This window comes from Aulonocara sp. 'chitande type north' Nkhata Bay, linkage group LG14, assembly GCF_057382095.1.
Source record: "Aulonocara sp. 'chitande type north' Nkhata Bay isolate Kocher_YH1m ecotype deep benthic linkage group LG14, A_spYH_male_GT1.1, whole genome shotgun sequence".
Taxonomy (NCBI): Eukaryota; Metazoa; Chordata; class Actinopteri; order Cichliformes; family Cichlidae; genus Aulonocara; species Aulonocara sp. 'chitande type north' Nkhata Bay.
The window spans coordinates 42,160,591-42,224,928 of NC_141357.1; the positions used below are offsets into that span (position 1 = coordinate 42,160,591).

Below are 64,338 nucleotides of genomic sequence, written 5' to 3' on the forward strand. Positions count from 1 at the left end.
ACGTCCACTGCAGAGAAGATTCACAGTCATCTTGAATGTTTTCCTCTTGTTAATTCGTGTTAGTTTCTCAGACAGGGCTTGGGGTGGTTGCCTCTTGCTTTCGGGATTGGTGGGGGTCTGAAAGTGAGAGACTAGTTGAGGCTGGTTATCTTGCACCTTTGGGGTCACCTGTGGCATCTGGGTTGTGTTGGTCAGTGCCCTGCTTGGGATTCGGGTTGGTTCGTTGTGCCTTGGCTTCTGCGGTGTGCCGGGCCCTTCTCTCTGGGTGCCCTTACTATGTCTGTGGGACTGGGACGTGCTGACTGGCTCTCCGTGGGGGCTTTGGACACTGGCGCAGACTTTCATGCATGTTTATCACACGGCACCCTGGTGCTCAGCTTCATGGTCTTTGCTACATGTCATTACCAGATGTGCAGCAGATGTGGGCGTCTGTCAGTGAGGTATAACCTGCATCCTGCAGGTTCAGAGGGTCGAGGCTTTATTCTTCACTTTATAAAACGTTTTTCTCCATTAAAGTTGAAGTTGGGACTTTGTGTTCTTGATGTTTGCATTTCTGGAAAATGAAGCGGCAAACTTTGATCTGATATAAAACAGCTGCGCGTTAGAGGTGAGAGATGTGTGGTTGTGTTTCCATGACGAACAGGATGGACCGAGCGGGTCTTATCAGATTCATGCCGGCAGCTTCCTCTCATCGTTTCTGCTGTACGTGAAAACACACACTGAGTTACAGCTGCTGCCTATCATTATGTTAACTGCACAAAAAGCTCTTCCTCACATGTCAATGGGTTTTTTTGGACACCACTCAGACAGCCAGCAATTCAAGGAGAACGTGCGGCTCAACATGTCACTCCTGGTCTGATTGGGGAGGGAACCAGAGAAAACGTGGAACTGGGTGTTAACAGACCTCTCTGCATTGAATCATACCTGTTATTAACCTCTGTCTCTCTTCCACAGCATGTCTTTATCCTGTCTTCCTTCTCTCACCTCAACCAATCACAGCAGATGGCCCCGCCCCTCCCTGAGCCTGGTTCTGCCGGAGGTTTTTTCCTGTTAAAAGGGAGTTTTTCCTTCCCACTGTCGCCAAAGTGCTGCTCATAGGCGGTCATATGATTGTTGGGGTTGTTTGGTCTCTTCCTTACAATATAAAGTACCTGGTGATGGATGCTGTTATTTGGCGATAAATGAATACAATCAAGTTAAGTCAGCTTTATTTATATCGCAAACTTAAAAGACATCAAGTGTCAGCAAAAGAAAGAAGTAAAATAAATGAGGTAAAAAAAAAAAAAACTATTACAAAACGTGCATATATATATATACACAGAGACAAACAGCCCCTTACAGTTGTTGCCCGTTGCTTGAACACTATAAAGCCATGCTTAGACTAAAGTAACACAACTTGAAGCTTTTGTTACCATCCCTCAAACACATGTACCCCTACCTTAAACAAAAGCGCTCCACTTCGTTCACAAAATGAATTTTCGTTCACAAAATGAGTGCCATTTGGAAAACACATGTATCCAAAATACAAAACACATCAGGTAATTGCAACCACTCAATACACACCTGAAGGCACTTACTTGCAAAACTGAACACCAATTAGCCAACTACAAAAAGCCCTCAGTTTAGTCAATTGAAGAACTTTGCAAGCATGGATGGAGGGAGAGGAGGAGGAGGAGGTCGTCGAAGAGGCCATGCACAGACCCATATTTCTGATGATATAAGAGCAACTTTGGTGGACCATGTCATCAACCACGGCCTGACTATGAGGGAAGCTGGGCAGAGAGTCCACCCACATCTAAGCTGCTTCACAGTGGCATCTGTAATAAGAACATTCAGACTAGAAAGCAGGTCTGTCTTCACCTCTCTGCCTTCTGCTCTACTCAGATGGTTTTCATAGTACTGTTCTACAGTATATCACCATATCAAGTGTGCAGGGTACTGCAGGGTGCTAATGCTGCTTTTGCAGCCAAAGTGGTAGTTTCTGTGAAACATAGCATGATTACTTATTTTGAAGTACAGTGTTGTACAGTGGATGATACAGTATATACAGTAAAGTAAGCAAAGCCATGACAGTATGTGGTTGTATTTCTCTAGAATGACTCGAAGACCTTCTGGGGCAGGACGCCAACGCCTGTTCACACAACAGCAGGAACTTGCCGTTGTGGACCTAGTGAGGGCAGACAATGCCATCCGTCTCCACCAGCTACGAAAGCAAATACTTGCAGACAGGCGAGTGTTCAGCAACATAAACCATGTGAGCATCACCACCATCAGACGCATCTTGGGAAAACTCAGTACTACATGGATCCATCCTGAGAGCTACACAGGTACCTGTGTGATGGGTGAGGGTTCTGTATGTGTAGCGCTGTAGTGCAGTAATATGTTCTCTTTGTTTTACAGAGAATCTCGGCCATGGATGGAGCTGCACAGCCTCATGAATTCATTTTCATTGATGAAGCTGGATTCGACCTGAGCAAAACAAGATGACGGGGTCGTAATGTAACTGGCCAAAGGGCAATTGTGCACGTCCCAGGGCAGCGCGGGGGAAATATCACATTGTTTCTGCAGCATCATGCAAAACTAGGTCCATACAATAGCCAACATATACTCACATTTCTAGATGCTCTCCATGATATAGTTGTACAGAACAGACCAGATCAGCCCAGGTTTGTGGTGATATGGGATCATGTCAGTTTCCATCGGGCTGCTCTGGTCCAGGCCTGGTTCTCCAACCACAGCCAACTTGAAGTGGTATACTTGCCCCCTTACTCACCATTTTTACAGTTTTTTTCTGAATGCTTAAACCCTAACTGTGATTCCTGTAGCACAATCTCTAAAACTATTCAGACTTATAGCAAAACCACTCACTGAGTTTGCAAAACTAAAAGCACAAAAACTGCTTTGCACTCAGTTTGCAAGTTTGTAACACACACTTTGCAAAACTGTAGGCACAATTCACTGCACAACACTCAATTACCAAATTTCCAACACACTCCTAGCAAAAGTATACACATGTATGGCTATCATTAACACTAATTTGCCAACTGTCTGGCACACTTTCACATGTGAAAGCTTTTTTAGATAATTAGTTCACTTTGCAATCAGCCTAAGCACTATAATACAGGTAAGCTGTGTGTGCGGAGTACAATGGAGGGAGCAGAAAGAGTGAGAAGTAGAGGAGGCCGAGGAAGAGGACGTGGAGGTGAAGAAGTAGGATGAAGAGGACGACAAGGACAAGGAGGAGCAAGAGGAAGACGAGGAGGGGGGAGAGGAAGGGTAGGAAGAGTAAGAAATAGAATTGCTGATGACATCAGAGCTACAATAGTGGACCATGTAATCAACCGTGGAATGACCCTGAGGGTAGCTGGCCAACGGGTCCAGCCTAACTCGAGCCGCTACACTGTAGCAAGCACCATAAGGACATCTTGAAATGAGAATCGGTGAGTACAGTCACTTCGCACAAAGATCTGTAGCACTGCCATATGCCAATGAGAAACACACCAATACCATTGATGTAGAAATACTGAAATTGTTACTTTACAGAATTGCTAGATGACCAGATGCTGGGGCAGAGGAAGCATGTTCACTGCAGACCAAGTAACCCATATAGTCATTATGGCGATTGCAAATAATCCTATACTTGGAAATAAACACTTGTGTTTGTTTTGATGTGTTTCAAGTACACCAGTACTTGAAGTTTGGATCCCTCCATGCTTATGGATCTATGACAGAAGTATGAGCTCAAACTGACATAGCCTACCTTGTGCACAGAGAAAGCAAAAGCCAGATGTGTTTTGTATTCATACCATCAGTGTGCAGTTGGCGCATTGTGTGCTTAGTAGATGATGGCTTGTGTGTACTGTTTGATACGGAAACACCATTTTTACGAAGGTGTGGAGAGTTAATCTAGCTGTGTTTGCTTTTGCAAGAGAACTACAATGTTTTGATGATTGGGTGACAGGTTTTCTTATTTGTGTGAAGAGTTTTGCAAAATTAGCCAATAGTTACAAAAAATGTGCTTAAGCAATCAGAAGAAACTGTAAACCCTATAGAGGAATTTGTTCGGCTTGGAGACGGCGTGTATATGACCACATGCCCGCATGCCTCTTCTGCAGGCAATGGAACAGGCCTGCGGCGACAGTCAGGTGACAGCAATCCATGGATGGTTTCGACATGCAAGAGGATATTTTCCCCGGTGCCCAGCGGGAGAAGACACTGCTTGCGATGTCGATGAGGTCCTGTGGCCAGACCCCAACAGACGGTGGGATCCATGAGCCCACGTATGCACAATTGTCATGATTTTTTGTGTTTACAGTATTGTCAAGAGATTTATTCTAAATGACACTGTTCAGCTGAGAGTCTAAGAGTGAAGACACACACACACGCTGCAGGTTTTACATGCAAGGGCAGTCACAGAGCGCTCACACGAGAGTGGGGGCCCTGTGATCAGCGCTCTGTTCTTGCACTAGTCTTTATATACAAAAATAATACAGCAGTGAATACGTCTGTTCATAGACGGAGGAATGTTAGTGCGTATGCAGGTGTATCTGTGTGTGTGATTCTGAAGGACGCGGCCCCTCTTCCTGGTAGGGAGCGAAGAGAAGAGTGTCCAGCTCTCCTCTTCCTGCTACGGAGTGAAACTGCTTGTTAAGCTCTCATCTAGCAGGTACTGCTCCTTCCCTGCATTTAGGTTTTGACAGCAGAGTTTCAGTTTGGCACAGATGTGAACGGTATATTTCCCAGTGTTGTGTCATGTTTACTTGTGTTTAGAGTTTTGGCACAATGAGCGAAGTTTTGCAAAATGTGTTCAAGCAACGGGCAAAAACTGTAAATACAAGTAGCGCAGACTCACACTTTATAATGGTTATAATGGTAAAATCTCTGGGTCAAAGGGAGTCTGAACAAAATGTCCTGAAGTAGATGTTTGAATCAGTAGTAGGATAATACGAACATGATTTAATCTTTTTAAACAACAGATATTTTTCCTGTAAAAATTTGAACACGACAGTTGATCTTCAAATTTCCAAAGAGGAAGAATTTTTAAAAGAGGGAAGACTGGTCTCAGAGCAGCGTTGGAGAAAACCCCGTCACCTCTCGATTATAACTGGGAGAGTGGATCCAGTAAAAGCATCTGAAATTCAATCAAATTGAATTTATTGGGCATGGAGCTCAGAAAATCCTGAGAGATGTATTGATATATTTATGATTCAGGTATTTTAATTTAGGTAAGAAAACTACTGAATCATTCCAGTCTGACTGCTTAAAAGCAGCTTCCTACATTAACTTTGACATAAACCCGTCTGTGATCATCTGTTAAAGCAGCCGACTCTGGTTGTGAAACGAGAATCACAATAACTGATCATTTAATTTATTTTTTACCCAAAAACAAAGAAACATTGCATTTAAATGAGGTTTCATCAGACTTACATTTGAAACGGAATAAAGAAATAGTGCCAAAATGTTCGAATTAAGTTTTAATTAAAAGTAATATTAATTAAGTATCAATCAAACCAGATGGGGACATCTTTGACCCCTGAGGACCACAGCTGTGTGGAAATCAGGAGGACATTATGAGGGTTAAGTCGCCATCTTCCATGTGTTATATTCTTTCAATCTGTCTCTCAGTGTCAAGTTTGCATCTTTGTGATTTGTCTCCTGTTTTATTTTGATAGTCCCAGTCCTATGTCACTGTTTTCAGTTTTACTTCCCCCTGTCTCGTTAGCCCTAATTTCTCCCAGCTGTGCCTCCCTCCTGTTTCCCATTCGCTGATTAGGTCTCTGTGTATTTAAGCCAGGGGTGGGCAACTCCAGACCTGCAGGGTTGGTGTCCTGCCGGTTTTAAATGGATCCTTGAACCAACACAGCAGTAGTGATGGGCAGATGAAGCGCCATGAAGCACTGAAGCTTTTCTTCCAGTTGGTTCATCCCAGCGCAAAGCTTCTTGAAGCTTCATTTGCTCTAGCAGGACACCTACTGGACGTAAAAATAATAGCTGGCATGAATTTGAAGAGTGTGGCCTTTTGCACACAGCCTGTAAATGTCAACAACAAAAGGAGTGTGTAAAACATGTATATTGTAGTGATGCAGTATACTGTGTATATTTATAGTGGCAGTATGGGAAATGATTATTTGGAAATGCTTGAAATGGAAATGATCATTTACTGTGAGGTGAGGTGTGGTTGGGGTGTGGACAGTAGTTGTGCTTTTGTAACGTTGAGGTATGGACAGCTACACACTGAGGCTTTGAGCCTCAGTCCTGCCTGTTCACATTTTATTCTGTAAAAACTAAATTTTCACTGCTTTTATAACCTTTAGTGGGGAGAACATAGCTAGGATTTAATGATTTAACAAATCTTTTGAATCCTTTGTCCTCCACAATGCTAAATGGCTGGGAGTCCTCAATCACCATGGTAACCAGGTCTTCATCTATTGGAGATTGTTCTCCTGAGGAAAGACAATAAAGACAAAGCACAAATATAAATATCACACACGTAACTTATTACTGTTGTGTTGGGCTCTTTTAATAAAACTCCTCGTTTAGGCGATAACGTGGAACACCACCATCTTTATTTCCAGCTTACTCTCCCTATCAAAACATAGCATCACTTCCTGTCTAGAAGGGTAAGTACTGCCGCCTAGTGGCGCATGATATTCACCAATATAGATTACACCACATCCCCCTTACTGAAGTTAGACTGGTACATTCTTTTGTTCTTCAAACAAAACATAACTGCATATAGTTTTTTCAATACAGGCATACCCCAACATTTCAGGAAACATAAAGTCAGTATTGTCATAAACACTTTTTCTTTTCAACCTGTAACAGAATAAACATTTTTTCCCTTCAACATGCTACCCTCAAAACCACAACTCAGCATTTGAAACACACTTTTCTGTTTTCAAACAATCAGCTTCACAGATCAAGTCTTTTCGGTTTAATCACCTCCCTACCCGACCGGGTTCTAATCACACCTGGTGTATGGGGTGCGCTTGGCTCAGAAACTGTCTCGGTAGGAGTAGCTTGAATCTGTGTGGCTTCGGTTTGAGCCTCTGTTTGTGGGATCGGCACAAGATGACTGCGGTTCCTTCTAATTGTCCCTTGGGGCCCACTGATGACGTACGATCGTGGAGTCGGGTGGACTGCTGTCACTGTGCCCTGTGCTCTTGCATCCGTGATCCAGACTGGTTGTCCTGGCAACAGTTTATCCAGTTCTCTTGTTCTATGTCTCTTGTTAAAACTTTCGGTTTGTCTCAGCCGTTTCTCTCTCTCCGAACAACTAACCTGCTGAAAATCAGGCAGACAGGGCTGTAAGGTTTCAGGAAGCATTGGCAAGGTAGTACGAAGCCTGCGCCCCATGAGAAGTTGAGCCGGGCTGTAGCCATTTGCCAGTGCTGTTGTTCTGTATGCCAGCAACGCCTTGTATGGATCGCTAGCTTTTTTGAGGAGATTCTTGACGGTCTGGACGCCTCTCTCCGCTTCGCCGTTGCTCTGCGGGTACCTGGGACTACTGGTAACATGCTCAAAGCAGTAGTCCTTTGCAAAGTCTCTCATTTCTTGACATGCAAATTGTGGCCCATTATCAGTGATCAATACTTCCGGTATGCCATGGCGTGCAAATATTGACTTTAAATGCACAATCACATTGGCTGAACGAGTTGGACTGAGTTGAGCAATCTCGACATATCTCGAGAAGTAATCCACTACTAACAGATAGTTTTTGTCTTTTAGTGTGAACAGATCAGCTCCTAAGTTCTGCCATGGCCTCTCAGGTAAACGTGTGGGCATAAGAGGTTCCCTCACATTAACTCTCTCCTGAATGCACAGCCTGCACTTAAGGACAAGTTCACCGATCTGGTTACTCAGGCCTGGCCACCACACTGCTTGTCGCGCACGTTCTCTACACTTGACTACTCCTTGGTGTCCCTCGTGTATTTTGTCCAGAACTGCGTTTCGCATGTTTGCAGGTATGACCAACCTTGTACCTCTCAGTAGTAGTCCATTGTGTACACTCAAAACTGCTCTTTCCGACCAGTAGTGCTTTACCACTCCCTGCAGCTGGTTCCTGTCCGGCCAGCCCTCTGCACAGTACTTCATGACTTGCGAACAGACGCTGTCAGACTGCAGCTGCTCACGGAGATCTGAAAGGTATTTGCTGCTAGTAGGAAGGCCCTCCAGCACTGTGTCAACGTAGATATCAGTGTCCTCCATAAGGTCATTGTCTCTGGGAATCACGTTGCCTGCCAATGGCAACCGTGACAGCGTGTCAGCTGTGGTGAGGCTTTTGCCTGGAATGTGCATTATAGTGTAAGAATACCTCATCAGGCGCATGCGGAATCTCTGTATCCGCGGTGGAAGCAAATCCAGGGCTTGTCCTCCGAGTAGGCTCACTAGTGGCTTATGGTCGGTCTCAAGCTCAAAGTGTAGCCCTAGAATAAAGTCACTGAATCTTTCACAGGCCCAGGTGAGCGCCAGCGCTTCTTTTTCCAGCTGAGCGTAGCGCTGCTCTGTGGCTGTCAATGATCGCGAGGCATACGCGACAGGTGACCACACGTCATTGTCTTTCTGTAGTAAGACTGCCCCCAACCCGTATGAAGAGGCATCTGCTGAGATCTTCTGGGGTTTGTTTGGGTTGTAGAGCTGTAGCACTGGTGCAGATGACAGTTCTTGTTTTAAACTGTTAAAGGCGTTTTGTTGCTCATGCCCCCAGTACCACATGTTTTTGGTTGAAAGCAAGTCTCTCAGTGGTTTGTCTTTCTCAGAAAGGTTTGGGATGAATTTCCCCAGCTGGTTCACCATTCCTAAGAAGCTCCTAAGCTCACTCACAGTGCTTGGCTCTTTCATCTTCTGCACCGCGCTAGTTTTGTCAGGGTCAGGGCTCATGCCTTCAGATGACACAATTAATCCTAAGAATTTCACTGCTCTTCTGCCAAACTCACATTTTGACATGTTCAGGGTGACGCCTGCCTTCTCTGCACGGTCGAGGACAGCGTGGAGTCTCATGTCGTGCTCCTCTCTCGTAGATCCCCAGACCAGGATGTCGTCCATGTGGCATACGACTCCCGCGAGGCCGGCTGTCACTTCTGTCACCATCATGTTTTGGAAATGCTCTGGTGCACTGGAAATACCAAATGGCAAACGGTTGAAATGGTACCTCCCAAATGGCGTAATAAACGTGGTGAGGAGAGCAGATTCTTTGGACAGCGGTATTTGCCAAAAGCCCATGTTAGCATCGAGCTTGGAGAAATACTGCGCCCCTGTGAGCATGCCTAGTGTTTGGTCGACAGAGGGAAGAATATATCTTTCGCGGCACACCGACCCATTTAAAGGTGTCATGTCCACGCAGATGCGGACTGTCTCTTTGTCCTTTTTAGGGGCTACGACCATGCCGCAACACCAGTCTGTGGGCTCCTCCACACGACTGATCACCCCCAACTGTTCCATCCTCTGTAGCTCTGCTTTGACTTTGCCCAGTAGTGGGAGCGGAACACGCCTGGGCACTTTCAGTGAATAAGGTTTAGCGTCGGGCTTCAGCTTAATCGTGTACGGTTTTTGAACAAGCCCGAGCCCATCCCATAGCTTCGGGTACACTTTCCTCACCGTCTCAAGGTCAATATTGTCCATTTGGGCAATTAATTTCAGTCTCACAGAAGCTGTCCTGCTTAAGAGAGCTACACGCAGGTTTCTGACTACGTAGATAGTCTCTGCAGTGCTCCTGTCACTGTAGGAAATGTCCTCCTTTGTGGACCCAAGCACGGTCAGTGCTGCACCTCCTGGTCCATACAGTGGCTTTTCAGCTTTTTGCAGGTGCTCATTTGGCTGCTTAATGTCTTTGAATGTCTCTTCTGAGATAGCTGTGACATCTGCCCCCGAGTCTAATTTGAAGGTCATGCTTTTGCCTCTCACGCAGATGTTAGCAAGCCACGGGTCTTCTCCTGAATCCAGTTCACCCAGGAAGAGTCCATCTGCACAGTCTGCCACCTCATGCACAGCTGTAGACCTACAAACTCTCCCGTAGTGTCCACGTTTCCCGCAGTTGTGGCATTCTGCATTTTTAGCTGGGCACTGTGCTGCTGGGTGCATCTGTGTTTTTCCACATTTAAAACACGTTTTATTCTCTTGTTTTGTTATTTGTGGTTTTCGTGGCTTGAACTGCTTTTGCTCTCTGCTTCTGAATTTATTTGGCTGTGACTTTCTGACATGCACGGCATCCATGGCTGTTTTGCCTGTGCTGCTTTCGCCTCTGAGGTCAGTTTGCTGTCTTTTTATTTCCTCAGATTGTCTCGCCATTGTGATAGCTTTGGTTAGCGTCAAATCTTTGTTGAGCTGCATTCTCTCCGACAGTGATGAATCTTTAAGACCCACAACGAGCCTATCCCTCAAAAGTTCATCGTGGAGTTCACCATATTCACAGTTTTCAGCGAGAGCATATAGAGCTGTTATGAAGGAGTCAACTGTTTCCGCTGGCTGTTGTACTCGCTTATTAAACTTTGCTCTTTCATAAATCACATTCTTTCTGGGGACAAAATGTCTGTCAAATGCGTTTCTGACCGCATCGTACTGCTGGCGCTGCCCGTCTGTTAGGTCGAGTCCCCTTAGCACGTCGTCAGCCTCGTCTCCCATGCAGTATACTAATGTGTTCACTTGGTTAGCATCAGTTGAACCATTCAGATTACTTGCCATTCTGAAACGCTCGAAACGTCTGATCCACTTCTCCCATTCTTGGGGCTTTGTGAAGTCGAACGGTTCCGGTGGCTTGATGGTGAAAGTAGCCGCTGGTGGAGCTGCCGTAACCGGGCCAGGAGTCGCCGGTAGAGCTGCTGCTTGCTCCGTCATTTTCGTCGCTAGCCGTTCGCCAAGCTGACGTTTATTTTGTCCACTGTCTCTGTTCACCGCCTAGAGCGAGTGCACTTCTGACACCATGTTGTGTTGGGCTCTTTTAATAAAACTCCTCGTTTAGGCGATAACGTGGAACACCACCATCTTTATTTCCAGCTTACTCTCCCTATCAAAACATAGCATCACTTCCTGTCTAGAAGGGTAAGTACTGCCGCCTAGTGGCGCATGATATTCACCAATATAGATTACACCACAATTACAGCTGTATAATATTGTTATATCATTTAGTAACATTACAGCATGCTATATTATCATGGCATTTGATGGCTCACCTGGCCTTGCTCCATAATCGGTGTTCCTCTTATTCTCATGCAAAGCTCTGTAGTGCCTAAGCATGGATGAGGTGTTGTTGTTATATCCCAGCTCCCTGGCACATAGCAAACACTTCACCTTGTACAAAAGTCAAGACAGCTCAACATAAATTGTATTGCACCATCAGTATTATGAAAATACATCTTCTGTAGAAATTTACATACCTTGTTGGGAGGAATAAGATCAAAATGTTCCCACACAGGGGAGGACATCCTCCTCTTCTTAGCTGGCTCCATTCTCTCCTGACTTTCTCTCCTCACTCTCATAAACCTCCAAACTGTCTCCAAACTCTCACTAACAACTCTCCATCAAACACCCACATTTTGAATGAAGTCTGAGGGGTTATATCGCTGTCATATCTCGCGGCAAAGTTCATGAACCAGTCACGTGGTACAGCCGGGCAGCGAGGCTTCGGACGTCATCATTTTGGGTCCTTTTTCCTGCCTGCCTGCCACACAGCTTATCATGAGAGAAACATCACTGTGTCCCGGCAAATTGTGCCCCCTAGTGGTGATAACTAAAATACTGCTTCTCAGTTAACAATAATAATAATGCGATCAACACATTTTACAACTTGAGTACACATCTCAACGTTTAGCCGTTACAACGATGAATCCTGTCCCCACTTAGATCAGCGAGGACATAGTGTGATTGAACTGACGTCGATCAGCCTTCCCGTCTCTGTCACACATAACCTGTGTGTGTCTGACTTTTACTCTACATGTTGCAACATTTGGACACCATATAAAAGGTTAAAAACTAAGATTTGTATTCAGATCTTTACCTTAATACATCATAATGTGACAAAGACAGTCACAAATGAAAACACAACTCTGGATTTGGTTAAAACAACATCAAAGCCTTAACATAGACCCTGTAACCACAAAAACCATGACATCGGTAAATCCAGTTACCTATGCACATCTGTAAATGGAGTCTGAATCAGAAGTCACACCCTTAGATGGGGCACATCAGCTCATCTCCTTTAGTTCCTCTTACAGTGTTTCCACATGAGAACAGCGAGCAATAAAAAAGAAGAAGAAATCTGATTAAAGCTGTGGGCAGGAAAAGAAAGGCCAGAAAAAGAGAGCACGGCTTCCTCTCTTGTGACATTCAAGGTGTCTTCATATTATTATTGTTTCTTCATAAAAGGTTTTGACACTTTTTTTGTTTCCCTTAATACAAAAATAACCACAGTAACAAAAACAGGTGTTTTTAAAGATCAGAGAAACTAACACGCGTTTAGTCATTTCTCCTGTCATAACACTGGGTACAGATCAAGTTCAATATGAAGACTTGGAGAAAAAGTTCAGAACGTTTATTTACAATAAACTCGATGAGACGGTGACTGAAAGGCTTCAGGTAACAGCCAGCAGGTGAGTTTGTTACTTCCAGGTGTGCAGAATCCAGGAGGCCCCACCGTACCTCCAGCACTGTGACGCATCCTCATCAGGGTTTTCTCAGAGCGAGCTCCTGACAAAGTTACCTTTAGACAACTGAAAGTGATGTGTTTCAAAATAACTGAAGGAACGAATAAAACTAAAACCTTGTTTAGTCGCCGTCTCTCTGTATGTTTAATCAACTCTTTCTGTGACGTTTGTGTCCATAAGTGCCAAATCAGCTCAGCAGCAGCTGCCAAATAAGTAATAAAACATTTAATGTTTCAGGTGAGCAGCTGAGGTCTTATTGGATCAGACTAGTTACTTTAACTAGCAGAATTAACAACATCCCACAGGAAAGAGCGGAAAGAAAAGGACTGCGCATCGGGGTGACTGCAGAGCAGGTCATCTACTAATGGGAAGGTTGGTAGTTTGATCCCTGGGTCCTCCTCCAGCATGCCTCGGGCAAGATCCCATGAATGAGCTCAGTTTACATGCATTCAGTTAGTGGCGCAGAAAATGTAGAAGATTGTTAGGTAGGTGTCGAGCTCAAGGCCTGCGGGCCACATCCGGCCCGGACCCCTGAGATCCTTAGCTGCCTTACCAAACGACAGGCCACCCGTCATCATTTCCACGTCGATGACGTCAGTTTAGTGACGCCTCTATTCATGTATTCAACCTTAATTTCAAGTCAGAACGAGCCGTTAGCGATGGCCACGAGACAAGTTGATTCTGAAAACAGAGCCTTTCGGACCCAGCGGCAGGTTTATTACATGCTGACTGAAACCTGTGTGTCTTACACGTGGAGCTAAACTCGAGGGTTGAAGAGGAAGCTGACGTCACCACAGCCGTGACAGTTTCATTGTGGCAGAGGAGCCAAGAGCTGCATGACGAACGTGAGTCCAGACAAAAAGACGGCGTTTGAAATCTCTCAGACTCGTACTCCCGACTGCTTCGATTTATAGTGATGTTAGAAGAACGTTTAGTTTTGGTCGGTTCAGTAAATGTTTATCGTGTTCGGCCCGTGGCCTAAAGCGTCCTTTGAGTGTGTTGTGGTTTATCTGACCAATAACGCGGCTCTTTATCGTCACGCCAACCACATCCGTGGTTATCAGCAGTTCTTCTTTCTGTGTAAGAGCAGAGAGGAAGTAGTGTGGTACACGTTAGACATCGAGGAGAGTTGAGGGTGAGTGTGTCTGTGTGTGTTTGTTGCAGAAAAACATGCTTTTCCATATTTGAATGTTCAGCATAGAGATGGCAGCTGTTCAGCTGGGTTGGTGTCAGTGCACTGTGCTAACGATCAAGCTTTTAACATCGTTTTCTTCAATGCGATACTTGAAAGTCAGCAGCTCCTTTAAATGTGCAGCTAATATTAATAGTAATCACTCTCCTCTTTGTCAAAATGATTTTTTAATTATTATATAATTATAATAAAGAATATTAATGTGGATGATCTCTGTCCAAACCCAGAGAAAGATGAGTGGAGTGACCTCATTCAACAACAGCTCTTCATTTTCCAATGAGACAGAAAGCTGTAATCCAGTCACCACCGTGTCCCATCTCTTCTTCATACCCATCCTTAGTTTGGTGTTTCTGGTGAGTTTCAGTGACTCAGATCAGCGTATTGCTCTCAACAACTACTTAAGGTCATTTACATTTTAGAAATTTCTTCAAATTTCAGCAAAAAGGTGTCAATTCAATTCAATTCAATTTTATTTATATAGCGCCAAATCACAACAAAAGTCGCCTCAAGGCGCTTCATAGATACAGAGAAAAACCCAACAATCATATGACCCCCTATGAGCAAGCACTTTGGCGACAGTGGGAAGGAAAAACTCCCTTTTAACAGGAAGAAACCTCCAGCAGAACCAGGCTCAGGGAGGGGCGGGGCCATCTGCTGTGATTGGTTGGGGTGAGAGAAGGAAGACAGGATAAAGACATGCTGTGGAAGAGAGACAGAGGTTAATAACAGATATGATTCAATGCAGAGAGGTCTGTTAATACATAGTGAGTGAGAAAGGTGACTGGAAAGGAAAAACTCAATGCATCATGGGAATCCCCCGGCAGCCTACGTCTATTGCAGCATAACTAAGGGAGGATTCAGGGTCACCTGGTCCAGCCCTAACTATATGCTTTAGCAAAAAGGAAAGTTTGAAGCCTAATCTTGAAAGTAGAGATAGTGTCTGTCTCCTGAATCCAAACTGGAAGCTGGTTCCACAGAAGAGGGGCCTGAAAACTGAAGGCTCTGCCTCCCATTCTACTTTTAAATACTCTAGGAACAACAAGTGGGCCTGCAGAGCGAGAGCGGAGCGCTCTAATAGGGTGATATGGTACTACAAGGTCATTAAGATAAGATGGGGCCTGATTATTTAAGACCTTGTATGTGAGGAGCAGGATTTTGAATTCTGGATTTAACAGGAAGCCAAAACAGGAGAAATCTGCTCTCTCTTTCTAGTCCCTGTCAGGACTCTTGCTGCAGCATTTTGGATCAGCTGAAGGCTTTTCAGGGAGTTTTTAGGACTTCCTGATAATAATGAATTACAGTCGTCCAGCCTGGAAGTAATAAATGCATGAACTAGTTTTTCAGCGTCACTCTGAGACAGGATATTTCTAACTTTAGAGATGTTGCACAAATGGAAGAAAGCAGTCTTACATATTTGTTTAATATGTGCGTTGAAGGACATGTCCTGGTCAAACATGACTCCAAGGTTCCTCACAGCGTTACTGGAGGCCAAGGTAATGCCATCCAGAGTAAGAATCTGGTTAGATACCATATTTCTAAGATTTTCAGGGCCGAGTACAATAACCTCAGTTTGATCTGAATTAAGAAGCAGAAAGTTAGCGGCCATCCAGGTCTTTATGTCTTTAAGACATTCCTGCAGTTTAACTCATTGGTGTGTGTTATCTGGCTTCATGGACAGATAGAGCTGGGTGTCATCTGCATAGCAGTGTAAATGTATGCTATGTCTTCTAATGATGCTGCCTAAGGGAAGCATGTATAATGTAAACAGAATTGGTCCTAGCACTGAACCCTGTGGAACTCCATAATTAACCTCAGTGTGTGAAGAGGACTCTCCATTTACATGCACAAACTGGAGTCTATTAGATAGATATGATACAAACCACTGCAGCGCAGTACCTGTAATACCTACAGCATGTTCTAATCGCTCTAATAGGATATTATGGTCGACAGTATCGAACGCTGCACTGAGGTCTAGCAGGACAAGCACAGAGATGAGTCCACTGTCAGAGGCCATAAGAAGATCATTTGTAACCTTCACTAAAGCTGTTTCTGTGCTGTGATGAGCTCTGAAACCTGACTGAAACTCTTCAAATAAACCTCTGCAGATGATCTGTTAGCTGTTTGACAACTACTCTTTCAAGGATAGGGTTAGGGGTTAGGGTTAGTTACTGTCACAGTCCTTAGTCTTAGATCCAAGTGTAACACAAAAGACTTCAGGAGCGGCAGGAGCAGCGAGCATGGGCGGGCACAGTGCAGACACATCTGTGTTACAACCAGTGTTGGTCAAGTTACTTGAAAAAAGTAATCAGTAACTAATTACTGATTACTTCCCCAAAAAGTAATCCCGTTACTTTACTGATTACTTATTTTCATAAGTAATTAATTACTTAGTTACTTAGTTACTTTTTAAAAACACGATTTACAACCTGAGTAGGTGATAAAGTGTCAGGGGTTAAGACATTTGTTCACAAGTAAGAGAAATAAGACACTGCAGACCGACTCAGAGAGTATTAAGACATGCGCATGGGTGTGTGCCTCTCAGCAAAATCACACACACTCAGCGCAGGCTGGTTGCTTTATTTATAAGGCAAAATGGGTTACATAGTACTTCCTCTTTTAACCGAAAGGGAAAAGGCCAGACATTTCCTAAGCTTATCTGACCTCTGCACACAAACTAAGAATAAAAACATAGAAGTATATCACACTTATCTGACATCACACACACTGGGTTAAAGAATACATACTTGTCAAACATCTCAGACACTAAAGTAAGGAATGCATTATGTTCTCTTTAACAATAAACTTGGTTATGTGAAAATATATGAACACTCGATTATAAGGCACACTTGATTATACTTGATTTCATAAAAATCCTCTCACATAAAGCGATAGATCTTTCAGCCCAATTCTACTTTTTCTGCATAATCCATCATACAAAATGTAATCAAATGGAAAAGTCTCTTTTTAAAACTTGTTTTATTAGTTTTAATCTTTTAACTTTATGCATCAAGCAAACATTTAATTATCTGCAACATTCACTGACTGGAAGACATTTTTTTACATTTAAACCTATTTTCTGCACATTCCAGCACATAAAATATTTTTTTTGTGTGTTTACACTCAGTCTTTCAAATAGATGCAAGTAAAACACAGCAGAAAAGAAATAAAGTCAAAGACTCAGCGGTGCTGTTGCTCTATTTTCACCTGTAAAGGAGGAGTGGGGCAGGCGGAGGTTTACCCTGGACACGCAGCTATCAAAGAGGAGCTGCTCGGCAAAAAGAAAACATCTGGAGATTACTATTTTAGTGCTGTCAGCGTTACTGTCACTAAAATGACGTTAACGCCATAACTGTATGGATCGTCCCGTGTGTGGGGCTGCACGGCATCAACGTGTTAGCGGTTAGCTTTTTAATGTGTTGACGCCGTGCAGCTAGCACAACTAGTATTTTCACTATTTACAACAGCGCCATAAAGTGCAAAATGAAGAGTGTGTGAAACTGCGTGCTCTATCCCAGACCACGAAGTCTCCCAGCCTCCTGCCCCGAAACAAATCACTTTACAAAACCCGTATGCCGTATTTTTCGGACTATAACCTCACTAGGGATGGGTACCGGTATCGGTTCTGACATAAACGGTAGTAACCAGACTGAAAAGCAGCGCTCATTTCGCTGCTTTTTTTTTCCTGAGCTGTGACACACTTTGAATTCTAGGAAGCTGACTGGGCACAGAACTAAACCTCAGAACTAGAATACAAAATCGGAAATCAGAACAACGAAGGAATCATAGAATAACAATAACAATAATAATACAGAAAACACTGGGTCACTGACCGGCGGAATATTTGATTGTATAGCTCAAGATGACCGAATTACCTGATTAGCAAGTGAATATCATCTTCCTAATGGTGGGTGAAACCAGTGTCCCCAGTCTCAAGCTGAGCTATAATTTCCCTCAAACAGGGGTCAGCTCGTTGTTCTGGTCTTAGCTGCTTACTGGCATGTGAGGAATAACTGGTAAACAATTTTATTCACAAACTCGTCTGATACAGCAGCTACAGACATGGCTAAAGGCCGCACCAAGGTGAAAGCACACTCCACCTGTTTTTCACTCGGACTAAAGTTAAAACAATAGAATAACAGAAAACAGCAAAATAAATAAATAAAACACATAAAACATAAAATTAAAACAGCCCTATATTAAAACAAAAACAAGATAAAACAGCATCGAATCACCTAAAAACAACTGAAATAAAAATAAAAACCAACATCTCACGTGGTGTCAAAGGTCAGGGTAAAGAGGCGGGTTTTCAAGAGTGACTTAAAAACAGGTAAAGAACTGGCCTGTCTGATCTCTAAAGGAAGCTGGTTCCACAGTTTGGAGCTGCTACAGCAAAAGCACGATCACGAAGTTTACGCCCAGTCCTGGGTACATGCAGGAGCACTGATCAGCTGACCTGAGAGAGCAGGTGGGTGTATGAGGCTGTAGCAGCTCAGAGAGATACGATGGGGCGAGGCCACGGAGAGCTTTAAAAGTAAATAAAATAATTTTAAAATGAATCCTAAAAGAAATGGGCAGCCAGTGAAGTGAAGCTAAAACAGGGGAAATGTGCTCAAACTTTTGAGTGCCTGTTAAAAGATGAGCTGCTGCATTTTGCTCCCTCTGTAGATGAGTAATATATAATGCACTGACCCCAATATAAAGTGCATTACAGTAATCCAGCCGGGTGCTAACAAAGGCGTTAACAAACCAAGTCCCACACGAGTGGGCAGTGTGCTTCATGTCCTCCGGCCTAGTCAGAGATGGCACGTTGACCAGCAGATCAAACTCAGTCAGAGATCTTCATTTTTCTGTGGATGAATGGTGTAAGGGTACCAAACTCTCGTCCTGAGCCTGGTCTCTCTCCTCCTCAGGTGGGTTTACTTCTCAACAGCTTCACCATGAAGTTTTACTTCTGCCGAGCTCATCGTCGGGTATCCAGCAGCCTGACGGTCTACCTGAGGAACCTGACGGCCGCTGACTTCCTGCTCTGTCTCAGCCTACCCATCCGCATCACCAACTACGCCAGCGCGTCCGTCACCATCCATGTGCTCTACTGCAGCATCGGGGCTTCTGCACTCTTCCTCAACATGTACGCCAGCATCCTCTTCATGGGGTACATCGCTGCCAACAGGTAGTAAACCTTTAGTGACATCAGACTGTGGTCTCGGCGGTTCTGTCACCAGATTAATGGCCGTAAACACCAATGCACGTCTTCTGCATCTTACAACAAGCATCACTGTGACCGCTTATTGAAATTCTTTATTGCATATCTTCAGGTATCTGAGAATTGTTCATCCTTCAGGAACTCACGTCCTACAGACGGTACGAGCCGCCCACATCATCTCCGGGGTCACCTGGGTATTCCTCCTGATCCCTGCGATCGTTTACATCATCCTCTTTGTCATCGCCCAGAATCTGACCTCTAACTCCACCCACTGTGATTTCCAGGTCAGCCTGCTGGATACAATAGTCCACGTCAGTGCAATCATCATCTTTATGTTGGTCCTCGTATCCCTGGTCTTCTTCTACCACAGCACCTCCCGCAGGGTGTTGCAGGCACAGCAGAGGCAGCTGGCCTCCTCGGGCTCCAGAAAGTTAGTGAAGTCTCGCAGGAACATTTTAGTGCTGGTCAGCATCTTCTGTGTTTGCTTCGTCCCGTATCACCTGGTTCGGCTCCTCTATACTTTTCAGTGGAACTGCTCTGTGGAGCAGGTGCTATACAACCTGAAGGAAGCGACGACAATAGTGTCAGTTCTCAACATCTGTCTGGATCCGCTCGTTTACTTTTTCCTTTCTAAGGCTTTTCGGGCCCAGGTGAGGCGGAGCACGCTGTCCAGAAGGAAACGGCCTGACATCCGACAAATGAACAAGGAAAGCGAGAGCAGCGAGGAGGCAGCTGAGCAGCAGCAACGAGCCTAACAGTGAACTGTGAAGAAACAGCCTGTTATAACACACTCAGATTTGCTCTTTGTTTTTAACCTCAAACACTCGACGTGGTGCCAGCGACCAGTGTCTGAAAGACTGATTCAAACTTTCAAAAGAACCAAGAGGATGTTTTATTTTAAAGGATACATGAAAGGAGATTATGTCCTTATTGCTTTTGCTTTTTATAATATAATACCTGCAGGTTTTCTAAATGGTAGTTTATAGTTTTATTTCATTTTGTTTTGCTTTTAGAAAACATTTAAAGTTCATAAGGTCACGTGTGGACCGAATCCTCCCTCCAGTAATCCTGAGCTGCTGCTTCTTCGTTCACTTTGTGTTCACACAGCAGCACTGTACATATTAAACCCTCTGTTTGCACACAGCTCTGTGTGCGCTGCGTCTTTTGTCTTAGTTGTGGCACGTCTGTGCTGAGACTGTGAGAACAAACAGGAAATAGGTCAGAGTGGAAGTGTGGCCACTGTGTGTGTGTGTGTGTGTGTGTGTGTGTGTGTGTGTGTGTGTGTGAGGAGTGATTGGATTCGTTCCAGTTTTGAAGCATTTAAAGGCCCTCGTGTCAGAGATTTTCACTGATCGATGAATTCCACAAACTCCCAGCATGCAGTGCAGCGCTGTAGTGGCTGATAGTGACAGGAGGGACAGCTATGAAACCAGAACATTCAAATTAAGTCTCAGATCAAATCAGTTCTGTTCAGCTCGAGTTAACCAGCTGACTGACGACAGGTAATGTAGCCCTGTTTAAAACCCTGAGGAACAACGTGCAGGTCAATCAGATCCAGTTTGGGGTCCACATTCATAGATCAGGCTAAAGTTTCCCTTCAGCAGGGAGGATGAAATGTTGCCGAGACAGTTTTCAGTGAGTGATTTTGCATCAAAAAGAGATGGTGTGAGATTACGTTAGTCCCAGTGAGAGGCTTTTAAAACCAAGTGTAAGAGTGCCATCTATTTACCACAAACTCACACAACTCCTCTGAGTTTTCTGTGGTTGCTTTTTGTTGCCTCTAGCTGTGAAAACAAACAGGAAATAAGTCGGTGTGGCCAGAGAGAGTGTGTGTTCGTGCGTGCAGCGTTCTCATCCTAGCATCTTTCACGCTGCTGGATTTTCTTCTTAGTAAAAACGAATTTTTTAAGGACTCAGTGACCTCGAAGCAGCAGGCTCAGCACCACAGCTGCCTGCAACCTTCACACAGATGGAAAGTTGTGATCACGATGACTGTTGACGGCTCAGAATGTGGGAGTCCTGCTGCGGTGCGCACGTGTGAACAGCCTCACGCTCCAACAGGCTAACCGGGGAAGTTTATCCTCTGTTAGAATACGAAGATGGAGTCAGCCAAGTTTCCTCCTTCTCTACTTTAAATGGTAAATGGTCTGCATTTGTATAGCGCTTTACACTACATTCAGTCATTCACCCATTCACACTTTACCGGTCTGGGATCCAGTGAGCACGCTCAGGAAGCTCTCTGAAGAATGGCCTCAGGACTATGTACAACTATAAGACTCGACATACCTTTTAATGTAATTTCCTACAATGAGACCAAACCCTTTAGCAGGAAATGAGTAATGTACATCAACATAAAAGGCAGCACAGTAAAGGGGAGCAGGTACCGCCCACTCTTACCAGAAAGAAAACACTTGCTTTGTCAAAGCAAAAATACAGAATGTCACAGCAGACCAACAGCTCTCAGGTTTTCCAGTTTTTCTCCCAAAAACCTCATTAACCAAAAGTCACTCCGGGACCGTGTGTAAAGCTCCATGAATTGAGGTCGCCCTAAATGGTGACTCGCACACAGCATGCAGCAGTGGCTGCAGGAGCCACACATGCACTCCCACAAATGTTGCTCAGGAGTGGGAGAAACAGAGGGGAGAGAGACAGCAGCTTCAATAGAGCCCAGACGGTGAGTGGATGTGGATGGGTAGCCGCAACATGGGGAACATTATTCTTATTATTAATGAACTTATTTATTTATTGAACTAGATTCTAATTATTGGTTGCTGGGAACGTTTTGATGTTTTACAGGTCAAAACGATCGTGGCTCAAGAGTTGGCAGCTCGTCTTGTGATCGGAAGGTTGCCGGTTCGAGCCCCGGTTGGGACAGTCTCGGTCGTTGTGTCCTTGGGCAAGATGCTTCACCTACTGCCGATGGTGCGATATGGCAGCCTGGCTTCTGTCAGTCTGCCCCAGGGCAGCTGTGGCTACACCTGTAGCTGCCTCCACCAGTGTGGGAGTGAATGAATAGTGGAATTGTAAAGTGCTTTCAGGGTCTCAAAAAGCCATTATTAAAATGTTCATCCATTTATTTTACATTTTCAATACAGAAGAAAATATTTCTGCATGAAATGCTGTCAACACACTGTACAAGTCAAAGTTTAGTGAAGAAAGCGCCACCTCTTGGTGACACGCTGTAATTGCATTATTAGACACTCAGTGCCACTTTATTAGGTACAATTTGCCAGCACCCAGTTTGACCTTCTTTTCCTCCTGTTCATGGCACCAATTTAAGAAGTTCCTGCAAACACTTTAGTCGTGATGCCGTCACAGTTGCTGCACACATGTCGGCTGTATTCATGACTCTCCCATTCCAGCACATCCCAGAGGGGCTCTGCTGGATTGAAATCTGGTGACTATGGAGGTCACTGTAGTACAGAGAAGTCATGATCAGCCCTGCGACAAACTGGCGACCTGTCCAGGTTCAGCCTGCCTCTCACAGCTGGAATAGGCTTATAACCAGTAGGTGGGAAAATCCCAGCAGGTCAGCAGTTTCTGAAAGACTCCTTCAAGTTATTTAAATCACCGTTCTTCTCCATCCTGCTCAGTTTAAACTTCAGCAGGTCGTCATCATGTCTGCTGCCACGATGCAGCCGAACAGGCACACCGCACGGATGGATGAGTTTTCCTTTCTGCTGGAAGGTGGAAATAAATCAATGTTGCGATCCTGCACACGCTCAGATCAGAAACAGAGGAAGACACCGGCTGTTGAGGCCTGGAGCTCCTGATCTACATGACTGTTGAAGTCGAACACTACAAAGATGGTGTCTGGTCTGAAACAGGCAGAATTCAGATACAACTCTGAGGGGCAGACGGATGATGGACACCAGGATCAGATACTCTGCTTTAAGTACGTGAACATGAATGAAGAGATGGTAAAAAAGCAGTGTTGCTGTTAAAGGAAAAAATAAGTGACAGGTGCAGGAAGCAGACATTGATTCAGGCCCCGCCTCCAACACTTCTGTGTTATTAACAGGTGTGATCACATCTGGAACTCGTACAAACTGGTTTTAATCTGGTTCTGGTTCCTGCTGGTCCACATCACTGTGCTGTTTGTCAAAGCTGGGACTTGGAGCTGCATTTCCTGATGTTTCTGTGGCTTTAAAGGCTTCAGTCAGCTGCTCCCTGATATCAGCAGGTGCTTCTCTACTGGAACTGAATCTATAAACACAACTTTACTCCTCACAGTACCCCTATATGGAACAACAGGTATATGCGTTTGTGTAGGAAATCTGTGTACGTGGATGAATGGAGATCTAAAGGGATTTGGGCTGTAGCTCATTTTATGAGTGAGAATGAGGTCTTATTAAAACATGAGACGTTTTGTGAGAAATTTGATGTACTGCTAAGAGATATAAATCCCTGATGAAAGCCATCCCAGTCTCTTTGAGATCAATGATAAAATTTCTCCTGGACTGAGGCAGCTCTGCATAGCTGCCGTTGAATTTGGTGACAAACAAACAAAGTGATCAGGAATATTTTGATAAATGAAATTTGCCCTAATCCGGTTAAAAGAAATTATATAAAGAATTTGAGACCGTGGAGGTTAAGGCGATAAGAAAAAAGTATATCTCACTTCCTCTTTCCCCTAAAGTAAAAGAGGTTCACTTTAAAGTCATTACTGAGGTTTATCCAACCAATGAATTCTTAAGACGGAAACTTCACTTAGATGTGAACGCCTGCACATTTTGTGAAGATGATATTGAAGGTCTGGATCACTTCTCTACTGTGAATCAGTGCACTCCTGGACTGACATGTGGAGCTGGCTACAGCTCAGGAGAATCCAGTTACCACATTTGACGGTGACTTGCTGAGAATGCAGATTTTGACCTGTTGATTAGGACGTTTTGTTCATGGGAAAATTTTTATTCACAACTGCAGATACTTTGAAGCTAAACCATGTATAAACAGAGGACTGTGGCTGTTTCCATGCTGAGCAGGACGGCGTGAGCGTTATCACGTTCACGCTGTCAGCTTCTTCTCATCAGCTGTGCTGCGTGTGGAAAGTGAGGATATCACTGTTCACGTGTTGACATTAAAGCTGACTTTCTCTCAAGCAAAAAAAGAAGGAAAAGTAAAATGTAATTAATGAGTTAAGGTTTTATTTAATAAAAACCGAGCTGAGGATGGACCCAGCCTCGCTGGCAGGAGTCACGTCTGAGTGTGGACGTGAAAACTGAGCTCAGCTTTCAAAACATGAGTTCACATTGGAGTCATTCAGTGAAATTATTACTTAAAAAACACATGTTGTATTTTATTTGATGATGTGAAAGATATATTTGTGACAACATGTAAATAGAAAGAAAGAAAGAGGTGAATATCCAAATCAGTGTGAGCTCGCTGTGATCAGCCTTTAAGAGACGGGAAGTTTAGAGCTTCTGGTCTCAGAGTCAAACAGCTGCAGATTCTTCCTCCTGTTTAATCAGCAGCACTCAGGCTGCTTCCTGACTCCCAGTGACACCGTCTGTTTGTGGGAGGCGCAAACACAGCAGGTGGAGACTGACCTGAGTGCAGTGCAGCGGTGTCACCAGCAGAGGGCAGTGAGCGCAGAGTCCCCTCAGTATCTGTCCCAAATAAATCTGACACAGGGGGATGAATCAAATCACCCCTGACACACACACACACACACACACACACACGCAGACACACACACACACACACACACACACACACACACACGCAGACACACACACACACACACACACACACACACACACACACGCAGACACACACACACACACACACACACGCAGACACCAGGGCTGGACTGGGACAAAAAACAGCCCGGGCATTTTGACTAGAGACCGACCCACCAGGCATTAGAGGAGAAAAGCCACAAAGCCTTTGAATGAAAATGCTGCTGTGACAGTGATGTACAGTCTTGTTGGTATATTTATCATTTCTATACATTTTACGTCAGATAAAAACTTTGGTTGTAAGATTCAGATAATTATTTAATAAAAAATAATTAATTAATTAATTAAACATTAACATTAATTAATAAAAGCGAGACATTTTAAATGAGAATAAGAAAGAAAAGTGTTTCTTTGTGCCCTCCTCTCCCTGTTAATGCCCTACCTGGCCCCCTGGCAGCACTTTGCTAGACCCGCCCCTGCACAGTTACCAGCTGTCAGCTACATAAAAAAGGATCCTGGTGTTATTTGTCTCTCAGAAACAGTTCATAACTTCAACTCATCCATGTCACCTAAAAGGTAAACCTGTTTCTCCATCACAGCTCTGATGATTCAGTAAGGACATCTCCTGGTTTCATGTTTCCCTCTCACCACACATCCAAACAGACATCATGACCAGCAGCTTTACAGCTGTGGCTCCAGCAAACATCAGCTGATACTAGAAATTAATATTAAATAAATTCTAACAACAGCTGATCAAGCTTAAACGTGCTGCTGTTGTTTAGCGCGACATCTGCTGGTTTCCTCTTTCTGGCGCAAAGTGGGCAATAAACAAACAAGGGAGCCGATCAGCTGATCATTGATCAGTTTCATGATTGAAGTAGCAACAGGGGAGGGAGGGGGGAGAATGAGAGAAGAAGCAGCACAGTGTCAGACCAGTGAGAGATCACAACGGGAGCTGTGCACGTGTTAATGTGCGCGCGGATGCAGAATATGGTGTGGCTTCTGTTGTTTCATGGCTGTTTTACGCTGCCAAGTTTGTTTTTGATGAAGAGGCGGAGGAGGGGCGTGGTTAACGGGATGGGCGGGGCCTCTCCTGAAGTCAGCTCGCCTCTACAAACAAGTTGATCAGCTGCTGAAGCTCCAGAGAGCCGCGAGCTCGCCTGAGGCCGTCACTGTCTGCGCGCACAGGTGAGTCGGACTGCACGAGACACCACACGTCATCCACCCAGATCCAATCGGTCTGATTGATCCCAGGTAAAATCAGGTCACAGAGAGAGGGAAGTCTGAATGCGTCAATACATAATCGATACTGTGATCAGTGACCTGTGATCGATACTCGGTGAGGGAGCTGTAACAGCTGTGAGCTCTGACAGCGTCACCCTGACGGACGGAAACGAGTTTTAATCAATGAACCGCGGAGCTGCACGCGCAGTTACACACACGGCTGGTAACCCGCCGTCAGCGCCGGTGAGGCCAGTGTTTCCATTGACATCGTCCAGTGGGATTAAAGTTATTCACGGTGACGCTGTGCAGAGTGCTGTGCTGTAAAAGTCACAAGTCCTTCACCTGCACAAACTTTCCATCATAACAGTGTTAAATGTATTTATTGTGTTATTCATGAGAGGAGCTGGGAGCAGACTGTCAGAACATTAGAAAACAATAGAAAACAAAGCTGCTTCATAGCTGCTCCGTGTTTAAGACCCTCACGATGTGATCGACCTGATAAACAGACGAGCTCATAAAAGAACGTCAGTCCTCTGCAGGATGTAGAGACTGAAGACCTGAACCACAACTGTCACTACGGTGCAGTCGGTGACATCATGGCACAATGAAAATAACATTAAACGACAGGTGTGTGTGTGTGTGTGTGTGTGTGTGTGTGTGTGTGTGTGTGTGTGTGTGTGTGTGCAGGAGGAGGAAGGTTTTGGGAGGATGAGGCGGAGAGGGGATCAGAGAGAGGATGGCACAACACTAATCACCATGGAAACCAGCCCAGAGAACAACTATGGCACCATGGTAACAGGATGTGGTCAATCCGATTATTAAGTGATGACGTGACGAATCCTACTTCCGGGTCTAAAGTAGTCTGCGTTTAATATGGCTTTTGTGTTGTTAACATGTTTAATGTTATGTATTTTCTTCTATTTGATCTCAAAAAGCTCCTAAAACAGTCAGTGATCCCTGTTGACCTCCCTCGGCTTTTATTACCGCTAATCATTTATTTAAGCTCAGTTTTTAAAACCTTAGGATGTAACTACAGCCCAGCCCATGCAGCAGTATATGAATGACTAACCTCGTATTGTGGATGGATTATCTCAGTTGTTCTCCTGGCTGAAGTTTGGTCCTTTTACAGCATCCTGCCATGCGATTACATTTGTTCCTGACCACCGAGAACACTCACGTTAACTTTTATCGAGTGGAAAAAAAGTTAGCTTGTTTATATTATGCTAACATAGCTGTGTCGCTAGCGGTCACGTAGCACATCATTATATAGCAGCTAGCCCAACTTCAGTAACCCTACAAACGTCACTGCTGTTTAGTTTCCTGTCTTCATTTATGCTGGAAGTGATAACAGAGCTGTACGTTTGAATTTGTTTCAAAAACCCCGCAGTCAGGACATGCTATATTGTATTTAGATAGAAGCTAGCGAGCTAACTCCCTGCTAACTTCTAACTCCGTTAAATGTCATAAATTCCGTTTTCATGGATGCCTGGATGTTAAACTCAGTTGTTACACCTGGTAGAGCAGAACGCTGATCATTTTATTAAAGATGAAAGACTTTAGACAGTTTTTCAACTCTCAGTAATGCCATAGTGATGTTTGATATATGGACCTGCAGCGTTTAGGCCCAGACACGGCTAGTGACGTCAGACTTAACGATCGGATTACTCTCTGATTGGATTGAAAAGTAAAATCCCTGTAGCTAAAAGATGCAAGTTGAAGTTTCACCCAAACGTGCAGGAAGTCGTCTGATTTCACTGTCGACTCTCAGAGCTGATGGCGGTAAAATGCGATTGTCCTCTCGTATGGTCAGCCTGGCTGCAGCATCACTGGTTACACCAGCAGGAGGCGACACACTTCGTTAGGGTTGTACTGGTCTCTGGTTTGGGCTCGTATTCTTGTAAAACATGGAGGCCATCAACGATCATCCAGGATGGTCTCATCAGTTTATCACAAACCGTTAGCCACGCCTCACTCCTCACAGCTGGTTTCAAAACTTGCAGATGGCAACACTGAGCATGCTCAGTTCACCTAAATCAGTGACATTACAGTATCTATGGCCACCTTTTATACTGTCCAGGGCTCATGCTGGACTGTATTCACAGTTCTCACTGCAAAAAAGGTGTTTAAAGCACAAACTTCAATACAACTGGATGGTAACTTTAGACTCCGCCCCCTTGTGATAGCTACTGCACGCAGCTCTAAACTGTGCTGGGCCTCAAACTAACAGAAGCTCACAGTTAGTGTGAAGACGGTTCCGCATGTCTGAGTGAAAGCAGGTGAAACCCGGAAGCTTCACCACAGCTTCGCTCTCTCTGCTGCTTTTTAATTAAACTGGGCTGCGGCAGGAAACAGGAAGTGCATGATGAGGAGAGACTGAGCGGCTCCACTCGGTTCAGCACTGAGTGATCAAACGGTTGATGTTTGTTCCGCTCTTGCTCTTGTGTGTCTGTCGTCGTCCTCATTAGCGACAATGGGGACGTGAAACAGCAGGAAGAGTGGCCCAAAGTGTTTAGGAGCCAATAAAAAACACGAAGCTTCCCGCTTCTGGACCAGTAGCAGCCCAGAGCCACGCAAACACGCCAGCGTAGCCTTTGGGAAGTGGCTACAGGTTTCACGAACTTCTCGAGAATCCTCGGAGCTGTTCATAGAAAGAAATTAGCTCAGTGACCATGAAACGTTTACCTCCATATCTCATTGTTACACGTATCATTAAACAAGATGAATACCGCAGTTACATAGAAATCATAGACACACATTAGCCTCCCCGCTACGTTTGACAGCCATGTGCTGACAGCTGAGGTGTTTGTCTTCACATCTGGGCTGCTGCTGTGAGTGTCGAGCTGTGATCAGCATTTTTGTTTTGGCTCTTGGGACTTTATAATACAGCCCACGGCTAAGAGTGCTGCTATTTTAGGATTAAGTGGGTTTTCCAGGTGCGTTACCTGATATCATGATTGAATTAGCATTACTTGCTGGTGGGTACATTAGAATAAGGAGGTAATAGTTCATGATTTTACCAGGAGGAAGGAATAATTCTGTAATTAACTTTAAGTACTGAGTACTTTCTGGGTATTTTAGCAGAAAAGCAAACAAAATGTTGTCATCTTACATTGTAAATACACTGTACTTTCAGGGGTGTGGGCCATGTTATGTAGTATTTTATTACACATATAACATAAAAATATGTGAAAAGAGCTGTTGTCCTTTTCCTCGTGAGGAGATAAAACAAAGAGCAACAAACGCAGGATCATGTGATCTTTACAAACACTTCAACCAGAATTTTCAGAAGTACAGAAAACATCAATCAATATATGTATCAATATATGTATATATTCATGTATGTGCAAATCAACAGGCTATTAGCCATGGGTGTTTTTATTTTATACGAGATGAAGAACATTGATTCTGTCAGTTTTTTCTCCTTCATGATGATTCAGTTTTCTGTTGGTTTGAAAGTTCTGTTTTGGATTCATCAGGAAAAGATTTCAGTCCATGCTGCTGCTCGTGCCATCCATCATACATCCATCCTATATATCCATCCATCCATCCATCCTATATATCCATCCATCATCCATCCATCCTATATATCCATCCATCATCCATCCATCCATCATCCATCCATCCTATATATCCATCCATCATCCATCCATCCATCATCCATCCATCCATCCATCCTATATATCCATCCATCCATCATCCATCCATCCATCATCCATCCATCCTATATATCCATCCATCCATCATCCATCCATCCATCATCCATCCATCCTATATATCCATCCATCCATCATCCATCCATCCATCATCCATCCATCCTATATATCCATCCATCCATCCATCATACATCCATCCTATATATCCATCCATCCTATATATCCATCCATCCATCCATCCATCCATCCTATATATCCATCCATCCATCCATCATCCATCCATCATCCATCCATCCATCCATCCATCCATCATCCATCCATCCTATATATCCATCCATCCATCCATCCATCCATCCTATATATCCATCCATCCATCCATCATCCATCCATCCATCATCCATCCATCCTATATATCCATCCATCCATCCATCCATCCATCCATCCTATATATCCATCCATCCATCCATCCATCCATCCATCCATCATACATCCATCCTATATATCCATCCATCCATCATACATCCATCCTATATATCCATCCATCCATCATCCATCCATCCATCCATCCATCCATCCATCCTATATATCCATCCATCATCCATCCATCCATCCTATATATCCATCCATCCATCCATCCTATATATCCATCCATCATCCATCCATCCTATATATCCATCCATCATCCATCCATCCTATATATCCATCTATCCATCTATCATCCATCCATCCATCCTATATATCCATCCATCCATCCACCCATCCTATATATCCATCTATCCATCCATCCATCCATCCACCCATCCTATATATCCATCTATCCATCCATCCATCCATCCATCCTATATATCCATCCATCCATCCATCCTATATATCCATCCATCCATCCATCCATCCATCCAATATATCCATCCATCATACATCCATCCTATATATGCATCCATCCATCATCTATCCAATATATGCATCCATCCATCCATCCAATATATGCATCCATCCTATATATCCATCCATCCATCCTATATATGCATCCATCCATCCATCCATCCATCATCTATCCAATATATGCATCCATCCATCATCTATCCAATATATGCATCCATCCATCCATCCATCCATCCATCCATCCATCCTATATATCCATCCACCCATCCATCCATCATCCATCCAATATATGCATCCATCCATCATCTATCCAATATATGCATCCATCCATCCATCCTATATATGCATCCATCCATCCATCCATCCATCCATCCATCCATCCTATATATCCATCCACCCATCCATCCATCATCCATCCTATATATCCATCCATCCATCCTATATATCCATCCATCCATCCATCCTATATATCCATCCATCCATCCTATATATGCATCCATCCATCCATCCATCCATCCATCCATCCATCCATCCATCCATCAATCAATAACACATTAGCCGTGTTAGCCCTGCTGCTTGTGCCCTGCTCTTTATTTACTCTTGTGAGCAGGAGAGTGAGAACAGTCCTTATCACATTTTATTATTTAACTTGGACAGCAGAGCAGCCGTGGTGCATAATAAAAATGTAAAAAGGCTAGATTAAACCACTACAGTAGTAAATTAATTTAGAGTATAATTATTTTCTTGTATTTTCACCTCCTTATTCTGAGGTGTTTCTACTGGTACATGTTTGTAGGTAAATGCCATTTGATTTGATTTGACTGTAAAGCAGGTAAAACGTGATTCCAGTGGAATTCCACGTGTGGTCGTGGGCCGTCTGAGTGCTGTGGCATTTTTCCACAGTTATGCAAACAGTGGGTTTGTGGTGACAAGTTTACACACGTGAGTCGGCTAATGTAATGAGCACACAAGTAAACTCCGTATGAATAATTCATAAAGTCGGCACGTCGTCTCTGTCCCACAGAAATGAATGGATCGGATGCCTCATAGATAAAATGGTCTTTGATTGATTGGATTGTACAAACAGTGTATCCTCTCCTTCCTTGCCTGCAGAGACAAACATGGCAGAGCATTGTTCCAAAACAGCGTTCTCTCCTTCAGAACCCTTCTAAAGGTGCTTGTCTCCACTCCAGGGCCTGCCAGGCTCCATGAATAACTCTGATCATCAGCAGGATTCAGTCCTTTAAGCCTTCACTGGAAGTCTCACAGTTTCCTTAGAATTACAAACTCTTAGTTTCAGGAAGCTTTTTGAAAACAGACCCTGCTCTTTGATTGTTTTCCTCTAAATTCAGTCTGACAGGTTTTATTATTTCCCAGAATGCAGTTCAGCCTGAGGATGGGAATGTTTTCAGTGATGGATCGACTCGAGTCGGTGAGTAGAAAACAAAATCATACCGTTCCAAACGCAGCGTGTTTAGCAGACGAATTAAACCTGTGATCCTCTCGGACAGACTTTGTGCTGGTGTGGGAGGAGCCAAGGAGCATGCAGGAGGAGAGCATGGGTGTTAGCCCCGCCCACCGCCGGTGGAGGGAGGAGTTTCTGAAAAGACTGAGACACTCTGGACTTCTGCAGGAACAGGTAAGCTAAACAAACACAGGTGAGTCTGCAGGTAAGGCAAACATGGAGGAAGTGAAACTAAACTGTCACATGACCCACATGCCACCTTCACTTTGGATATCAGGAAATAAACAACAGACATTATATAGACAATAACAGACATAATTGTATCATTGGCTTACTGATGATGTGCTTCTATGTGTTTCTGTTTGATGGATGGAAGCTAACCAGCAGCTAAATGCACCTTTCAATCAATCAATCAATACTTTATTTATATTATAGCTCATTGAAAAGACCAGAGGTGCTCCAAAGTGTTTCTCAATAGTAAAATATGAAATCAAATTTATTACATATGGGTACAGATGCATAGAGTACAAATACATTTCCAGAAAATAAACAAAGCACTAATTAACCCGTGAGTACTAGTTATGATGTTGAAAGGAGGTGAAGGACGCTGAGCTCTTTTCTTCTTCTCTGCAGAAGGAGGTCCTCCAGACAAAGAAGAGGATCTGTTTTGTCCTCCTCAGCGCTCCGTGGAGCGTGCTCTGTTACTACGCTGAGGAGATCAGCCTCAGAGTCCCACTGCAGGTAAAGCCCACGTCCTCTGCCGCCGTCCTCACGCTCAGCAGCCATCTCACGGCATGTCCTCTGTCCTCCTGCAGGTGGTCACCGCCCCCATCGTTAACTGGTCCGAACAGATCCTGTCCAAGCTGTCTCTTCCCAACCTTATGTCCCAGGACGTCCCCAACCCCCCGCCCGACTACTACACCTGCCAGTTCAGGACCAACAAGCTGGAGAGGTACAAACACTCAGGACCTGAGTCCCGTGTCACCCTCATCCTCCTCCTTCACTCTCCCTGTTTCCTGCCTGCAGGTTTTTGGGCAGCGACAACAAAGACACGTTCTTCAAGACGACCCAGAGACACCAGGTGGTGAGTGAAGAAAACAAAACGGTCTCGAGGAACTCGTGGCCGTGCCGTGCACTTCACTGTGGTGCATGTAGAAATGAAAACTGAATGTTTATGGTGTATTTTAGGATAGTTTGACTATTTCAGAGGACAAATCCAGAACAGAGAAACAGACAAATAAATGTTAATATTTCAAAAAATCTTTAAACAAAAATACACGAACCAACATCTAAGAGTTTTTAACCCAAAGAACCTGAAAGTGTGAATTTAAGATTTCTTGTGCTGCTTCATTAATGACACAAAACCCGAGCAGACGGGAACTGTGTGTTTGGTCGTGTTGGGAAAGTTTCCAGTGCAGCTTCAACAAACTGAGCTGAGAGCGAGCTGCTCTGATTGGCTCAAAGGCAGAAATACCAGCGAAGCAGATCCAGGATGTATCGGTCAACAGACGGATGCTGGCAGCGGCAACGCCTCCTCCTCAAACAAACTCGACAAACACACACACACAAATGTCCGTGTGTGTAGCACTTTATTTTATGAGTCTGTACTTCCTTAACAATCCACTGAAGTTTCCTGAAAACAACACAAACATGTTTCTGTGGTTCTGAGTGGAGATGGCTGTGGTGTTCTGCAGTGTCCTGGAGGCTCTGTTTCTATTAATGCTAAAAGTTTCACGGAAACAAAGTTTCAGCCCTAGACATGGTTATGCTAGCTTAGCTGAGTCCCTTGAAACCCTCGTGTCCCTCTAGCTGTACGAGATCTTAGCCAGGACTCCATACGGTTCGGTGAAGAACGGGGAGGTGGGCGTCGACCGTCTGCTGAACGAGCAGGTCTTCACCGCCGCCTACCCGCTGCACGAGGTGAGATGTGCACCACGAGCCTGGTCTGAAGCTGCTGTGATTCCCAGACTGAAGCCCAGGCTGATGTTTGATACCATGTTTGCAGGGAGATTATCAGCTGCCGACCCCCCCGGTCAGTCCCCAGAGTTTAAGCCTGAGGCAGATCCTGTATGCTTACTGGGCCCAGTGGTCCTGCTGGAGACGCTACCAACCTCTGGACCACATCAGGGAGTACTTTGGGGAGAAGATCGCACTTTATTTTGCCTGGTTAGGTAAATATGAGGAAAATACCTCCGATGTTATGCCGTTACTTGGTGACAAGCGTCTCACCGTGTCTGCATGCAGGCTTCTACACCGGCTGGCTGCTGCCGGCGTCTGTCGTCGGGACGGTGATCTTCCTGATCGGGTTTTGGCTCGTGGCCACCGACGTTCCAGCGTGAGTACAAACTCATCGTCAGCGTTCATTTTAAAGCAGTTTGTGAGGACATGCTCACTCGTCATGGTTGATGCACCTGTGGTGATCTGTGTTTGAATTTGTAGGAACGAGTTGTGTGGTAGCGGAAACAGCTTCATCATGTGTCCGCTCTGTAATATCTGCTCCTACTGGAACTACTCCAGCATCTGCGTCACCTACAAGGTACCTGCCACCACCACACCTCTCACATTTATTTAAATGTTTCCGTTCTCTGGGAAAACACAGGGCGAGGCAAAGCAGCCATGTTCCTTATTCCAGCATATATTCATGCATCACTCATCTCGCTGATCTCTGTGAGATGGATCGTGGACGTTTCTTCAGAGGTTTCTGTTTCCTGATACGTCGCCTGGCAGATTAATAGTTGGGCAGTTTAAAAGTGGACAGCAGTAGACAACTCTGTCCTCTGACCTCATCAGGTCCTCTGAGCTAAATGTTTGGAAACCAGCACAGGCTGATGTTACTGAGCCATCTGTGTATCCACCACTCTGAAAGGCTGCTTGTGTCTCTGCAGGCAGGTCTGCTGTTTGATAACGGAGGAACCGTTTTCCTCAGTGTCTTCATGTCTCTGTGGGCCATCACCTTCCTCGAGTACTGGAAGAGAACATGTTCATCTTTGTCTCACCGCTGGGACTGCTCCGAATTCCAGGACATCGAGGTGCGAAGCCGTCGCTAAGTTAACCAGGGGATTGTTTCCGGAGGTTTGTGAATTTGTGAATTTCACATCTTTGGCAGGAGCGACCTCGTCCAGAGTTCACCGCCATGGCACCGATGACCATGAGGAACCCGGTGACCGGAGCGGAGGAGCCGTATTTTCCTGAAAATAAGCGGTTCAACAGAACTCTGACTGGCTGCATGGTCATCATCATCATGGTGAGTCTCCTGAAGTCCTCGTTGCCAACACAGTCTAACACGCACGTCCACCCGATCTACGGTCACGGCTTCCACAGGTGTAAGATGATTATTGCGTGATGCCAGCAGAGGGTAGCGTCGTTTCCCACAGTGGCCCCTCCCCCATCCTGCTCTGGAGCTGGCATTCACTCCCGCCTCCAACATGTGAAGCAGTTCTTGTTTGGGGGTCAGCGCTGACATCACTGTGATGGAAAGGAGCTGCAGGTTGGAACCATCAGGGACTGTGGGTGATGTTAATTCAGATTCTGTCCAGCCTGTTATAATGTGGTCTCCATCTATGACCACAACTCCAAAGAAGTTGGGACACTGAGTCAAACACAAATAAAAATATCATGCAGTGATTCGCAAATCTCACAAAGTCTCGTTTTATTGCCAGTAGCACATGTAGTGCTTAAACTGAAACACATCCTGTTGGATGTGATGGAGAACAGAGCACCTTGAAGCCACATGTGACCAAGATGGACAAACGGCGCCGTCTCCTCTGGGCCAAAACAGATCTGAGGTCAGACACATTCAAACATGGACGCCGAAGCCTTGGGCTGAAGAGGAGAGCTAGCGTTCAGCTGGGGGGGGGGCGTCAGTGTCCATGGAACTGACAGCTGGCACATCTGGAAAGGCTCCATCAGTGCTGAAAGGTGTAAAGTGGTGTTAGAGCAACATCTGCTCCATGCAGATGTTTCTCAGGAAGGTCTTTGTGTTTGAGCCGGACGATGCTGAACAGCAGACTGCTTCTATAACAGCCTTACGGCTTCAAAAAATCGCTTCCCGATGTTTTTATTCACATTTACAGCCTCAGTGGTGACAAAGATGTTAACACCCACCATCAGCTGTACGTTAGACGAGCAGCAGGTCTCCTACGAGCTTTCTGGCCTCACGTTTCTTCTGTTAGCACATTTATGTTTGGGTTTGCTGCAGAGGAGAAAATTAGCCAACCTGAAGCAGCTGCTGTTGCCTGTGTGCATGTTAGCAGGTTCATTAAGTTCATGATGTCATGCTTGACAGATCCATATCTGGCCAATGAGATTTCTCTCCCATATGCTAACCAGTCAGTGTGCATCTACATTTATGAATCTGTCTGTGTCTCTACCTTAAATGAAATCAGGTGTCAGTGGATAAAAGGTCTGAAATGACTTCTTCCGCGCAGGTCGCTGTGGTGTTGATTTTTCTCACGGCCATCATTTTGTATCGCACCATCCTCAGCATCATCATCTACAAGTCAGAGTACAGCTTCTTCAGCTTCTCTGTGAGTAAGAGGCAGCTCGCCTGCCTTCACCTGGGTCCACAAAGCTTAACCGAGGACTGCAATATCACTGACGCCATCACACCTGTGTGTGTGTGTGTGTGTGTGTGTGTGTGTGTGTGTGTGTGTGTGTGTGTGTGTGTGTGTGTGTGTGTGTGTGTGTGTGTGTGTGTGTAGGCTGGGAGAATAGCCAGTTTCTCTGGGTCAGTGTTGAATCTGCTGGTCATCCTTCTGCTGTCCAGGATTTACACCGCCCTGGCCCACATCCTCACCCGCTGGGGTGAGTCTCCCTCCACATCTCAGCCTCGTTTAAAGAAACTTTACACATTTTCATAAACTGTAGAGTTCTGTGAAGATGTCTGATTTTTCTGAGACCAGTTTATGAATATTTTAGGAAGTCTACTTTTAGTTGATAACAAATAACAGCTGCTAACGAGCTTTTACTAAGTAATCTTGGTTTTTCATTTTCACCACTGTTCAGGTAAAAATAGACAAATTTAATTTGGCGCCATGATCTTCATTTCATCTGAAGGTGTGTGTGTGTGTACTTGTTTAGACATCTTTGTGGGGACCAACAGTCACTTATGGGGTTTGAAGCATTTTTGACTCAAAATGTGGTTTTAGTGTCAGGGTCAGGTTATAGTTAGGATTAGGCATGGTTAGGGTAAGCAGCTGGGATAAGCATTATGTCAATGAGATGTCCTCACTAAGATATGAAAACGAGAATACGTGTGTGTCTGTATGTTGCTGTCAGAGATGCATCGCACTCAGACGAAATACGAAGACATGTTCATCCTGAAAGTTTTCGTCTTCCAGTTTGTTAACTTCTACTCGTCTCCGGTCTACATCGCCTTCTTCAAAGGCAGGTGAGAGCCAGCGCAGAGCAGGCTGATCATTGAACTGATGGACTCGCCTCGGCTGGTTTGTAAAACCTGCTGATTGGTTGTTTGTTTCAGGTTCATTGGCTACCCTGGAAATTACAACACTTTGTTTGGAGTCCGCAACGAAGACGTGAGTTGATGATTGTGGTCATGTGATGATGATGTGACGATTACAGAGAAGTTGTCATGCGCCGCGACGCGCGTGCACAAAAGGGTCCAGACGCAGACTCAAGCACAAGCAGAAAACGACACTTTATTATAGCAACAAAAACCAGAACCAGAGGAGCAAAACGAGGAACTAAAAAACCCGGGGAAACAGTGACGCGAGGAACCGTGGGAGGCTGCAACAGAAAGGGGAGAAGATTACCAGGGAGCCGGGAAGCGGGGCAAACGCATCAAGACTGAGTTAGACTAGTTGGCTTACAATTAGAGCGGGACCGTGGGAGCTCGGGAGGGACGTCCGTGAGAAGGGAATCCGTGGAGGTAGTGGATGGGCCAGATGACGCACCGGGTGATCCAACTGGGCAGGAGGACGGGCAGGAGGACAGGCAGGTGGCAGACGTTGAACGCCGGATCGAAACCTAGACACAAGTAGGCAGATTTAACGCAGCTCCAACGAGATATTAATGCAACGCTTTCGCGGGAGTCTAGTTGCCACAGAGAGGTGATTAACGGGCTGACGTGGAGCCTCCGTCAGTGCCGGGCTAAGTAGCTCTTCGGGTAATCACCCCGATGGAGAGCAGGTGTGCCGGTGATGGCCCAGCCCGGGGGTGTGGCTACCCGAGCATCACACATTCCACACGCAGGACCACGGACCGTGACAGTAGCATCAGATCTCTGCATGGAGACCTTAGGTCAGACACAGTTTTTCAATGATGCTGTGAGTGCTCACAGACCATTTCAAACAACTGCTTTCCAAAGTGGGACATAAAGCACCCAGAGCAGCATGTGTGAAGTTATAGTAGGGTACCTGCTGATCCATCAGCTGAGCTGCTCGCAGCTGCATGAATAGATGAACCACTAAACTCCGCCTCTCTGGCTGTGTGTTACAGTGTGGAGCAGGTGGATGTCTCATTGATCTGGCTCAGGAGCTGCTGGTCATCATGGTGGGAAAACAGCTGATCAACAACATCCAGGAGTTCATTTCCCCGTAAACAGACACACACAGATACACAACAAAGTGCACGAGAACAGACTGCATCCTGGTGCCAGTGTCTCTCACAACAGTGATGCATAACGCACAGTTATGTGGATTTGTGTCACCGAGCGCAGTCTTGCTTTGCAATGATGTGGGCTCGTTACTTACAGGAAGGTGAAGTCATGGTGGCAGAAGAGGAAGCTGAATCCTCAGCTGAAGGAGGCGGGACAGGAGGCCCAGAGGCAGGAGGAGGCTTCTCCCTGGGAGGCAGACTACCAGCTGCTGGTCTGTGAGGGACTCTTCAGCGAATACCTGGAGATGGGTGAGTCCCAGGTTTATCCTCACATCCTGGGAGACGTAGAGTTTCATACGAGTCTGGTCTTCACTGTAAATCCTCCTCATCCTTCACAGTGATTCAGTTTGGGTTCATCACCATCTTCGTGGCGGCGTGCCCCCTCGCTCCTCTCTTCGCCCTCATTAATAACTGGGTGGAGGTCCGTCTGGATGCTCAGAAGTTTGTGACTGAATACCGTCGCCCGGTGGTAGAGCGAGCTCAGGACATCGGCATCTGGTTTCCCATCCTGCAGTTCATCGCACACATGGCCGTCCTGAGCAACGTAAGACTGTTTTGGTGTTTTACGTATGGACGAACAGGTAACGCTTGTGGTGTCCTCGGATCAAAAATGGTCCCTAGGTGAATGGCAAACAAGCATATGCGAATTCCAACCCCGCCGATGTCACTCTCACCTGTTTGGCTGTAAAAGCCCAATTTGTATTTCCAAATTTAGCTCAAAACATACGTTTTGTTCGCACCACAACCATAAATCATGAGCCTATAAATGAGCCGCCAACGAATCTGGACTTGTATTTTCAGGCGTTCCTCATAGCGTTTACGTCATCCTTTGTGCCTCGACTGTACTACCGCTACACCAGAGACAGCACACTCAGTGGCTTCATCAACTTCACTCTGGCTACATCACCGCTCAGCTACCAGCAACAGCACAACACATCCTGCAGGTAAGCATCTGCACCACAACACCATCACCGAGAACCGCATGGGCCGGCTGAGCCCGGTCGGGCAGTTATGGACTTCATTTGAGCACCAAAACAGTCTCAGTCATATGATCATACAAGACCAGGCATCTCAGCAGCTTTGAGGTTGGGCTCAAAAGTGAAATGTCAAGTTTTCAAAGAAAGAACTTTGATTAGAAACTAAATCTAAAGCACGATAGCAAAGTGTCCCGACTGTTTTAACTCCACGTCAGTAGCCACATCTTTGTGTGCCTCACACTTGTGAGCTCATCACTGCCAGGTCAACACTTCATCTTAATACATCCTCTGTGGTCATTAGCCACGTTATAGACTCTTCATATGGCACATAATGGAACAGGAATATCATTTATATGTAGATGCACATCTCCCCTGACCAAGTAATGTTTGGGCTCAAACTGGGCTCTGTCTAACATTACGTTCAGCTAATGTGGGACTGGAAGTAGATTACATTAGACTTACTGGTCCCACATGATCACAACACAGTGGTTGTCATGATCAGAGTTCGTGGAGGTCACGATGGACCTGCCCAAGCTTAAAATGGGTGGACGCCTTTTTTCTAGATGTGTTTTCAATGAGATCCAAAGACAATTCAGTTTTATTTACACAGCGCCAAATCACAACAACAGTCGCCTCAAGGTGCTTTATACTGTAAGGCAGACCCTACAATGATACATACAGAGAAAAACTCCACAATATGACCCCCTATGAGCAGCACTTTGGCAACAGTGGGAAGGAAAAACTCCCTTTTAACAGGAAGAAACCTCCAGCAGAACCAGGCTCAGGGAGGGCGGTGAGATGAGGAAGACAGGACAAAGACATGCTGACAACTTTTTACGTTTTTATTTGACAACCTAATCTTGACGTCACCTTTCATTTAACATTTGGTCGGTAGGAACAAAATCCTGAGGACAAATTTACTGCTGCCGTTAATGTTTCGAGTGCTGTAGAGGAACCAGAGAGCGTCTGAATGTTTACTGCAGCTCATTTTAGTTATTCTGCAAATTTAAAATGCTGGTGGCGTCATAATATAGTGGTTTACAGCTCTGCGGTTAAGTCCCAGCAGGAGACACAGAGCCTTTGTGTCTGAAATGTATCGGGAGTGAAACTGTGCCACGTGAAATCGTCGAAGCTACCTGCTGTGAACGAGTAGCACAGTACCTACTGCAGGCGATCGACGCGTCGTTATCGTCCACAGGTATTGGGCTTTCAGGGATGAAAATGGTGAATACCTGCCAGAGTACTTCCACCTCCTCGCTATACGGCTCGGTTTCGTCATCATCTTTGAGGTCAGTGTCTCTCAGACTTCACTGAACCCCGAGCGGTCTGTGAACTGCTGATCGGCAGTCCGCACATTGAAGACTTGTCCCATTTTTCTTCCTCAGCATGTAGTCTTCTTCATCGGCCGCTTAATAGATTTGATGGTTCCTGATGTGTCCGAAGAGGTGGAGATGAAGATAAAGAGGGAGCACTACATGGCTAAAGAGGCTCTGGCTGAGAACCAGGTATCAAAGTTAACAGAGTGTCACATGACGGTTTGTCTCGCAGTTTGTTTACTATCGTGTTCTATGCCTGCAGTCTCTGGGGAAGACCATGATTCCTGGGAATGGGGAAGCCCCGCCCAGTGAACTGCGACAGCGTAGATCCAGAATCTCTCCACAGGAGAGCGACCCACCGTCACCGAACCTGGAGGAGATCGCAGAGGAGACTGAAGCAATATTCAGCTCCTAGGACGAAGCTCAGGTGGACTTGGGCTACAACACCCAACGCTCGTTTTTAACCACTGGCTGCTTATCACTGTGCCTGTCATCAAATAACTCTTTAACTGTAACTTACTATTTTCAAAACTTGCCATGTTTGTTGTAATTGAAGTTTCTGAGTTAAATGCTAAATGTTGCTCAGCAGCACCTGATGGGAGGCAGTTAGCGACAGCGCTGTAACATGAGCTGGGCTTTTTCATGTAATGAACATTTGGATATCTGTTACACATAAACTTATACATATCCAATAGGGGTGCAGCGATACTCGTATGGATATTGAACCGTTCATACAGTGCTTTCGGTTCGGTACGCATATGTATCGAACAATACAACATTTTTAATTTATTTTATCAACTTTCCTTCTGACGATGCTGTCTGTGTTGAGCGCTCAGTGGATCTGCGCTCGACAGTGCAGCCTAGGCGGAGTAGTCGAACGCAGATTCACTGAGCGCAGGGCAAGCTAGCGAGACAGAAGTTAAGCTCTCCTTGCAACATGGCAAATTGAACCTCCCCCACCCTCATTCAGATCTGGCGTTTGGAACTATTTTGGTCTTCATGTGACGTATGACCCTGAAGGTAAGCGCGTCATGGACTAAAGTAAAACAGTATGTCGGATGTGCCATGCAATGCTCAATTACATGGGTGGGAGCTAGTGTGTTAGCGCAGTTAGCTCGTTAACGTGTTGACACCATCCAGCCCCACGCACGGGGCGAACCGCGGTAGCTGGTTAACGGAGATTTGCCGTGTTGTGGCGTTAAGGTCATTTCAGATTAACGCTGACAGCACTAGTGGGAACACAACGAATATGACTGCACATTTACTCCGACAGCATCCTAGTGCAAAGACAAGTGGAAGCAGACAAAAACAACAAGCAGCATGCTACAAACTTTACCCGAGTCATTTAGACAGCCGTTAGCACAGGATTCTCCTTATGGGGACCTGATATGTTTAATACGCTGCTGAGAATATAGCCCAGAAGAAGCGTATAGTAGAGCTTTTATTTTGGAAAGAGACATTTCTCTGTAATAAACTCTCTTTTCCAAAGATGAGGGATTCCTCGATCAGATAGATTTATTTTTTTTATTACTTTGTTGTTTCAGCAACATTAAATTTAAAAACTGTACTTTTGAGTTAAAATATATATTTATAAATTTTAATAAATGACAAATTAAAAAGGCATGAACATTTTTTGTATCGAAAAAATATCGAACCGTGAATTTTGTGTATCGTTGCACCCCTACTATCCAAACACTTTACGGATGATTACAGAATCATCAATGCTGGCATGAATTTCACTGTGGATGAGGTAGCTTCTCTCACACTGTAGCTGAATGTGCTGTTTATGTGTATTTGAATGCTTAGTCAGATATCTTTTGTAGTTTAGCTTCTACTGATGAAAAGTTTTAGTTTATTTTCTAATAAAAATTCATGGCCAAGAAGATTTACATTATTTTTGGTATTTTCCATTTTTTTCACAGTTTGTTGTTTGTTGTTCTATCTGTGTAAGCTCAGCATGAGGACCACTGATGAAAGTGGTGATTAGATGTTCAACCATATCCTCCTGCAGAAGAACAGGCCCAACAGCAGCTACCTCCATCAGCAGGACATCGCCCCACAAAAAATATTTGAGGAACATTTTTCAGATACTCGTGTGATCAAACCTTTTGCACGATTGGATCTGCTTCCAATATTCCAGATCTGACTGAGCACGAAGAGGCCCGAACGACCCATCATTTACGACGTGTTTCCCAGACATGGTTTAAGCCCGTTCCTAAAGTAACAGATAAGTTCAATCTCCACTGAAAACAATCTTAGTCTGAAAAAAGGCTCAACCGAAGCCCAGAGAACTGAGCCATAATTTTCAGCATTATACTGCAATAAACGTGTCACGGCTGGGGCAGCAGTCGCGTGGCGGAATGAGTGAGACCCAGGATGCAGCACTTACTGAGATGCAAGGGTGGTTTATTATACATCAAATTCAAATTCAAATTTTATTTGTCACGTACACAGTCATACACAGTACGATATGTAGTGAAATGCTTGGACAACTGCTCGTGACCTAAAGAGAACAAAAAAGGAAAAGGCTATGAATAAGATAGGAAATAAATATGAAAAATTAAAAAGGGTAAATTTAACTAGGAAGGAATAAAATATAAATTAAGGTTAAAAATGAAATAACTGTACAACACAAATTAGAATGAAGGGTAAATTTAACTGGGAAGAATAAGATAAATATATAAATTAAAGTTGAAAATAAAATAACTGTACAACAAAATACACAATATAGAACTATATAAGAATGTATGAAGAAATCTAAATATAAATAAATATATACACAATAACAGCAGCTGTACAAGTATTAACTGGAAATGAAGAATATAGTGACCAGTGTTGTGCAAAAACAATGTCCAGAAAGTCCAGTGTGTGTGTAAGAACCATATGTGTGGGTCAGTACTGTGTGGTGGTGTGATTGAGAGACCGTATCGCCTGCGGGAAGAAGCTCCTCCTCAGTCTCTCTGTGTTGGTCTTCAGGGAGCGGAATCGCTTTCCTGACCTCAGCAGAGAGAACAGTCTGTTGTTGGGATGGCTGAGGTCCTTCACCATCTTCCTGGCCTTGGTCCAGCACCGCCTGCTGTAGATTGAGTGCAGGTCAGGGAGCTCGGAGCGGATGGTGCGCTCAGCTGATCGCACAACCCTCTGTAGAGCTCGTCTGTCCTGCATGGTGCTGTTCCCGAACCAGGTTAAGATGTTTCCCGTCAGGATGCTCTCTATGGTGCAGGAGTAAAAGTTCCTGAGCACCTTGGAGGGCAGTTGGAAGTCTCTCAAGCGTCTGAGGTGGTAGAGACGCTGTCGGGCCTTTTTCACCACGGTGTTGATGTGACAGGACCATGACAGGTCCTGCGTGATGTGAACTCCGAGGTATTTGAAGCTGTCCACTCTCTCCACTGGGCACTCGTTGATGACGGGGGTCTGGTAGTTCCTCTCCTGCTTAGTGCTGAAGTCCACTATCAGCTCCTTTGTCTTACTGACGTTTAGAAGGAGGTTGTTCCTCTGGCACCAGTTCTCCAGATTCCTAATCTCCTTCAGGTAGGCCGTCTCCTTGTTATCAGAGATCAGGCCCACCACGACGGTGTCGTCAGCAAACTTGATGATGGTGGTGGAGCTGGTAGTGGCCACGCAGTCATATGTGTACAAAGAGTACAGCAGGGGGCTCAGAACACACCCCTGGGGGGCTCCAGTGCTGAGAGTGGTGGAGGCTGAGACATGTCCGCCCATCCTTACTGCCTGTGGTCTGCCAGTTAGGAAGTTGGAGATCCACTGACACATAGATGAGCTGAGTCCCAGATGCTCCAGCTTGGTGGTGAGTGTGGAGGGAATTATGGTATTAAATGCAGAGCTGTAGTCTATGAAGAGCATTTTAACATAATTCCCCCTTCTAGTGTCCAAGTGAGTGAGTGATGTGTGGAGGAGATGAGAGATGGCATCGTCTGTGGAACGATTTGGACGGTAAGCGAACTGTAGTGGGTCCAGTGTGTCTGGTAGTGAAGAAATGATGAAGTCTCTGACCAGGCGTTCAAAGCACTTCATCACTACTGAGGTGAGGGCTACAGGGCGATAGTCATTGAGAGAAGCAGGGTGGGGTTTCTTCGGGACAGGAACAATGATGGACTCTTTGAAGCATGTGGGGATCACCGACTGAGATAAAGAGATGTTGAATATCTCAGTGAACACAGGAGCTAGCTGGTATGCGCAGTCTCTTAGGATACGACCTGGGATGCCGTTTGGTCCTGCTGCTTTCCTGGTGTTCACTCTCTTGAAGGCTCTCCTTACTTCATGCTCGGAGATGACGAGCACGTTTCCGGTGCTGGCAGTATCTTCCTGTCTGCAGCCGTTAGCGCCGCTAACACTAGCATTGTTGGAGTCCTTAGCTGCAGCCTCGAAGCGAGCATAGAAAGTGTTCAGCTCGTCTGCCAGAGTCACGGCCGCGTTCGTCATACCGGTTGTTGGTGCTTTATAGTCCGTTATTGTCCTTAGTCCCCGCCACAGGCTCCTAGAGTCACTCTGTTGGAGTTGTGACTCTAGTTTCCTCCCGTAGCGCTGCTTCGCCTCTTTCACCGCCCTCCGCACGTTATATGACGCGGCTTTGTACGGGTCCATGTCCCCCGTCATGAGTCCCGTGTTGTAGGCAGCGGTGCGGGATCTCAGAGCGTCGCGGATGGTTTTATCCACCCACGGCTTCTGGTTGGGAAACGTTGTGATAGTCTTTGTCTCCACGGTATCATCCGCTAGTTTCCCGATGAATCCCACAACCGCTTCCGTAAACACGTTGACGTCATCGTCGGAGCTGTTTCTGAACATGCCCCAGTCTGCGTCATCGAGTGCGTCCTGTAACGCGGCCACCGATTGATCCGTCCAGCGCGCGACCTTCCTCTGAACCGGAACTTCCTGTTTCAGCCTTTGTTTGTATTTTGGCATGAGGAAGATGGCGGCGTGATCAGATTTGCCAAACGGAGGGCGGGATTGTGCCTTGTAGCCATCCTTGACCGTAGTGTAGCAGTGGTCCAGTGTCCTTTCACCCCTGGTGGGGCAGGTGATGTGTTGATAAAAGTTCGGCGCTGCGCGTTTGAGGTTGGCGCTATTAAAGTCCCCCGTCACAATAAGCGCAGCGTCCCGGTGTTGTGTCTGGTGCTGTGTGAGTGCCTCATGCAGCTCGCATAAGGCGGTGACCGTGTCCGCTTGTGGTGGAATATAAACGGCACTTACAATGACCGATGTAAATTCCCGAGGTAGATAAAAAGGACGACACATGATGGACAGTAGTTCCAGATTTGGTGTGCAGGAGCGTGTGAGAGGAACAACGTTCGCACTGTTGCACCAGTTGTTGTTCACCATTAAACACACGCCGCCTCCCCTTGACTTCCCCGAGTCCCGTGTCCTGTCCATGCGGTGAACCGAGAAGAACTCGGCCGGCTGGATGGCGTGGTCCGGCACCGCTGGGTTCAGCCATGTCTCGGTGAAGCAGAGGAGATTGCAGTCCCGAATGTCTCTCTGGAACTTTATCCTGGCCCTGAGGTCGTCAAGCTTGTTCTCCAGTGACTGGACGTTGGCGAGCAGGATGCTAGGCAGAGGTGTGCGGTGTGCACGAGCTCTCAGCCTGTTCCTGACGCCGGCTCGCTTCCCTCTAGGCCGCCGCCGCTTCCCTTTGTTCTCCCTCGAGATCTCACTCGGCCAGCTCGGATCCGGAGTTAAAAACTTCGAATTGTGAGTACATTGTATACCAATAGAAACAAGAGTGTCACTGTCATACCTAATGTACCCAATGGTGATGATTTTGCCGATTTAGAAACGCTGAAAACTAACTTAAAAAACAAAGACAAAGAAAAAGTGGTCGGAGCAGTCGTGACGGCAGCCGACCTCACCGGCGCCATCTATATAATTGTAGGCTGTGTATCCTTGAGGTGTTAATGGGGTTATTGAAAATGTGTATATGTGCGTATGTGTGTATATACGTATGTATGGATAGATAGAAACATATATGTGTATATATTTAAAAAAAAAAAAAAAAATTACACATATCATATAATGTAATTGAGAGGAGGTATTTCTGTAGTCTATTGATACTAGATAGTGGAAAAGGGGTGGGATTAAATAAGCTTATGCTTCTTCCTGCTCCTTTTTGAACATGGACCTTATTTGGAGTTGTGGTTGCTCGTTTTCCTTTTGTTTGCTTTGTTCATTTGTCTCTTTTAATTCTATTTTTTTTATACTTTTTCAACATGTTCAAAATAAAGATTCAATCAATCAATCAATCAGACATTACAATGAGTGGAAAAAGACGTCTGACAACAACTGTAGATGCTTTATTCATATGTTTACTCCAAAAATACAGTATTGCTTATGAACAGAAAGACTTTTGAAAAAAGGTCTCAAAGACCTTGTGTGTTTTATCAGTTTCTGAGACAGAAAAGCATCTGGGCTAACATTTAACATGTGAGGGACAGACATATAGTGGAGCTCTGGTGAGGTGTGGCCACATGATTTAAACGGAGTCAGTGGTGTGATCTAGTGATGTGTCGGTTGTGAACGAAACAGCTCTTAGAGCCGACTCTTTGAAGTGAACAACGCGAGCTGACTCCTTATTGGGAACTGTGGGGTTTTTCCTTCTCTCGCCCTCTCTCGCCCTTTTTTCCGCTTCACTCCGCACGCGAGCCTTGTGCTTGCACTGAGCAGAGGGGGGAGGGGCGGTAGTTACACTGGCAGTAGCACAGGAACAGAGCGGGAGGGAGAGAGAGAAAAAGAGAGGCAGGGACAACAACATTACAAAGGTATAGTAATCATACACAACTATTTTCAGTTGCAGATGATAAAGGATTCAGAAAGTTTATTCATGCAGCTCCATATGACAGAGAATGTGCATCTTCTTTTTGTTTTCATATTTTCATTTATATTTAATTGTGTTGTGGTTTGCAGTGTTTTGTGTTGTTTCACTTTAAATTTGTTTAAAAGGAAAAGGCTGAAATATTAAATAGTTAAAAGTTGAAAAGTAAATAGTTGTTTTTTGTATTATATAATTAATTTATGGTACGGTGGTTAGCACTGTTGCCGCACAGCAAGAAGGTCCTGAGTTCAATTCCACCATCAGGCCGGGGTCTTTCTGTGTGGAGTTTGCATGTTCTCCCCCCGTGTTTGCGTGGGTTCCCTCCGGGTACTCCGGCTTCCTCCCACTGTCCAAAGACATGCAGCTTGTGGGGATAGGTTAATTGGATAATCCAAATTGCCACTAGGTGTGAATGTGAGTGTGAATGGTTGTCTGTCCCTGTGTGTTGGCCCTGCGACAGACTGGCGACCTGTCCAGGGTGTACCCTGCCTCTCGCCCTATAACAGCTGGGATAGGCTCCAGCGCCCCCCGCGACCCTGAAAAGGATAAGCAGAAGCGAATGGATGGATGGATAATTCATTTATTACATTTTATGTGGAGTGAATGAATAAAAGTATATTTACGGTGGCACCTAGAGACAAAGCACGTACAAACTCCAAAACATGTACAAGACACAACAGAAGTGCTTCAGGGTGCTTTTGTTACCTAGTGGCTACACAAGCCAGGAAGTACCAACGACTGGATTTGGTGTGTGGTAGTAACGGGTAAATTTAGGTGATCTAGGTAGCTCTGTTTTGGAAGTTCAGTTAACTCTAGAAATGTGTTTAGGACTTTGCTTGTGCTTTTATATTTATAAATAAACATATATTAAAAAACATGTTTGTTTTTTTTCCATTAGTAATTCCTTTTGGGCATAATTTTATATTGTTGTTGATAATAAATTAATTAAAGCAACAAAACAACCTGAAGAGCCGGTTGGGAGCCGAAAGAGCCGGTTCCCTAAAAAAAGCCGGAATTCCCATCACTAGTGCGATCCAAAGGCAACAACGGGCCAAACATTTATTGGCTTCAGGATTATGACATTTTAACAACTGTTACTATTGTTTACTTTGTATTTATTTTAACAATTCCATATAGTTTCGTGTGTTTTTCACGTTCGTGCTGTGTTTTCATTGCTTATATTATAAATATTTCTTTTCAAACTGAATTAAAAAAAAAACAATTAATAAAAAAGAAGTTAGTGTGTGATATCACCGGTCAGGCGCTCTGCGGGCAGCTAAACCCGCTGTGTGTGTGACGTGTAGGACCTCCTCCTCCAACACACAAGCAGCAGTAATGGCGGACTACGACAACTACGATGAACGGGACCGGGCCTACGGCAGCTTCGGCGGCGGCCGAGGGTGAGTTTCCGCCGTGCACGGCAGCTTTGTTGTGTCCCCGAAGAGCAAACTCGACCGGACCGTCGCCGTGTTTCCCGCTGCTGTCCGCCCCGAGTCAGGGGAGCAGGCTGTGTAGGCCCCGAAGCTCGACACGCCCCGCGGTTACTGAACAGGCCGAGCAGGCATGAGGGTATCCCGGAGATATCAGCCGGGAAACACCGCGGTCTCGTAGCTGACATGCTAACAGTTAGCAAGCGGCTAGCTAGATGTAGACAGTAAGAACAGGCTCTCCAGTGTAGCGTGGATCGTCCCGCAGCTTGGCGGTACAGATACCCACTCAGCGCGTGTGGCTTTGAGGCGGTGGAGGCGAGTGGTGGGGAAGGAGGCCGCAGCAGGTTTAGGTGGAGGCGGTGGCGGAGCTGCAGGCTGCCCGCATGGCTGCATCATGTGTCCCCTGCTGCACATCCATCCACGTCGCAGTCAGAGCTGAGGGTGGGAGTCGGTTAGAGCCGGTAGATGCGCTTACCGTCAGGTTAGCGGCTGTTTTACGCTCTGTGGCACTGCGTGTTGTTATCTGATTGCTGATAAACGATTTTTTTTTAAAAAAGTGATTTTTTTTTCCTGGAGGGAGGGGGCTTCAGGATGTCTGCAGCACACAAAGCTTTAACATCAGTACAGGCAGGAGTCACCTGTGAGAAGATCGGACTGATGTTCTCTCCTTTATCACAGACTTAATGAACGAATTAATAGAAAACAGGGTTTTTTTGCCGAAAGTTTGCTGAGATTAATTTTTGGTCGATTAATTGTTTCAGCAATTAATCTTTATTTCTGTTTCTTCGGGAGCATCAAACCAAATTTTAATCAAAGTTTAGAGAATGATGAAGAGTTAAAGGGCTGCTTTTCTTCATCAGCTGTTCTGTCAGGAGCTGAATCTGATGAGAGGGGATAAACGTTGGGGCTGAACATGGGGCCTGAAGTCTATATTTTAGGAGTGGAGGGAATTCCCCTCATTGCATGCTTCCATTGGAGCAGGGTGGGCTGTAGAGTTTGAAGGAGTCTGGGCTGATTGAGTGGCTGAGCCCTGCAAAGACAATACATAAAACAGAAACCAGACTAAACTGTGTGAAGGTAATGTCTGGTAAATCAAACTGTGCTAACTTCTGCTTGAGCATCTTCTCAGAGCACTGAGGTCCATGTCGGCACATGTTGAAGCCTGTCTGTGTTTGAAACAGTGGGGGGCGCTGTAGTCCTGCAGGGAGGGAGCAGAGCTCCAGATGTTGTCTTGATTGTTCTTCTAGTCACTCTGCACCGCTGTCCTGAACGTTATTGGACCTCTGTTTGTGGGGATTTCTTGCAATATAAGTGAAAAATTTATGTATAACTCTTTTTAAGATGATCTCCTGATGGCTCCAAAATGAGGCAGAGCAGACTGTGATTGCATGAAGCTTTGTTTGAGGGTGCTAGACGGCTGATTTCAGATCTGAATCCAGACTGTTGCTTCAAGAGTTTAGCAGCTGGCTCCATGTCAGTAGGTCAGAATTTTACTGGTTCGTAAAGAAGCTCAACATAATCTATAAGAACCAAACATCTATTAATAGATTTGTTGTTTATAATAAGTCTGTGTCTGTGAAAACGAGTCCCAGTTTCCCAGATATCCCATTTATTTTAAAGCCAAAGCTAGTGGAAGGTGTGGAGTTCTGCATGCGACTGGCATTCCTGCTACAGGGAGATGCTGCTGCTGGCAGCCTGTAACAAAGCCTCCAACAAGTCAGTTAAAGCTTCATCAGTTTCTCTGCTGTTACTGTGTTTAAGAAGAAAAGGTGGTGTGTGGGAGCAGCACAAATTTTTGCTTCAGTTTAAACGACTCCTGCAGGCAGTTTGAGGTAACACTTTTGACGTGTGAATGTGGAAACACTGTGAGAAAACTGCTCCTCAGTGAGGGTCTGTTTCAGCTTCACAGGGGAACCCTGTCTGAAATCCTTTATTACTGGCCAAAGGTCGTCAGGTCATCGCTCATGTTGAGGGATTTTTGTGGTGGCTGCATAGTATAAAGTGTTGCAGCACTCAGTTTGAAGTTGCTGTGTTAGGACGAGTGCTGGAGGCTGAGAGTGGGCCTGTGGGGGTGGGCGGTCCATCTATGGTCAGGCCAAACAGTCTGAGAAAGCCTCAGTTTGATCAAACCACAACACAGTGCCGGTACTTTTCCTTTGCCAGCATGTTTTATATGCAACACCTGATTTTAGCTGCGCGTTTGTATCATAGCAACAACAACCGGTCAGCGATGGATGCAAATCAACTCCAAATAGCAGCGAGCAGGAGCCAAGCTGGCTGACTTTGTTCATGTAGAGCAGGCTGACGCGCTGCTCAGCTCCTACATTTTAACCCCAAACTGCATGGCCGAAGCTCCTCTGGCTGTGTTCCTGCTTCATCAGACCTCCATCAGTGATCCAGGAGCAGGTGGAGCAGCACACAGCAGAGCGATAACCAAGTGGCTCAGAGTTTTGAGTCCGGTTTGTAGTTTATAATTGTTTCAAAGTTTGAGCAGCTACAGAGGGTTAAACCAGCTGCTCTGAAACGCAGATCTACACTGACGGGTGCACGGCAGCATGTCAAGCAGATGGAAAAAACGTCTTTTTACCTGATAAGAACAACAGGACACAGATTTACTGGCATCGTAAACACACCACTCCCAACCTTCAAAGCGTCATAAATTCCAATTATGATTATTTATTTATTTTTGTTGTTCAGTTGGTGGAAATTTGCAGATTTACCCGTTATAATGATAAGTTAGAGCAATAATTCCTATAAATGGATATAAAACTAGAGATGTGCACTTACGTATCACACATTCAACATCTCCCAGACCGCTGTTTGCTTCCACTAACGGGTTTGCAGAAATCACAAAAACCGCTCCAGACGCACGATTTGTGATCTGATCAGCTGTTCTTTGCACTTCCTATGTTGGAGCATACGTCATAACCTTGTGAGCATCAACTATTGTGTGGTTTCAGTGTGCCTTTAGCTGTGAAAACAGGAAGTGATGTCATTTTTGCAGGAACTGTAGTTTTTTTCCTCCTCCAAAGCCTGTCAAAGCTGGAATACTGGAAACGGTTTATTTTGATGCTTTGTTTGTCATTTTGCTCCAGTTTATAAAAATGAGTCTCACAAATGAAATTCTGAAGACTCAAAATACATTTCCTGTGGTTGGAAACTATTGTGTGCAACTTTTCTTTCTTACAATTTTGATATTTCTTATTGGCTTATTCCGCTTATTAAATAATGTATGTAATTACTGTGGACATTTTACAGACAAATTATTAAAGTTTGACATATAAGGGTTGTACTGATGCATAGCAACTTGAAATGTTTAAAAAAACTCATGTAAAATGTAAAGTTTAGCTCTGGCAGATTGTGAGATTATTTCTGATCGTTCATCAAACTACAGCTGATGGTTTTTCCTTTCAGACAGATTTCCAACATTCGTTATGTGTAGTCATTTATTTACTTGTTTGTCTCTTTTTTTAAATCTTCATTTATTGATCATTTTCATTAATAAGATCGACAGAGAGCCAGTATCGTCCAACAGCATCGTCTGATTGGTCAGGCTCTCATTCCGTTTCACAAAACGGCCGTGAACGAGCGACCGAGCTCATAAAGTCATTGGGAACGCATCACGGGGCCGATTGCAGCTTTTAGGTCTTTCTGTCCCCGCCATTTCCTGTTTAGACTCCAAAGCGAGCACTCCCAGTTTGGAAGACCAGTGAGCTTAATGTGTGGAGAGTTGTTGTCTTTAACTCTGGTCCAGTCTGACCTCTACATCCCACAATCCTCTTTACTTGTGTCCCTGTCTCACGATCCTCTGTCCCCCCTCCCATCAGGCCCCGTGGCGGCAGCGGTTCCGGAGGCCCCAGGAAGCAGAAGGAGCTGCCGACAGAGCCTCCGTTCACGGCGTACGTGGGAAACCTGCCGTTCAACACGGTGCAGGGAGACATCGACATCATCTTCAAAGAGCTCAACATCCGCAGCGTCCGATTGGTCAGAGACAAAGAGACAGACAAGTTCAAAGGTTCGGAGGGGGTGTGGGTGTCGGGGATGATGAAGTTTGCCTCGGGTGAAACTTCCTGTCTGACTGTTTGCGTCTCTTTCAGGTTTTTGTTATGTTGAATTTGACGATTTGGAATCTCTAAAAGAAGCTTTGACATACGACGGCGCCGTGAGTATCTGATTTAATAAACCCGACGTTTTCTGGTTGTGCCACGCTGCTGTCTTGTCTGACAGGAACTCTGACCTGCAGTTATTAGGTGAAAGGTCACTGAGGGTGGACATCGCAGAGGGACGAAGACAAGAACGAGGAGCGGGCGGCTTTGGCTTCAGGAAAGACGACGGCAGAGGTACGAGCAGAGAAGAAGAGTGCTAACGTGGTAGGAAGGTTTCCAGGCTGGAGTTAGATCCCAGAGAAAATCAGGCGTGCGTTTCGAAACGGGAAAGCTCTGAGGTGCTCCTCAGTGACCTGGAGCAGAAGACGGCTAAAATAGTTTTCACCAAATTCTTTACCAAAACATTTTTCTGCAGCTGAGTTGCCCATAAATCATCAGTGTTCTGCTAGTCTGTGCTGATTGGTCAGTTAAGGACGCAGGACAGGGCATCCCTGCTCGACGGCGCCCGTACCCAAACGATAGCTCCAGCAGACGTTAGTAGAAGCTTCAAGTGTTTGTTGGCGCTTTATGAATAAAGTTGAACATTTTAACCAATGGGAGGCGGGGCCTGCTCGCGATACGCCCCAAACTGTAATGTATCAGGGAGGTCACGTGGTGCTGGGACCTCCCTGATACAAGAAGACCTCCTGGCTCCTGTTCCTAACCATGTTTCCTTGATCAAGGCCAAGAAAAGGTGATTAGGATAAGTGATGAGGGCTTAGGAAAAGAGGGGAGAGGTCCTGACACGTGCTGGAGGCGGGCGCCGGTTGAATCTGATTCAGATTTAAGTCCAGCCTTCAAGGAAACGCAGACGAAGCATGTTTGATGTTGCCCTGTGACTCTGAGGAGGACTCTTCATCTTTCATGCTTCATTTCTTCATCCTCACCTCCACAGACACCTCCCCTTTTCCTTTCACCTCCCTGCTGTTCGTAGTCACCTGCAGGTAGGTGGAGGCCACCTGACGTCTCCTCCTGCTGACCTTTCACCTTCTTCAGTGTTCAGAGTGCTGCTGCTTCTCTCTAACTCCGATTGGCTCATGGACCACTAACAAGCTTCGCCTCTCTAGTGTAGCCCCTCCCAGCAGGAGGTGCTGCCACCTCCTCTGTTTTCTTTCCTCTCCCCCCCCCCCTCCCCCCTCAGTGTTAAACTGCCCCGTGTCCTCTGCAGGACGAGGAGGCTCTCGAGGCGCTCCCAGAGGAGGAGGAGGAGGACGCGACTCCCGTGAGGACTTCGACCAGCCAGGAGGAGGTGCGGTCAAAGAGTTCAGCAGCTCAGGTTGGACAGCATCGCGTTCCAGCGGCCAATCAGGGCACTGCCAGCTGGGTTCTAGCCAATGGGACGGCAGGAAAATTTCCTCGGCCTCCAAACTTTTTTAAAGCAGTAAAACTAATCAAAGTAATATTTAGACGGCAGACGTGCACTGCTCTCTGTTTACATATATGATGTGAGGCCATATTCTGATTATTGCTCTGGTGGTGAGGCATGATTGACCAGCAAGGGAGACTAACGTTAGAGGCTAACACACCAAACAGGAAGTGGTAACTAGTGTCTGGCTCCGCCTCCTGAAGCTGCTGGACACACCCTGTTTTTCCCCCATCATGCCCTTCACCTCAACCATCTCATATTCATTTCCAGGTCTGGACTCTTTCAGGGCGCCTGTGGCCGTCTATCTGAACACTCACCTGTGTGCGCGTCTGTCTGCTCACCTGTCTCTCTGCAGGTTTTAGAGATGATGACTACATGGGGGGGCGGAGTCGAGGCGGTGGCAGTCGCCCTAGTGACAGAAGGGGTGGAGGTGCAGGGATGGGTCGCTACAGAGACGGACCCCCACGCGGAGGAACGACAGACTTCAGGGAACCGTCTGAAGGTGACATGACTTCCTGCTTTGTTTTTTTTCAGCAACGCTCTGACACAGGTGGATTAGGTTTGGTAAAATATGGCAGCGCTGTATCAGCAGTGACTGTGACACTGATAATACATAGAAAACAATTAGCCAGGTGCTAACAGGTGTGTACGTCTTAGGACCCGCCTGTCGCACAAATCCAGGAAGAGGAAGGATAGCAGAGAGAGTAGGAAGGGTCATCGCAGTATCAGAATCCTGAGCGGATGATCGTCCGATTAGCCAGTGAGGCATACACCTGACACGCTGAGCTGAGAACACAGCAGCGTGACATCAGCACAGCATGTGCACATACCTGTGTTTCTAGAGGCTCCCCCTGGTGGCCTGCTTTGCTTCCTCCTGGTGTCCCACACAGGGGTTAGAAAGAAGAGTGTTTCCTGCTTGTTATAGAAATGCTTCTCTGGAAAAAAGCCCCCAGTTGAGATTTTTCCTGACTGGAAGTAAAATGTCTGTTGATTTAAAAACAGGAAGTTCCCCCGGCGTGCACTGACTGTCTGTTGTTATGTGTCTGTTGCAGAGGAGCGTGCACAGCGGCCTCGGCTGCAGCTGAAGCCTCGGACCGTCTCTGAGCCGCTCAACCAGGTCGCCAACCCCAACTCCGCCATCTTTGGCGGAGCGAAGCCGCGAGAGGAGGTGATATCAAAAGAAAAACCATAAGAGACTGAAGGCCGCACGGCCGTAGGGAGGGGGCGGGGGAGAGGGAGGTTAGGGGGGCGAGAGCGAACTTTAACCAAGAAACGCCAAACGGGGTGATTTAGACGCCACAGTTAGTCCTTCCTGACAGACGGCCAGCTAGCGAGCGAGCGAGCGGACGCTGCCCTCCTCCTCTTCTTCTTCTTCTTCCTGTTTGAGTTCAGTTTGAGCAGAATATTTATTCTTAGTGGGAATAAAGACGAATCGCACTCTGACACTCTGATCAGTAATAAACCTGTAAACACAACACGGCGAGCAGCTCGTCAATGCATGTTCCGTCTTTGGGTTTCTCTGCCCCGCCCCCTCACCGCCACCTCCGCTTTCTGTGATGTCATACCTGCTTTGTCCTGTAGCCCCGCCCCATCCTCTTCTGGGTCAACGGTTGCCCACATTTACTCCAACAGAAAGAAGCTCGGAGGTTAAACCTGTAAAGTCTTTTAGTGTTTCTTTTTTGTATTTTATAGTTGTTGAACTACAGCCCTGCCCCCTCACTCTGATTGGTTGAAAATGTCCCCCACTTTAGTTGTTTTGTTGTTTTAATCTTTGGTGTCTTTTGTTGATTTGGTTAGCGTTACAGCAGCTTGTCGTCCTGGGTGGGTGGGGTTTAATGCCTGGCTCTCAGCAAGCTCCGCCCACTCAGGTGTCCACAGCAGACCCAGTTGATGAAATAAGTAAACTGCTAAAAAGCTTTAGACTTCTGTTCCCATGATGCTCTGCTAGCACAGACAGGTGCTGCATTCACTGTCTGCAGAATTTTACATGAAAAATCAAAAAACGGTGCATTCAGGTGCAGGAGACAGCTCCTCGGGAATCATTAAATCCTACTAGTTTTCCTGATTTATGACTGTGGAAGAACAGACCCTGAATGCAGCACAGTTTGAAAAGGCTCTGATTGGCTGTGTTCTGTCGGGTTTGCAGCGATGTGGCAGTGTCCTGTCCAATCAGCTTTAACAATGCCTCCCACACTGAACACACAGAAGGGAATCTTTTCTGATTGGTCTGTTGATCCACACTGAAAACTTTTATATATATTTTTTAATTTAATTGTATCTATTTTTTTCCTTTTTTTTTTCTTTTAGCTCTTCCCATTTGATTTTTAACTTTTCCTGAAACATTAGCTCTGAGTCACCGTTCGCCTTATTATGAGTTGAATGATTATGAACTGTTCTCTCAGGAACTGCGTCATATTTTTGTAGGAAACAAAATCTACCAGCTTTTATTTAATGTTGGTGAAAATGTTAAGGAAATGTTGTAAGAGAAGTTTGACCACCAACAGCAATGACAGCAGAAATAAGTGAAGACATTGAGCCCGGTCTCTATTGATTGTGTCTCCGTTTGTTTGGTTTACAGGTTTTTACAGGCTCACTGAGACTAAATGTGTAGGCGTATTCTCAAACTTCATAAACTATCCGGTCGTTAAGTCTGACGTCACTAGCCGTGTCTGGGTCTAAACTCCGCTGCAGGTCCATATATCAAACATCACTGTGGCATTACTGAGAGTTAAAAACTGTCTAAAGTCTTTCATCTTTAATAAAATGATCAGCGTTCTGCTCTACCAGGTGTAACAACTGAGTTTAACATCCAGGCATCCATGAAAACGGAATTTATGACGTTTAACGGAGTTAGAAGTTAGCAGGGAGTTAGCTCGCTAGCTTCTATCTAAATACAATATAGCATGTCCTGCCTGCGGGGTTTTGGAAACAAATTAAAACGTACAGCTCTGTTATCACTTCCAACATAAATGAAGACAGAAAACTAAACAGCAGTGACGTTTGTAGGGTTACTGAAGTTGGGCTAGCTGCTATATAATGATGTGCTACGTGACCGCTAGCGACACAGCTATGTTAGCATAATATAAACAAGCTAACTTTTTTTCCACTCGATAAAAGTTAACGTGAGTGTTCTCGGTGGTCAGGAACAAATGTAATCGCATGGCAGGATGCTGTAAAAGGACCAAACTTCAGCCAGGAGAACAACTGAGATAATCCATCCACAATACGAGGTTAGTCATTCATATACTGCTGCATGGGCTGGGCTGTAGTTACATCCTAAGGTTTTAAAAACTGAGCTTAAATAAATGATTAGTGGTAATAAAAGCCGAGGGAGGTCAACAGTGATCACTGACTGTTTTAGGAGCTTTTTGAGATCAAATAGAAGAAAATACAAAACATTAAACATGTTAACAACACAAAAGCCATATTAAACGCAGACTACTTTAGACCCGGAAGTAGGATTCGTCACGTCATCACTTAACGACCGGATATGTGCAGAACTGTTACTGCTTTAATGTCGTCAGGTGGTCCCATGTGCTCTGAAGTTTCCTGTTCAGGCCCACCACCCTCCAAAATCTGTGAGAAGCTCAGTTAGTCTCTGTACTTTGTAAAAGATGATGGCAGCGCTGTCGTACTCGCACTGAGCGAGGTTAAATCACTTGACGGCAGCTAAAGCAGTGAAAATGTTCTGGACTCTGAACGGTCCCTCGAATCCAGGCAGACGATTTTCATTCATAAAAATCAGGGAGGACAAAATAAGTTCAAAGTGTTTTTCTTAACTTTTATTTTTCCCTTCCTTTGCTCCCCTTTTTCATCTCTTCCTTCTTTTTTTCTCCTTCCATCTGTCTTTGATTACAGCACTGAGTCATTTAAAGCCGCCACCACAGATCCCAACCAGACGGTGGCGCTAGCACGCCGCATTGCCGACAGAACAGAAGAAACCGAAAGCTTTTTTTTTTTTTTTTTTCTTTTCTTTTTTTTGTGCTGTTTGGTGGTTTCAGTGTGGGTCAGACGCCAGCGTCCACCGATAAATTGTTGTAAAGTTGATTGTGTACAATAAAGATGGGGCTTTGGTCTGGAACCTGTAACTTCTGTGTGTTTCTCTGTGGCCCGACAGGAAACTGGCTGTAAACCCGGCCCAGGTGAAAGCTTTCAGGTGTGGGTCTGCGTCGCTTTGACATCATGTGGTTTTTTTTTTGTTTTTCTTGGAGGTAAAATGCAGAAACGTTTCTGAATAAACAACTGTTAGAACTTTCCTTTCCTTGAGTTTATGGCAATAAAACTGTCTTCATCTTTGTCCTCATACCAACCCGAATGTGTTTAATTTCAGGGTGGGGGAGGCGGGGCATTGATTCCTCATTACATTTTTATTTTTCTTCCAAATGAAAGAAGAATAAAGAATAAAGCTCGTTCTGTTCTGCCTCTGTATGTCTGTGTCGCTCCGACGAGCAGCTCCTGCTGCGGTGACCGGCGTTAATGTTAAACATGACCACAGTCTACAACTTCATCAGGTACACCTCTCCAGCAGCTGGTTGGAGCTCCTTCAGTCGTTGCTCAGAGGTGACATCATCACACACCTGCTGGAGGTGGTTCCGGAGATGCTGCAGGACCTTGCTGAGGGTCTTGGTGGATGTGGGAGGGCTCTTAGAAAGTTTGTTCAACATCTAAAGCAGTTTCACTCATTTCTAAAGGTATCCTGACTTCAGCTGTTTCATTTACAGTCTGGTCACCTGGGACAAACTGAACTCGCTGGACAGGCTTAGAAAGCCGGAAGGTCTCGGTACTATAACTGGACGTCAGCATGAAGTGGCAGGTTGGCTCTGAGAGTAAAGGGTTTGTTCCGGGAGCTCAGGGGCCTCGCTGAGCCAGCAGCGCTCCTATTTCTGTTCATGTCCGCCAGATTGAAGACCGGGACCAATATTGGAACCGCTGACATCAGTGAGGGGCTACTGCAAGGAACTCACCGATGTTGGTCCACAGGTTCTGATCAGTCGGGCTTCAGCTTCCACTACATTAATAACCGGTTCTCTCCCAAACCCAGCAGCAGGCTGCTGAGAAACAGCCTTCAGCTCAATTTAATTTATGCATGCATGTAGCACCAAACCACAGCTACAGTTGCCTCTGGGCCCTTCATATTATAAAGTAAAGACTACAACAGTACAGAGAATCCCCAACGATCTCACGACTTGAGTAAGCACTTGGCAACAGCGGTAAGGAAAAACCCGTTTGAATCAGAAGTTAAACGTGCAGGTAAAAAGAAGGGGAGCAGGCTTTCTCATACATGATGCATGTATCTGTAACCAGGCAGAATAAACTCAATCACTCATTAAACCGGTGGTTCAGTTCTGACCTGTAACATGTATTTTGCTGTTGTGGGGTAAAGGGGCGGGGCTGAGAAAATACAGGTGTGCTTTAAATGAGTTTCTCCAGGTTTCATTCACCTGTGTGTCTACTGTTCATTCAGTTTGAGTTTGACATCTACTCCTTATTGTGGTAGATGTGTGTATTTTATGACACTCACACCATCCTAAACGCATTTGGAATTATTTCCTTTAAACTCAGTAATCCAGTCAAACTGAGCGCCACCTGTGGGCGGGGCCTGTTAGCACAGGTAATCATCCAAGTCTGAGGGTAATCGATCAGGTTACACTTAAATAAAGTTCTCGAAAAAATAAAAGTTCAAAAACGGTTTCTGCTATTATAAATAAGTCAAAGTTGTAATTCACTTAAGTACAAATGCTGGCGTCCTCCGGTGTGTGCGTGCGTGTGCGCGCGTGCGTCCGAAGTCTTCCTGGTTGGCTGTGTTGTTGTCTCAGCCCTCGCAGTGTCTCTGTGCTCCTGTTATTCCTTCACTTCCTCCTTCAGGTCGTCGTCATGTTGTTTAACTAACTAGCAGCTGCTGGTTAGTGTTTCTTAACTACCATCAACTTGTCCGGGAGTTAGCTATCTGCTAGCTCTAGCAACCCTGTCATCAACAGGTAAGACGCCTCATTACGTCGGTAACCGACCCGGCTATTTGTCAGTTAACCCGTAAAGTGAGACAGTTAACCCGGTCTAAGTGTCCGAGCTACTGTCGTCTGTCCTGCTCTGAGTTTCTTTGAGTCTTTGCTCTTTTCAAACTTCTCTAACCAGCCTAGCGTTAGCATAGTTTTTAGCCTCCTAGCCGCAGATGGTACTTCCCGGACTTAACATGCCGGATTCCGTTAACAAACCGTCGGATTTAAAGTCCCGTGAGTTACCGGTAAGTGTATAATCATCTCTGAACAAAGTAATTCGGACTTCACGCCACTTATATGGAGACGTTTTCTCATTCGGCTCTGAGTTATAATTAAACAATGCTCATTTAAATGACACGCCAGCTTGAATACCGATGAAGTTTAGTCGGAGTCAAGTTGTGTGCCGTGTTGATGATTTATTAAATACGAATCTCGAAACTTTATGAAACATAAAGCCGAATTCATCAGAACATTAGCGGGAATATTTCAACAGTTTTTCCACAGTGTTTTTTTGAACGTCGGCGACAAACGCGACACAAACGTCCATTTTTCTCACGGAATTCGGCTAACTGTCACCTGTGTGCAAAACGAAGTTGTTTTTGGCCATTTACAGTGTTTATTTCACGACAACAACAAACCTGTAGCGTAAAATACTGAACTCAGACTTTAATATCAGAAGTTCCAGTAAAATGTGGTCACGTGTCTTTGGATAAAGCGAGATTAAAGCTGTTTGTTATGGAGACAAATATGAGTCATGTTTGTAAAGTAAGAATCCAGTTCTGTGAAACGTGAAGCAGAGTTGATGAGAATAAGAACAGCGAGCAGTTTTTAGTATACAACCTTATTATCGAGCGCTACGCGAAAGAAACATCAGTTTTTCTTATGGAGTCTGGCAAATGGGGAAATTGTTGAAATGACCAGAAACAATCAGTGATTAAAGATAAGGTGACGAAAGCTGTGGAGGGTTGATGAGGGCAGCACTGACAGGTTCAGCTGCTTTATAAAAGCGACTGTTTACAATTTAGGTGAATTTTTAATTTTTCTTTTTGTTTCCAGACGTGACTTTGTGGTTTCACTTCAGTTTTTACTGTTTAAAGTGTTTACTTTCATTTTAGTTCTTCTTTGTCACGTGAAACTTTAAAAATCAAAGTTTTCAAATATTTCACATGATATAGTAGAAATGCCTGAGCAGCAAGCATCTAATCTGAAGTTAGCGTTCAATAACATGCTGAGAATGCAGAGAGAGATCATTGAGTTGGTGAGCTGTGTTGAACTTAGTCACAGCGACTGTCTTAATACCTATTGGATCACCATGGTAACTGATGCTGAGCACAAACTGGACTGGAGCCGGTGAGGTTCAGTGTAACATGCTCAGGTGGGCTGTGGCATTCAAAGCTCGCGCTCGCCGTCACGCCGCCATCAGCCTGATATAGGCAGGATCCACGCTTTCATGCTGTTAGACTGGGGCAGCAGAAACTGAGCTTCAGACCAGGCAGCATTTTTTCATCTTCTATTGTCGTTTAGTGGCTTCAGTTTGTTGTTCACAGCTGGCAGGTGTGGCACCTGCGGGTCAGCGTACTGGGGTTGGTCATTCGAGTTCCTGTTGCCTCGCTCTCAGCTTGAAGCAGACTGTCTATTGTCTCCCAGAGAGCTGCCTCTCACGGGACCTTTTCTCACATTCTCGGTAAACTCAGAGATGGCTGTGTGGGAAACTCCCAGCACATCAGCAGTTTCTGAAACACTCTGATCCATGTGTCTAAATGCACGGAGCTCCTGTCGTGTGATTGGCTGATCAGATACTTGTGTTGAGGAGCGGTTGAAGAGGTGTACGAGCGGCCGTGTATGTTTCAGTACGAGCTCAGTCTGGTCAATCATTTTTGTCTTCCACACGTCACACTTCATCATTTATCATCTTTATTGATCTCCGTCCCGCTAACACTGTATGTGATTTGAGTAGTGGCGCTTCATCACTGCTCTCGTGTGAGCATGCTCAGAGCCAGAGTGTTTTAACAGGGAAGTTTGATAGCTCCATCGTGATGCGTGCTCTGCAGTTTTCCGTTTTGTCCGTCCAGCGAACAGAGAAAAAGAGAAAACCTGGAAAAGTCGGAGCTGCTCTGTGACACAGACCTGCAACAAGCTACTGATCCTTAGTCAGGATCGTTGTGTGTTTGCATACACACCACACCGCTGTTTGTGTCCCACTGCAGAAGGAAAATGTTCATATAATCGAGCCGAAAAGAGCAAATGAAGCCAAACTGGTTTAAATTAAAGGCTTTTATTGTGAAGGACTCAGAGGAACGTGTTTTTAACTCCATAAACCTGTGTCTTTCTGTGTGTGCGCGTGTGTGTGTCAGCCATGTTTGCGTCCTGCTGTAACTGGCTCTGTATGGACACAGCCAATGCGGATCAGCCCACTCGAAGCGACAGACGTCATCAGTCCTACACCAACTCGGCCTTCACCAGCCAGCCGTCTCCTCCACCTGAACACACCTGTAAGGCCTGCGGGGGGCGGCTCGACACACCTGCCACAAAAGTAAGTGAGTGATTGTTCCAGCCCTGAGCCTGCAGCTGCAGCGAGGTCCTGTGGACATTGTCCACAGGGAGGGGGGGGTCGTCACACTTGTGTTCAAAGGGCTGTTGGAGGTTAAAGTTCTGGATCACGTGACAGATTTTTGGATCCTTGTTAGAGCCGGTTGGTAGGACCACCTAAAGCAGGGGTGGGCAACTCCAGGCCTCGAGGGCCGGTGTCCCTGCAGGTTTTAGATGCGTCCTTGATCCATCACAGCTGATTCAAATGGTTAAAGGACCTCCTCAACATGTCCTGTAGTTCTCCAGAGGCCTGGTAAAGAACTAATCATGTGATTCAGGTGTGCTGACCCAGGGTGAGATCTAACACCTGCAGGGACACCGGCCCTCGAGGCCTGGAGTTGGACACCCCTGACCTAAAGGCTCCATATAAGTGATTATTACATCAAATACACTTTCTTCATCGCAGACGTTGGGAGGTTCCTGTTTGAGGAGCCAAAACATTAAACACAGATCCCTTAAATGAGGTGAAATAGTTCATAAAATAGAAACGGTGCAGATGCTCGGCTCTTTGTTTTCATCCACTCAACTCCCCCGCCCCGCCTCCGTAAGGGATTCAGCTGTGGCGCTTTCAGAAGGTTCAGCCCGTTTACTTCCTTCCTTATGGGCCGGGACTCGATGGAGAACGCCAAAAAACGAAGCCGTCGAGTGAACTTTGCTGGTGGACGGTGCACGGGCAACCTCATGTAGGGACGCGGTGTTGGAATAATTTACAGGTTTAGGAGTTCATCCCAGGAACAGAGCAGGATGCACAACTCTGGCTCGGTGCAGTAAGTCGAAGCAGCCAATCGGCAGCTTATCTGTAATGTAGTAAATGAAGGAAAAGCTCCGGGACGCTGAAAGTGGCGGCTCACTTCCTTTGTTTTGCTTTGTGGTTGGTGGAAAACCCAGAGCAGAGATTTGCTGAAGCGACCAGGAAACAACCAGCAGCTGATTAAAACACCAGAGCGGACTTTGTGTCTGTGGGCTTTAAAAGCACAATCATCGTTTGTGTGTTTAACAGTCTTCTGGCTGCCATCACAGAGGAACTCGTCCGTGTTGAGCCTGCTCAACTGCGTGACCGAGCTGAGCTGGAAGGACGCACATTCCTGATGGTATTAATTGGATTGTTGGGTGTAACCACTCATTAACTGAAGGGTCGTTCAG

At 45.4% G+C, this 64,338-nt stretch overlaps 3 protein-coding genes across 10 annotated transcripts; all 3 read left to right on the top strand.

Moving 5' to 3' along the window:
- The first annotated feature begins 13,941 nt into the window (after nucleotides 1-13,941).
- On the top strand, nucleotides 13,942-20,167 carry LOC147315379 (P2Y purinoceptor 14-like). 2 transcript variants are annotated; one of them, XM_086260372.1, is made up of 4 exons: nucleotides 13,942-14,183; nucleotides 18,741-19,000; nucleotides 19,146-19,191; nucleotides 19,318-20,167. In XM_086260372.1, exons 1-4 carry the CDS (start codon nucleotides 14,031-14,033, stop codon nucleotides 19,786-19,788), a joined length of 930 nt encoding a protein of 309 aa, XP_086116498.1. In that variant the 5' UTR covers nucleotides 13,942-14,030; the 3' UTR covers nucleotides 19,789-20,167. The 2 variants fall into 2 exon arrangements, with proteins under 2 accessions (XP_086116498.1, XP_086116497.1); XM_086260371.1 differs by having other exon boundaries at nucleotides 19,146-20,167.
- A 5,638-nt stretch (nucleotides 20,168-25,805) lies between these two features.
- On the top strand, nucleotides 25,806-43,829 carry ano7 (anoctamin 7). 4 transcript variants are annotated; one of them, XM_086262668.1, is made up of 25 exons: nucleotides 25,806-25,902; nucleotides 26,626-26,730; nucleotides 31,851-31,905; nucleotides 31,985-32,112; nucleotides 32,572-32,679; nucleotides 32,754-32,890; nucleotides 32,965-33,022; nucleotides 33,748-33,858; nucleotides 33,944-34,109; nucleotides 34,183-34,273; nucleotides 34,378-34,474; nucleotides 34,824-34,967; nucleotides 35,045-35,182; nucleotides 36,366-36,464; nucleotides 36,639-36,741; nucleotides 37,216-37,327; nucleotides 37,418-37,472; nucleotides 38,395-38,492; nucleotides 38,651-38,802; nucleotides 38,892-39,097; nucleotides 39,355-39,497; nucleotides 40,729-40,819; nucleotides 40,916-41,035; nucleotides 41,109-41,273; nucleotides 42,769-43,829. In XM_086262668.1, exons 2-24 carry the CDS (start codon nucleotides 26,647-26,649, stop codon nucleotides 41,259-41,261), a joined length of 2,649 nt encoding a protein of 882 aa, XP_086118794.1. In that variant the 5' UTR covers nucleotides 25,806-25,902; nucleotides 26,626-26,646; the 3' UTR covers nucleotides 41,262-41,273; nucleotides 42,769-43,829. The 4 variants fall into 4 exon arrangements, with proteins under 4 accessions (XP_086118794.1, XP_086118792.1, XP_086118795.1 ...); XM_086262666.1 differs by lacking the exon at nucleotides 42,769-43,829 and having other exon boundaries at nucleotides 41,109-42,721; XM_086262667.1 differs by lacking the exon at nucleotides 42,769-43,829 and having other exon boundaries at nucleotides 25,855-25,902; nucleotides 26,629-26,730; nucleotides 41,109-42,721.
- A 5,095-nt stretch (nucleotides 43,830-48,924) lies between these two features.
- Nucleotides 48,925-58,913, top strand: eif4h (eukaryotic translation initiation factor 4h). 4 transcript variants are annotated; one of them, XM_086262671.1, is made up of 8 exons: nucleotides 48,925-49,069; nucleotides 52,927-53,114; nucleotides 53,197-53,261; nucleotides 53,343-53,439; nucleotides 54,413-54,520; nucleotides 54,966-55,112; nucleotides 55,663-55,778; nucleotides 58,469-58,913. In XM_086262671.1, the coding sequence occupies exons 1-8, from the start codon at nucleotides 49,005-49,007 to the stop codon at nucleotides 58,472-58,474; spliced, it is 792 nt and encodes a 263-aa protein (XP_086118797.1). In that variant the 5' UTR covers nucleotides 48,925-49,004; the 3' UTR covers nucleotides 58,475-58,913. The 4 variants fall into 4 exon arrangements, with proteins under 4 accessions (XP_086118797.1, XP_086118798.1, XP_086118799.1 ...); XM_086262672.1 differs by having other exon boundaries at nucleotides 54,413-54,493; XM_086262673.1 differs by lacking the exon at nucleotides 54,413-54,520.
- The last annotated feature ends 5,425 nt before the right edge of the window (nucleotides 58,914-64,338 follow it).

Bases quoted from the DNA above. Each gene is read 5' to 3' on its own strand.
- LOC147315379 (XM_086260371.1), top strand. From the start codon at position 14,031: ATGTGGATGATCTCTGTCCAAACCCAGAGAAAGATGAGTGGAGTGACC. The intron at 14,184-18,740 runs GTGAGTTTCAGT...TCTCCTCCTCAG, and splicing joins TCCTTAGTTTGGTGTTTCTG to GTGGGTTTACTTCTCAACAG. The intron at 19,001-19,145 runs GTAGTAAACCTT...GCATATCTTCAG, and splicing joins GGGTACATCGCTGCCAACAG to GTATCTGAGAATTGTTCATC.
- ano7 (XM_086262668.1), top strand. From the start codon at position 26,647: ATGAGGCGGAGAGGGGATCAGAGAGAGGATGGCACAACACTAATCACC. The intron at 35,183-36,365 runs GTGAGTCTCCTG...TCTTCCGCGCAG, and splicing joins GCATGGTCATCATCATCATG to GTCGCTGTGGTGTTGATTTT. The intron at 36,465-36,638 runs GTGAGTAAGAGG...GTGTGTGTGTAG, and splicing joins ACAGCTTCTTCAGCTTCTCT to GCTGGGAGAATAGCCAGTTT.
- eif4h (XM_086262670.1), top strand. From the start codon at position 49,005: ATGGCGGACTACGACAACTACGATGAACGGGACCGGGCCTACGGCAGC. The intron at 53,262-53,342 runs GTGAGTATCTGA...TCTGACCTGCAG, and splicing joins CTTTGACATACGACGGCGCC to TTATTAGGTGAAAGGTCACT. The intron at 55,113-55,662 runs GTGACATGACTT...TGTCTGTTGCAG, and splicing joins CTTCAGGGAACCGTCTGAAG to AGGAGCGTGCACAGCGGCCT.